Source organism: Vicugna pacos, unplaced genomic scaffold, assembly GCF_048564905.1.
Source record: "Vicugna pacos unplaced genomic scaffold, VicPac4 scaffold_195, whole genome shotgun sequence".
Classification (NCBI taxonomy): domain Eukaryota; kingdom Metazoa; phylum Chordata; class Mammalia; order Artiodactyla; family Camelidae; genus Vicugna; species Vicugna pacos.
Window position 1 is genome coordinate 256414 of NW_027328874.1, and position 71476 is coordinate 327889.

Genomic DNA, 71476 nt, shown 5'->3' on the forward strand with positions numbered 1-71476 from the left:
CTCTCATCCTTGTCGCACGGGTGCACGAAGGCAACCACAGAGTTGTTGCGCATCCTGTGACTCAAACCAAACCATAATCCCAGCCCAGGTTATGAATGTAGCATATCCTAAGGCTTTTCATTCTGATTTCAAATTCAAGGCCCCCTGGATCCCTCAGACCAGATGCACGATATCTCTGATTCAGCCCCACACGTGCTGTATTGGCAAAATTCCCAATTGGTCCCTGGTCCTGCAGATGTACTGGGTGTGGCCATGGGACATATCGGTAATCGCAACCGCGCGACCAGTGTGGTTGATTTATTATTGGTACACAGTTCGGTTTGCTCTCTTGATTCGACCCACCACATCCCACAACGCACTCCAGATCCCTGAGACTCAGCGTGTGCCATCATCCGTAGCTCTATGCCTCACTGACCATTGCCTCTGCTACCTCAAATTTGGCAGCTGGGATCTTGGTCTCAGAATTAACTGTGGGGATATTTTGCGCTGGTTTCTTTGAGTTCTCTCAGCCAAGCATCTGCTGTGCACTCTTGTAAATCTCAGCACATCACCTTCAAACCCATGTCTCCTGTCCGCTTGAGAGTGTGCGTCCAAGTTAAACAGAGTTTCACCCTTGTTGCTCCATCACCAGGGGTCCGACCCTGCACTGGTTTCCATTCCCTGCTTTGCCTTCTCCTGCTTCCAGGTGTCCTGAGGCCTCATCCTGTCTTTGGGAGTAACAGACCTCTCTTCGGCCAGTGTCCTATGCTAAGGGCTGGGTGAGTGGATGTTTCCATTGCTCTGTACATGGGAGCGAGTGAGTGCAGGTTGCACTTCTTCTCTGCCAACTGGGCATCGATGAATCAACACTATCCAGATACATTTCACAGAAATGTGATATTTGCTTAGCTCTTTGTTTCTATACAGCCGTGGTGGGAGGGATTGTCCGAAGACAACTATTTTGACATTGTGTTGATATCCCATTTGCAGTCTTTAAGAAGTTTAACAGAACTCATTTACATGTTTTGGGAGTTATACGAAAATGGAGTTATTTTTTGAAACACACTAAATCGACCTAGAAGCCAGACTTGTCAATTTTGGTAACATTTTGTCAGCTCTACGGAAAAGCTAGACAGATAGAATGCAAACTAGCAGTCCAAACTGTTCAAGGGGTCATGTCAGCTCTTTAAGGTTGAAGCCTCCGAAACCAACAGGAACCATGAAATAACTTTTGGAAACATGGAATAACCCCCAACCTTGGATACACTTGTGCATGTGGTGCCCTGTATCCCAATGACACCTACTGGCCAATGTTGGCATTTCAAGGGGTAACATCCCTCTCTAGGAAAATACAAGAGGAAACAAACCAAATATATACATTTAGGTTTGAATCCAAAAGCACCTAGAGGCATTCTAGCTAGGAGAATCCTGCTGCAGTTATGCTAGTCTATTGAGAACCAGGTGTTTTTCTATCAGTGTTGAGAACGCTTAATCATCCGATCCTGTAGTTTAAAGCCATTTAACGCAACCAAGTCTGCACCCCCATGATATAGTGCCCCCGGGGGCTTGACTCAAGTGATAGACGATCCACATAAGCTGTGTCTTTAATGTCATTGGCGACTTTTACAGTTCAGTTCACTTTCTGACTTGTACTATTTACCTTCACTGTCTTGAAAAACTGAAGCCTAATACAGATTCATGTTCAGTCAAAGATTCCCCTCACTTACCACACTCCCTTCACCCCAGGGAAGACATAAACACAACATTTGCTGAATCTAGCGGAAGGACATCGTTTCTAGGTGTGAGCTAAGTATTCAATTTTATCTATTTCAGCCGAGACTATTTGACCTTTAAGGTGTTCACTGTTGTTCACAGAGAGTGAAGCTGGAGGAACTCTGATTCTAGGAGGGGCTTGCTCTTCTCGTAATGGCTTCATTGCAGCTCAGGTACTGATCCTTCAAAATGGATGCCTGAGTGGAGGGGAGGCAAGGGCAAGTGCTCACTAGCTAGGCCCAAACCTGGGAAAAGGCTTACCTGGGCTTGTTGAATTTTGGTCTGAATGGCTTGGGAATGCCCCTTGGGACGTGTGGATTCTCACGACCTCTTCCAAGAACAGGAGCGTTTTGATCATCTCTGCCATTTCTTCTCCTTCAGACGTCAGGGACCTTGGACCCGTTATTGGAGAAGAGAATTGAGGAACTTCCTCAAGTCCACGTTGGCACTCCGTATGTTTCTGCCTGTATCAGTGAGTTTCAATATGTCTCATGAATGTCTTTTGAGCCTGGTATCCTCTACAGCTGTCTCCACGCCAGTATTCTCCATTGTAGCAGAACATCTCTCATCCATGTGTTCGCATCTCTCCTCAATCCGTGCAGCCAGCTTACCGGCCAGCTTCTCTTCGTGTCTCCCCTAAAGTCGACTTCACCAGGACTGGGCAAGTCTGAAAGTACCTCGGAGCCTGACCAGTAAGCTGATGACAGGCAGATCTTCCACTGTCTGCCCTTTCAGGTTCTGGAAACTGACCTGTGACCTCAGGTCTTTGGGCAGCAGCAGTATCTCGAACTTACACAGCTTCCCGGACCAAAGACCTAAGCCAAGCTCCACAGAGGGCGGCAGCCCCTCCATCACACTGATCCACCCACAGAACTCTGCCCGGTTACCTAGGATCCAACAGCCACAACAAGCCTCGCGGTACACACCAACATTCCACCTGGAATCCAACCGCTAACTGCCATCCCCAATGGCTGCTGCATCTTGTCAGTGTTGGGGGAGGGGCTGCATCCGACGAGAGGTTCCTAAGGTAAATGTGATTCTACCCACTAGCGTCCCATGGGCCTTTCTTCTTCCCTCTTTCCTTTTGTTCAGAGCTCTATGCACCGTACCAATGGAGGGAAGTGTGTCCCTTTTCAGTTGATGGTTTCACACGTCTTTAAACTTTCTAACAGTTCACAGTACACAGGGACCCACTAAAGGAGACTTATGTTCCTATAATATCCGTACACCCGGAATACATATGCGTCGCCTGATTTCTGCTGAAACACCCACACTCTCAGGACATGGATCCATTGGATTCATGGGGGCTGAAATTCCAAGAAATGAAACCAACCCCAATGTGCACTTTGCTGTCGGTCTCTTTTGCACTTAGTACACTTTGGCAGAGCTACTTGCCTTTGTTATAGGCTTCTTACATTTCTTCTCTACGTAGCCTAGAATATGGCATTCCTTCATCCTGTTGGAAGACATACAAGTCTACATCACGGACTAGGAATCCATTTGATTCCAAATCGGCATTAGTGTTAGGTCACGATATGCTCTTATGAATCAAAATTTACGAATATGAATGCACGCTTCTGATTTCCGAATACAAGTGTGCTGAGTACATGCAAGCCACGATACTGGGTCGATGCGTTCTGAATGACCCTTGACCTCACCTTGAGTATTTTCTTTTGAATAATCATGGTTCCCTTTGTATATGTCAGCCAACCATACCATTTTGGTGCTTGTTTGTTGGTTTGATTCTTTGTTGGTCTTCTTCTCGCTTGTTTTGCAAACACGTCAGGCCATGCATCTCTCCTTTCGCTTCAAACAGAGTCAAATAAGCTGATTCACTTAAGAGAGTGCTTCCAATCACCTATGATTTCCTGCTTCCCTCTCCCATCTTTAGGGTTTTGATGTCCTCCTTAAGTTCTTCTTCTTTCTTCTCTGCCACACATGCTCTTCTTGCATTTCCAATAATGGTTTCTTCTTTCCATTCCATCTTGCTGCTTTTCTATTCAGGGGAGTTTTCTCAACCTTTCTTTTAGAAAAACTTTTGAACTGCTGAATTCTTTTAAGATTTGCCGGTCTGTAGAATTCTCTAGCTCTGCCGTTATTTGAAATGGTGTTCATGTGGCATAGGCTACCCTAGGTGGCAGCATTTGGCCATTCAGGATATGGTCTGTGTCCTGGCACTCCTCCCTGTCCTGCAATATTGCTGCCGAGATATCAGCTGAAACCCCTCTGGAGGTTTCCTTGTGACTATGTTGTTTCCTCCAGGTGCATTTTAAATCACTCGGATATTCGTGAACTTTGTTGATTTGAATCATACAGCTGCTGGTAGGTCTATTGGGATTCCACCTCCTTCGGATGCTGTGTAATTCCTGAATTCGCATAGATGATTCTTTCTTGGCTTTCAGCAAGTTTCAGTCTGATTTTTCTACAGATAAATTTTCAGACACTTTTTGTTTCTTTATCTCTTGCTTTTCCATCTGGGACTCATGATTTCTATTCTTTCATGCCCTGTCTTAACCCAGGGTTCAACTGCAATGTTTTCATTTGTTTGCACTTGCTTTCCTATGTCTGCTTCTGACCGAGGTTTTTCTCTTCCCCTGTCTTCACAGTCATTCACGCGTCCCTCTGCATTATCTAGTCTGCGAAGGACTGAATTTTAGCCCTGATATTATCACAACCATTGAGTTTCCTGATATTTTTGGCTCGTGTTGAGACTTTCTCTTCCCCTTTTCTGGTATTCTGCCTTTTGTGATTCTGAGACACTGGTGTTCTTCAGTGTTTTCCTGACCTTCATTTTCAACACTTGTTCTGGATAGCGTTTTGCAGACTAGTTGTTTGAAAGCTTATCTTTTGCGCCTTCAATATCTTTGGAACTGAAAATGGTACTTCCTGTTTCTTTTACTGTTCTTCTTCATCTCTACTGGTCAGGTAATATCAGGTATCTAATGTAGACTTCTAGGGCTTTGTTAATTGAAAAATTTAGACTCTTGTCTCTACGCAATTCCATGGGATTTCTGTGAGGACAATTTCTCCTAGGCATTGATGCCATAACCTGTACCTGTGTGTGTTGTTTGGTATATCTCCAATTGCTGGTGTTGCATTAGTTGTGATGAACAACCCATTCTACTTCGATTAGCATAACTTCATTTTGATTATACTTATCTCACACTTCTGAAAGTGCACAGGACACTTCCTCTTGTGGAAATGAAGCTTCTAAAAGTTCTCAGCTCTGCATTCTTCTCTATGTCATTTTGGAGTGTTTCCAAAACAGCAAACTGAGAGTGCTCTTCTGCTTTTTATTGCCACGGGAATGTCCCAATGAAATCAGTTCTTTCCAGAGCTTCTCTGTCTACAGAAACACCTGTGGAAGCATATCTATGGATGTCACATATCAGGGCCTGCTGGAATGATCCCGCAGACCTTCCTTGTTGTCCTAGGTGCCGTACCGTGCCGGTGCCATCCAAAATGTAGCATCCGCTTTTGGGAGATAGTGCTGAAGGGAATGCTTCCTCTTCTCACGATGTGGACTTGGACCACTCTCCCTTGTCCTCTCATCCTTGTCGCACGGGTGCACGAAGGCAACCACAGAGTTGTTGCGCATCCTGTGACTCAAACCAAACCATAATCCCAGCCCAGGTTATGAATGTAGCATATCCTAAGGCTTTTCATTCTGATTTCAAATTCAAGGCCCCCTGGATCCCTCAGACCAGATGCACGATATCTCTGATTCAGCCCCACACGTGCTCTATTGGCAAAATGCCCAATTGGTCCCTGGTCCTGCAGATGTACTGGGTGTGGCCATGGGACATATCGGTAATCGCAACCGCGCGACCAGTGTGGTTGATTTATTATTGGTACACAGTTCGGTTTGCTCTCTTGATTCGACCCACCACATCCCACAACGCACTCCAGATCCCTGAGACTCAGCGTGTGCCATCATCCGTAGCTCTATGCCTCACTGACCATTGCCTCTGCTACCTCAAATTTGGCAGCTGGGATCTTGGTCTCAGAATTAACTGTGGGGATATTTTGCGCTGGTTTCTTTGAGTTCTCTCAGCCAAGCATCTGCTGTGCACTCTTGTAAATCTCAGCACATCACCTTCAAACCCATGTCTCCTGTCCGCTTGAGAGTGTGCGTCCAAGTTAAACAGAGTTTCACCCTTGTTGCTCCATCACCAGGGGTCCGACCCTGCACTGGTTTCCATTCCCTGCTTTGCCTTCTCCTGCTTCCAGGTGTCCTGAGGCCTCATCCTGTCTTTGGGAGTAACAGACCTCTCTTCGGCCAGTGTCCTATGCTAAGGGCTGGGTGAGTGGATGTTTCCATTGCTCTGTACATGGGAGCGAGTGAGTGCAGGTTGCACTTCTTCTCTGCCAACTGGGCATCGATGAATCAACACTATCCAGATACATTTCACAGAAATGTGATATTTGCTTAGCTCTTTGTTTCTATACAGCCGTGGTGGGAGGGATTGTCCGAAGACAACTATTTTGACATTGTGTTGATATCCCATTTGCAGTCTTTAAGAAGTTTAACAGAACTCATTTACATGTTTTGGGAGTTATACGAAAATGGAGTTATTTTTTGAAACACACTAAATCGACCTAGAAGCCAGACTTGTCAATTTTGGTAACATTTTGTCAGCTCTACGGAAAAGCTAGACAGATAGAATGCAAACTAGCAGTCCAAACTGTTCAAGGGGTCATGTCAGCTCTTTAAGGTTGAAGCCTCCGAAACCAACAGGAACCATGAAATAACTTTTGGAAACATGGAATAAACCCCAACCTTGGATACACTTGTGCATGTGGTGCCCTGTATCCCAATGACACCTACTGGCCAATGTTGGCATTTCAAGGGGTAACATCCCTCTCTAGGAAAATACAAGAGGAAACAAACCAAATATATACATTTAGGTTTGAATCCAAAAGCACCTAGAGGCATTCTAGCTAGGAGAATCCTGCTGCAGTTATGCTAGTCTATTGAGAACCAGGTGTTTTTCTATCAGTGTTGAGAACGCTTAATCATCCGATCCTGTAGTTTAAAGCCATTTAACGCAACCAAGTCTGCACCCCCATGATATAGTGCCCCCGGGGGCTTGACTCAAGTGATAGACGATCCACATAAGCTGTGTCTTTAATGTCATTGGCGACTTTTACAGTTCAGTTCACTTTCTGACTTGTACTATTTACCTTCACTGTCTTGAAAAACTGAAGCCTAATACAGATTCATGTTCAGTCAAAGATTCCCCTCACTTACCACACTCCCTTCACCCCAGGGAAGACATAAACACAACATTTGCTGAATCTAGCGGAAGGACATCGTTTCTAGGTGTGAGCTAAGTATTCAATTTTATCTATTTCAGCCGAGACTATTTGACCTTGAAGGTGTTCACTGTTGTTCACAGAGAGTGAAGCTGGAGGAACTCTGATTCTAGGAGGGGCTTGCTCTTCTCGTAATGGCTTCATTGCAGCTCAGGTACTGATCCTTCAAAATGGATGCCTGAGTGGAGGGGAGGCAAGGGCAAGTGCTCACTAGCTAGGCCCAAACCTGGGAAAAGGCTTACCTGGGCTTGTTGAATTTTGGTCTGAATGGCTTGGGAATGCCCCTTGGGACGTGTGGATTCTCACGACCTCTTCCAAGAACAGGAGCGTTTTGATCATCTCTGCCATTTCTTCTCCTTCAGACGTCAGGGACCTTGGACCCGTTATTGGAGAAGAGAATTGAGGAACTTCCTCAAGTCCACGTTGGCACTCCGTATGTTTCTGCCTTTATCAGTGAGTTTCAATATGTCTCATGAATGTCTTTTGAGCCTGGTATCCTCTACAGCTGTCTCCACGCCAGTATTCTCCATTGTAGCAGAACATCTCTCATCCATGTGTTCGCATCTCTCCTCAATCCGTGCAGCCAGCTTACCGGCCAGCTTCTCTTCGTGTCTCCCCTAAAGTCGACTTCACCAGGACTGGGCAAGTCTGAAAGTACCTCGGAGCCTGACCAGTAAGCTGATGACAGGCAGATCTTCCACTGTCTGCCCTTTCAGGTTCTGGAAACTGACCTGTGACCTCAGGTCTTTGGGCAGCAGCAGTATCTCGAACTTACACAGCTTCCCGGACCAAAGACCTAAGCCAAGCTCCACAGAGGGCGGCAGCCCCTCCATCACACTGATCCACCCACAGAACTCTGCCCGGTTACCTAGGATCCAACAGCCACAACAAGCCTCGCGGTACACACCAACATTCCACCTGGAATCCAACCGCTAACTGCCATCCCCAATGGCTGCTGCATCTTGTCAGTGTTGGGGGAGGGGCTGCATCCGACGAGAGGTTCCTAAGGTAAATGTGATTCTACCCACTAGCGTCCCATGGGCCTTTCTTCTTCCCTCTTTCCTTTTGTTCAGAGCTCTATGCACCGTACCAATGGAGGGAAGTGTGTCCCTTTTCAGTTGATGGTTTCACACGTCTTTAAACTTTCTAACAGTTCACAGTACACAGGGACCCACTAAAGGAGACTTATGTTCCTATAATATCCGTACACCCGGAATACATATGCGTCGCCTGATTTCTGCTGAAACACCCACACTCTCAGGACATGGATCCATTGGATTCATGGGGGCTGAAATTCCAAGAAATGAAACCAACCCCAATGTGCACTTTGCTGTCGGTCTCTTTTGCACTTAGTACACTTTGGCAGAGCTACTTGCCTTTGTTATAGGCTTCTTACATTTCTTCTCTACGTAGCCTAGAATATGGCATTCCTTCATCCTGTTGGAAGACATACAAGTCTACATCACGGACTAGGAATCCATTTGATTCCAAATCGGCATTAGTGTTAGGTCACGATATGCTCTTATGAATCAAAATTTACGAATATGAATGCACGCTTCTGATTTCCGAATACAAGTGTGCTGAGTACATGCAAGCCACGATACTGGGTCGATGCGTTCTGAATGACCCTTGACCTCACCTTGAGTATTTTCTTTTGAATAATCATGGTTCCCTTTGTATATGTCAGCCAACCATACCATTTTGGTGCTTGTTTGTTGGTTTGATTCTTTGTTGGTCTTCTTCTCGCTTGTTTTGCAAACACGTCAGGCCATGCATCTCTCCTTTCGCTTCAAACAGAGTCAAATAAGCTGATTCACTTAAGAGAGTGCTTCCAATCACCTATGATTTCCTGCTTCCCTCTCCCATCTTTAGGGTTTTGATGTCCTCCTTAAGTTCTTCTTCTTTCTTCTCTGCCACACATGCTCTTCTTGCATTTCCAATAATGGTTTCTTCTTTCCATTCCATCTTGCTGCTTTTCTATTCAGGGGAGTTTTCTCAACCTTTCTTTTAGAAAAACTTTTGAACTGCTGAATTCTTTTAAGATTTGCCGGTCTGTAGAATTCTCTAGCTCTGCCGTTATTTGAAATGGTGTTCATGTGGCATAGGCTACCCTAGGTGGCAGCATTTGGCCATTCAGGATATGGTCTGTGTCCTGGCACTCCTCCCTGTCCTGCAATATTGCTGCCGAGATATCAGCTGAAACCCCTCTGGAGGTTTCCTTGTGACTATGTTGTTTCCTCCAGGTGCATTTTAAATCACTCGGATATTCGTGAACTTTGTTGATTTGAATCATACAGCTGCTGGTAGGTCTATTGGGATTCCACCTCCTTCGGATGCTGTGTAATTCCTGAATTCGCATAGATGATTCTTTCTTGGCTTTCAGCAAGTTTCAGTCTGATTTTTCTACAGATAAATTTTCAGACACTTTTTGTTTCTTTATCTCTTGCTTTTCCATCTGGGACTCATGATTTCTATTCTTTCATGCCCTGTCTTAACCCAGGGTTCAACTGCAATGTTTTCATTTGTTTGCACTTGCTTTCCTATGTCTGCTTCTGACCGAGGTTTTTCTCTTCCCCTGTCTTCACAGTCATTCACGCGTCCCTCTGCATTATCTAGTCTGCTAAGGACTGAATTTTAGCCCTGATATTATCACAACCATTGAGTTTCCTGATATTTCTGGCTCGTGTTGAGACTTTCTCTTCCCCTTTTCTGGTATTCTGCCTTTTGTGATTCTGAGACACTGGTGTTCTTCAGTGTTTTCCTGACCTTCATTTTCAACACTTGTTCTGGATAGCGTTTTGCAGACTAGTTGTTTGAAAGCTTATCTTTTGCGCCTTCAATATCTTTGGAACTGAAAATGGTACTTCCTGTTTCTTTTACTGTTCTTCTTCATCTCTACTGGTCAGGTAATATCAGGTATCTAATGTAGACTTCTAGGGCTTTGTTAATTGAAAAATTTAGACTCTTGTCTCTACGCAATTCCATGGGATTTCTGTGAGGACAATTTCTCCTAGGCATTGATGCCATAACCTGTACCTGTGTGTGTTGTTTGGTATATCTCCAATTGCTGGTGTTGCATTAGTTGTGATGAACAACCCATTCTACTTCGATTAGCATAACTTCATTTTGATTATACTTATCTCACACTTCTGAAAGTGCACAGGACACTTCCTCTTGTGGAAATGAAGCTTCTAAAAGTTCTCAGCTCTGCATTCTTCTCTATGTCATTTTGGAGTGTTTCCAAAACAGCAAACTGAGAGTGCTCTTCTGCTTTTTATTGCCACGGGAATGTCCCAATGAAATGAGTTCTTTCCAGAGCTTCTCTGTCTACAGAAACACCTGTGGAAGCATATCTATGGATGTCACATATCAGGGCCTGCTGGAATGATCCCGCAGACCTTCCTTGTTGTCCTAGGTGCCGTACCGTGCCGGTGCCATCCAAAATGTAGCATCCGCTTTTGGGAGATAGTGCTGAAGGGAATGCTTCCTCTTCTCACGCTGTGGACTTGGACCACTCTCCCTTGTCCTCTCATCCTTGTCGCACGGGTGCACGAAGGCAACCACAGAGTTGTTGCGCATCCTGTGACTCAAACCAAACCATAATCCCAGCCCAGGTTATGAATGTAGCATATCCTAAGGCTTTTCATTCTGATTTCAAATTCAAGGCCCCCTGGATCCCTCAGACCAGATGCACGATATCTCTGATTCAGCCCCACACGTGCTCTATTGGCAAAATTCCCAATTGGTCCCTGGTCCTGCAGATGTACTGGGTGTGGCCATGGGACATATCGGTAATCGCAACCGCGCGACCAGTTTGGTTGATTTATTATTGGTACACAGTTCGGTTTGCTCTCTTGATTCGACCCACCACATCCCACAACGCACTCCAGATCCCTGAGACTCAGCGTGTGCCATCATCCGTAGCTCTATGCCTCACTGACCATTGCCTCTGCTACCTCAAATTTGGCAGCTGGGATCTTGGTCTCAGAATTAACTGTGGGGATATTTTGCGCTGGTTTCTTTGAGTTCTCTCAGCCAAGCATCTGCTGTGCACTCTTGTAAATCTCAGCACATCACCTTCAAACCCATGTCTCCTGTCCGCTTGAGAGTGTGCGTCCAAGTTAAACAGAGTTTCACCCTTGTTGCTCCATCACCAGGGGTCCGACCCTGCACTGGTTTCCATTCCCTGCTTTGCCTTCTCCTGCTTCCAGGTGTCCTGAGGCCTCATCCTGTCTTTGGGAGTAACAGACCTCTCTTCGGCCAGTGTCCTATGCTAAGGGCTGGGTGAGTGGATGTTTCCATTGCTCTGTACATGGGAGCGAGTGAGTGCAGGTTGCACTTCTTCTCTGCCAACTGGGCATCGATGAATCAACACTATCCAGATACATTTCACAGAAATGTGATATTTGCTTAGCTCTTTGTTTCTATACAGCCGTGGTGGGAGGGATTGTCCGAAGACAACTATTTTGACATTGTGTTGATATCCCATTTGCAGTCTTTAAGAAGTTTAACAGAACTCATTTACATGTTTTGGGAGTTATACGAAAATGGAGTTATTTTTTGAAACACACTAAATCGACCTAGAAGCCAGACTTGTCAATTTTGGTAACATTTTGTCAGCTCTACGGAAAAGCTAGACAGATAGAATGCAAACTAGCAGTCCAAACTGTTCAAGGGGTCATGTCAGCTCTTTAAGGTTGAAGCCTCCGAAACCAACAGGAACCATGAAATAACTTTTGGAAACATGGAATAACCCCCAACCTTGGATACACTTGTGCATGTGGTGCCTTGTATCCCAATGACACCTACTGGCCAATGTTGGCATTTCAAGGGGTAACATCCCTCTCTAGGAAAATACAAGAGGAAACAAACCAAATATATACATTTAGGTTTGAATCCAAAAGCACCTAGAGGCATTCTAGCTAGGAGAATCCTGCTGCAGTTATGCTAGTCTATTGAGAACCAGGTGTTTTTCTATCAGTGTTGAGAACGCTTAATCATCCGATCCTGTAGTTTAAAGCCATTTAACGCAACCAAGTCTGCACCCCCATGATATAGTGCCCCCGGGGGCTTGACTCAAGTGATAGACGATCCACATAAGCTGTGTCTTTAATGTCATTGGCGACTTTTACAGTTCAGTTCACTTTCTGACTTGTACTATTTACCTTCACTGTCTTGAAAAACTGAAGCCTAATACAGATTCATGTTCAGTCAAAGATTCCCCTCACTTACCACACTCCCTTCACCCCAGGGAAGACATAAACACAACATTTGCTGAATCTAGCGGAAGGACATCGTTTCTAGGTGTGAGCTAAGTATTCAATTTTATCTATTTCAGCCGAGACTATTTGACCTTGAAGGTGTTCACTGTTGTTCACAGAGAGTGAAGCTGGAGGAACTCTGATTCTAGGAGGGGCTTGCTCTTCTCGTAATGGCTTCATTGCAGCTCAGGTACTGATCCTTCAAAATGGATGCCTGAGTGGAGGGGAGGCAAGGGCAAGTGCTCACTAGCTAGGCCCAAACCTGGGAAAAGGCTTACCTGGGCTTGTTGAATTTTGGTCTGAATGGCTTGGGAATGCCCCTTGGGACGTGTGGATTCTCACGACCTCTTCCAAGAACAGGAGCGTTTTGATCATCTCTGCCATTTCTTCTCCTTCAGACGTCAGGGACCTTGGACCCGTTATTGGAGAAGAGAATTGAGGAACTTCCTCAAGTCCACGTTGGCACTCCGTATGTTTCTGCCTGTATCAGTGAGTTTCAATATGTCTCATGAATGTCTTTTGAGCCTGGTATCCTCTACAGCTGTCTCCACGCCAGTATTCTCCATTGTAGCAGAACATCTCTCATCCATGTGTTCGCATCTCTCCTCAATCCGTGCAGCCAGCTTACCGGCCAGCTTCTCTTCGTGTCTCCCCTAAAGTCGACTTCACCAGGACTGGGCAAGTCTGAAAGTACCTCGGAGCCTGACCAGTAAGCTGATGACAGGCAGATCTTCCACTGTCTGCCCTTTCAGGTTCTGGAAACTGACCTGTGACCTCAGGTCTTTGGGCAGCAGCAGTATCTCGAACTTACACAGCTTCCCGGACCAAAGACCTAAGCCAAGCTCCACAGAGGGCGGCAGCCCCTCCATCACACTGATCCACCCACAGAACTCTGCCCGGTTACCTAGGATCCAACAGCCACAACAAGCCTCGCGGTACACACCAACATTCCACCTGGAATCCAACCGCTAACTGCCATCCCCAATGGCTGCTGCATCTTGTCAGTGTTGGGGGAGGGGCTGCATCCGACGAGAGGTTCCTAAGGTAAATGTGATTCTACCCACTAGCGTCCCATGGGCCTTTCTTCTTCCCTCTTTCCTTTTGTTCAGAGCTCTATGCACCGTACCAATGGAGGGAAGTGTGTCCCTTTTCAGTTGATGGTTTCACACGTCTTTAAACTTTCTAACAGTTCACAGTACACAGGGACCCACTAAAGGAGACTTATGTTCCTATAATATCCGTACACCCGGAATACATATGCGTCGCCTGATTTCTGCTGAAACACCCACACTCTCAGGACATGGATCCATTGGATTCATGGGGGCTGAAATTCCAAGAAATGAAACCAACCCCAATGTGCACTTTGCTGTCGGTCTCTTTTGCACTTAGTACACTTTGGCAGAGCTACTTGCCTTTGTTATAGGCTTCTTACATTTCTTCTCTACGTAGCCTAGAATATGGCATTCCTTCATCCTGTTGGAAGACATACAAGTCTACATCACGGACTAGGAATCCATTTGATTCCAAATCGGCATTAGTGTTAGGTCACGATATGCTCTTATGAATCAAAATTTACGAATATGAATGCACGCTTCTGATTTCCGAATACAAGTGTGCTGAGTACATGCAAGCCACGATACTGGGTCGATGCGTTCTGAATGACCCTTGACCTCACCTTGAGTATTTTCTTTTGAATAATCATGGTTCCCTTTGTATATGTCAGCCAACCATACCATTTTGGTGCTTGTTTGTTGGTTTGATTCTTTGTTGGTCTTCTTCTCGCTTGTTTTGCAAACACGTCAGGCCATGCATCTCTCCTTTCGCTTCAAACAGAGTCAAATAAGCTGATTCACTTAAGAGAGTGCTTCCAATCACCTATGATTTCCTGCTTCCCTCTCCCATCTTTAGGGTTTTGATGTCCTCCTTAAGTTCTTCTTCTTTCTTCTCTGCCACACATGCTCTTCTTGCATTTCCAATAATGGTTTCTTCTTTCCATTCCATCTTGCTGCTTTTCTATTCAGGGGAGTTTTCTCAACCTTTCTTTTAGAAAAACTTTTGAACTGCTGAATTCTTTTAAGATTTGCCGGTCTGTAGAATTCTCTAGCTCTGCCGTTATTTGAAATGGTGTTCATGTGGCATAGGCTACCCTAGGTGGCAGCATTTGGCCATTCAGGATATGGTCTGTGTCCTGGCACTCCTCCCTGTCCTGCAATATTGCTGCCGAGATATCAGCTGAAACCCCTCTGGAGGTTTCCTTGTGACTATGTTGTTTCCTCCAGGTGCATTTTAAATCACTCGGATATTCGTGAACTTTGTTGATTTGAATCATACAGCTGCTGGTAGGTCTATTGGGATTCCACCTCCTTCGGATGCTGTGTAATTCCTGAATTCGCATAGATGATTCTTTCTTGGCTTTCAGCAAGTTTCAGTCTGATTTTTCTACAGATAAATTTTCAGACACTTTTTGTTTCTTTATCTCTTGCTTTTCCATCTGGGACTCATGATTTCTATTCTTTCATGCCCTGTCTTAACCCAGGGTTCAACTGCAATGTTTTCATTTGTTTGCACTTGCTTTCCTATGTCTGCTTCTGACCGAGGTTTTTCTCTTCCCCTGTCTTCACAGTCATTCACGCGTCCCTCTGCATTATCTAGTCTGCTAAGGACTGAATTTTAGCCCTGATATTATCACAACCATTGAGTTTCCTGATATTTTTGGCTCGTGTTGAGACTTTCTCTTCCCCTTTTCTGGTATTCTGCCTTTTGTGATTCTGAGACACTGGTGTTCTTCAGTGTTTTCCTGACCTTCATTTTCAACACTTGTTCTGGATAGCGTTTTGCAGACTAGTTGTTTGAAAGCTTATCTTTTGCGCCTTCAATATCTTTGGAACTGAAAATGGTACTTCCTGTTTCTTTTACTGTTCTTCTTCATCTCTACTGGTCAGGTAATATCAGGTATCTAATGTAGACTTCTAGGGCTTTGTTAATTGAAAAATTTAGACTCTTGTCTCTACGCAATTCCATGGGATTTCTGTGAGGACAATTTCTCCTAGGCATTGATGCCATAACCTGTACCTGTGTGTGTTGTTTGGTATATCTCCAATTGCTGGTGTTGCATTAGTTGTGATGAACAACCCATTCTACTTCGATTAGCATAACTTCATTTTGATTATACTTATCTCACACTTCTGAAAGTGCACAGGACACTTCCTCTTGTGGAAATGAAGCTTCTAAAAGTTCTCAGCTCTGCATTCTTCTCTATGTCATTTTGGAGTGTTTCCAAAACAGCAAACTGAGAGTGCTCTTCTGCTTTTTATTGCCACGGGAATGTCCCAATGAAATGAGTTCTTTCCAGAGCTTCTCTGTCTACAGAAACACCTGTGGAAGCATATCTATGGATGTCACATATCAGGGCCTGCTGGAATGATCCCGCAGACCTTCCTTGTTGTCCTAGGTGCCGTACCGTGCCGGTGCCATCCAAAATGTAGCATCCGCTTTTGGGAGATAGTGCTGAAGGGAATGCTTCCTCTTCTCACGCTGTGGACTTGGACCACTCTCCCTTGTCCTCTCATCCTTGTCGCACGGGTGCACGAAGGCAACCACAGAGTTGTTGCGCATCCTGTGACTCAAACCAAACCATAATCCCAGCCCAGGTTATGAATGTAGCATATCCTAAGGCTTTTCATTCTGATTTCAAATTCAAGGCCCCCTGGATCCCTCAGACCAGATGCACGATATCTCTGATTCAGCCCCACACGTGCTCTATTGGCAAAATTCCCAATTGGTCCCTGGTCCTGCAGATGTACTGGGTGTGGCCATGGGACATATCGGTAATCGCAACCGCGCGACCAGTTTGGTTGATTTATTATTGGTACACAGTTCGGTTTGCTCTCTTGATTCGACCCACCACATCCCACAACGCACTCCAGATCCCTGAGACTCAGCGTGTGCCATCATCCGTAGCTCTATGCCTCACTGACCATTGCCTCTGCTACCTCAAATTTGGCAGCTGGGATCTTGGTCTCAGAATTAACTGTGGGGATATTTTGCGCTGGTTTCTTTGAGTTCTCTCAGCCAAGCATCTGCTGTGCACTCTTGTAAATCTCAGCACATCACCTTCAAACCCATGTCTCCTGTCCGCTTGAGAGTGTGCGTCCAAGTTAAACAGAGTTTCACCCTTGTTGCTCCATCACCAGGGGTCCGACCCTGCACTGGTTTCCATTCCCTGCTTTGCCTTCTCCTGCTTCCAGGTGTCCTGAGGCCTCATCCTGTCTTTGGGAGTAACAGACCTCTCTTCGGCCAGTGTCCTATGCTAAGGGCTGGGTGAGTGGATGTTTCCATTGCTCTGTACATGGGAGCGAGTGAGTGCAGGTTGCACTTCTTCTCTGCCAACTGGGCATCGATGAATCAACACTATCCAGATACATTTCACAGAAATGTGATATTTGCTTAGCTCTTTGTTTCTATACAGCCGTGGTGGGAGGGATTGTCCGAAGACAACTATTTTGACATTGTGTTGATATCCCATTTGCAGTCTTTAAGAAGTTTAACAGAACTCATTTACATGTTTTGGGAGTTATACGAAAATGGAGTTATTTTTTGAAACACACTAAATCGACCTAGAAGCCAGACTTGTCAATTTTGGTAACATTTTGTCAGCTCTACGGAAAAGCTAGACAGATAGAATGCAAACTAGCAGTCCAAACTGTTCAAGGGGTCATGTCAGCTCTTTAAGGTTGAAGCCTCCGAAACCAACAGGAACCATGAAATAACTTTTGGAAACATGGAATAACCCCCAACCTTGGATACACTTGTGCATGTGGTGCCTTGTATCCCAATGACACCTACTGGCCAATGTTGGCATTTCAAGGGGTAACATCCCTCTCTAGGAAAATACAAGAGGAAACAAACCAAATATATACATTTAGGTTTGAATCCAAAAGCACCTAGAGGCATTCTAGCTAGGAGAATCCTGCTGCAGTTATGCTAGTCTATTGAGAACCAGGTGTTTTTCTATCAGTGTTGAGAACGCTTAATCATCCGATCCTGTAGTTTAAAGCCATTTAACGCAACCAAGTCTGCACCCCCATGATATAGTGCCCCCGGGGGCTTGACTCAAGTGATAGACGATCCACATAAGCTGTGTCTTTAATGTCATTGGCGACTTTTACAGTTCAGTTCACTTTCTGACTTGTACTATTTACCTTCACTGTCTTGAAAAACTGAAGCCTAATACAGATTCATGTTCAGTCAAAGATTCCCCTCACTTACCACACTCCCTTCACCCCAGGGAAGACATAAACACAACATTTGCTGAATCTAGCGGAAGGACATCGTTTCTAGGTGTGAGCTAAGTATTCAATTTTATCTATTTCAGCCGAGACTATTTGACCTTGAAGGTGTTCACTGTTGTTCACAGAGAGTGAAGCTGGAGGAACTCTGATTCTAGGAGGGGCTTGCTCTTCTCGTAATGGCTTCATTGCAGCTCAGGTACTGATCCTTCAAAATGGATGCCTGAGTGGAGGGGAGGCAAGGGCAAGTGCTCACTAGCTAGGCCCAAACCTGGGAAAAGGCTTACCTGGGCTTGTTGAATTTTGGTCTGAATGGCTTGGGAATGCCCCTTGGGACGTGTGGATTCTCACGACCTCTTCCAAGAACAGGAGCGTTTTGATCATCTCTGCCATTTCTTCTCCTTCAGACGTCAGGGACCTTGGACCCGTTATTGGAGAAGAGAATTGAGGAACTTCCTCAAGTCCACGTTGGCACTCCGTATGTTTCTGCCTGTATCAGTGAGTTTCAATATGTCTCATGAATGTCTTTTGAGCCTGGTATCCTCTACAGCTGTCTCCACGCCAGTATTCTCCATTGTAGCAGAACATCTCTCATCCATGTGTTCGCATCTCTCCTCAATCCGTGCAGCCAGCTTACCGGCCAGCTTCTCTTCGTGTCTCCCCTAAAGTCGACTTCACCAGGACTGGGCAAGTCTGAAAGTACCTCGGAGCCTGACCAGTAAGCTGATGACAGGCAGATCTTCCACTGTCTGCCCTTTCAGGTTCTGGAAACTGACCTGTGACCTCAGGTCTTTGGGCAGCAGCAGTATCTCGAACTTACACAGCTTCCCGGACCAAAGACCTAAGCCAAGCTCCACAGAGGGCGGCAGCCCCTCCATCACACTGATCCACCCACAGAACTCTGCCCGGTTACCTAGGATCCAACAGCCACAACAAGCCTCGCGGTACACACCAACATTCCACCTGGAATCCAACCGCTAACTGCCATCCCCAATGGCTGCTGCATCTTGTCAGTGTTGGGGGAGGGGCTGCATCCGACGAGAGGTTCCTAAGGTAAATGTGATTCTACCCACTAGCGTCCCATGGGCCTTTCTTCTTCCCTCTTTCCTTTTGTTCAGAGCTCTATGCACCGTACCAATGGAGGGAAGTGTGTCCCTTTTCAGTTGATGGTTTCACACGTCTTTAAACTTTCTAACAGTTCACAGTACACAGGGACCCACTAAAGGAGACTTATGTTCCTATAATATCCGTACACCCGGAATACATATGCGTCGCCTGATTTCTGCTGAAACACCCACACTCTCAGGACATGGATCCATTGGATTCATGGGGGCTGAAATTCCAAGAAATGAAACCAACCCCAATGTGCACTTTGCTGTCGGTCTCTTTTGCACTTAGTACACTTTGGCAGAGCTACTTGCCTTTGTTATAGGCTTCTTACATTTCTTCTCTACGTAGCCTAGAATATGGCATTCCTTCATCCTGTTGGAAGACATACAAGTCTACATCACGGACTAGGAATCCATTTGATTCCAAATCGGCATTAGTGTTAGGTCACGATATGCTCTTATGAATCAAAATTTACGAATATGAATGCACGCTTCTGATTTCCGAATACAAGTGTGCTGAGTACATGCAAGCCACGATACTGGGTCGATGCGTTCTGAATGACCCTTGACCTCACCTTGAGTATTTTCTTTTGAATAATCATGGTTCCCTTTGTATATGTCAGCCAACCATACCATTTTGGTGCTTGTTTGTTGGTTTGATTCTTTGTTGGTCTTCTTCTCGCTTGTTTTGCAAACACGTCAGGCCATGCATCTCTCCTTTCGCTTCAAACAGAGTCAAATAAGCTGATTCACTTAAGAGAGTGCTTCCAATCACCTATGATTTCCTGCTTCCCTCTCCCATCTTTAGGGTTTTGATGTCCTCCTTAAGTTCTTCTTCTTTCTTCTCTGCCACACATGCTCTTCTTGCATTTCCAATAATGGTTTCTTCTTTCCATTCCATCTTGCTGCTTTTCTATTCAGGGGAGTTTTCTCAACCTTTGTTTTAGAAAAACTTTTGAACTGCTGAATTCTTTTAAGATTTGCCGGTCTGTAGAATTCTCTAGCTCTGCCGTTATTTGAAATGGTGTTCATGTGGCATAGGCTACCCTAGGTGGCAGCATTTGGCCATTCAGGATATGGTCTGTGTCCTGGCACTCCTCCCTGTCCTGCAATATTGCTGCCGAGATATCAGCTGAAACCCCTCTGGAGGTTTCCTTGTGACTATGTTGTTTCCTCCAGGTGCATTTTAAATCACTCGGATATTCGTGAACTTTGTTGATTTGAATCATACAGCTGCTGGTAGGTCTATTGGGATTCCACCTCCTTCGGATGCTGTGTAATTCCTGAATTCGCATAGATGATTCTTTCTTGGCTTTCAGCAAGTTTCAGTCTGATTTTTCTACAGATAAATTTTCAGACACTTTTTGTTTCTTTATCTCTTGCTTTTCCATCTGGGACTCATGATTTCTATTCTTTCATGCCCTGTCTTAACCCAGGGTTCAACTGCAATGTTTTCATTTGTTTGCACTTGCTTTCCTATGTCTGCTTCTGACCGAGGTTTTTCTCTTCCCCTGTCTTCACAGTCATTCACGCGTCCCTCTGCATTATCTAGTCTGCTAAGGACTGAATTTTAGCCCTGATATTATCACAACCATTGAGTTTCCTGATATTTCTGGCTCGTGTTGAGACTTTCTCTTCCCCTTTTCTGGTATTCTGCCTTTTGTGATTCTGAGACACTGGTGTTCTTCAGTGTTCTCCTGACCTTCATTTTCAACACTTGTTCTGGATAGCGTTTTGCAGACTAGTTGTTTGAAAGCTTATCTTTTGCGCCTTCAATATCTTTGGAACTGAAAATGGTACTTCCTGTTTCTTTTACTGTTCTTCTTCATCTCTACTGGTCAGGTAATATCAGGTATCTAATGTAGACTTCTAGGGCTTTGTTAATTGAAAAATTTAGACTCTTGTCTCTACGCAATTCCATGGGATTTCTGTGAGGACAATTTCTCCTAGGCATTGATGCCATAACCTGTACCTGTGTGTGTTGTTTGGTATATCTCCAATTGCTGGTGTTGCATTAGTTGTGATGAACAACCCATTCTACTTCGATTAGCATAACTTCATTTTGATTATACTTATCTCACACTTCTGAAAGTGCACAGGACACTTCCTCTTGTGGAAATGAAGCTTCTAAAAGTTCTCAGCTCTGCATTCTTCTCTATGTCATTTTGGAGTGTTTCCAAAACAGCAAACTGAGAGTGCTCTTCTGCTTTTTATTGCCACGGGAATGTCCCAATGAAATGAGTTCTTTCCAGAGCTTCTCTGTCTACAGAAACACCTGTGGAAGCATATCTATGGATGTCACATATCAGGGCCTGCTGGAATGATCCCGCAGACCTTCCTTGTTGTCCTAGGTGCCGTACCGTGCCGGTGCCATCCAAAATGTAGCATCCGCTTTTGGGAGATAGTGCTGAAGGGAATGCTTCCTCTTCTCACGATGTGGACTTGGACCACTCTCCCTTGTCCTCTCATCCTTGTGGCACGGGTGCACGAAGGCAACCACAGAGTTGTTGCGCATCCTGTGACTCAAACCAAACCATAATCCCAGCCCAGGTTATGAATGTAGCATATCCTAAGGCTTTTCATTCTGATTTCAAATTCAAGGCCCCCTGGATCCCTCAGACCAGATGCACGATATCTCTGATTCAGCCCCACACGTGCTCTATTGGCAAAATTCCCAATTGGTCCCTGGTCCTGCAGATGTACTGGGTGTGGCCATGGGACATATCGGTAATCGCAACCGCGCGACCAGTGTGGTTGATTTATTATTGGTACACAGTTCGGTTTGCTCTCTTGATTCGACCCACCACATCCCACAACGCACTCCAGATCACTGAGACTCAGCGTGTGCCATCATCCGTAGCTCTATGCCTCACTGACCATTGCCTCTGCTACCTCAAATTTGGCAGCTGGGATCTTGGTCTCAGAATTAACTGTGGGGATATTTTGCGCTGGTTTCTTTGAGTTCTCTCAGCCAAGCATCTGCTGTGCACTCTTGTAAATCTCAGCACATCACCTTCAAACCCATGTCTCCTGTCCGCTTGAGAGTGTGCGTCCAAGTTAAACAGAGTTTCACCCTTGTTGCTCCATCACCAGGGGTCCGAACCTGCACTGGTTTCCATTCCCTGCTTTGCATTCTCCTGCTTCCAGGTGTCCTGAGGCCTCATCCTGTCTTTGGGAGTAACAGACCTCTCTTCGGCCAGTGTCCTATGCTAAGGGCTGGGTGAGTGGATGTTTCCATTGCTCTGTACATGGGAGCGAGTTTGAGTGCAGGTTGCACTTCTTCTCTGCCAACTGGGCATCGATGAATCAAAACTATCCAGATACATTTCACAGAAATGTGATATTTGCTTAGCTCTTTGTTTCTATACAGCCGTGGTGGGAGGGATTGTCCGAAGACAACTATTTTGACATTGTGTTGATATCCCATTTGCAGTCTTTAAGAAGTTTAACAGAACTCATTTACATGTTTTGGGAGTTATACGAAAATGGAGTTATTTTTTGAAACACACTAAATCGACCTAGAAGCCAGACTTGTCAATTTTGGTAACATTTTGTCAGCTCTACGGAAAAGCTAGACAGATAGAATGCAAACTAGCAGTCCAAACTGTTCAAGGGGTCATGTCAGCTCTTTAAGGTTGAAGCCTCCGAAACCAACAGGAACCATGAAATAACTTTTGGAAACATGGAATAACCCCCAACCTTGGATACACTTGTGCATGTGGTGCCCTGTATCCCAATGACACCTACTGGCCAATGTTGGCATTTCAAGGGGTAACATCCCTCTCTAGGAAAATACAAGAGGAAACAAACCAAATATATACATTTAGGTTTGAATCCAAAAGCACCTAGAGGCATTCTAGCTAGGAGAATCCTGCTGCAGTTATGCTAGTCTATTGAGAACCAGGTGTTTTTCTATCAGTGTTGAGAACGCTTAATCATCCGATCCTGTAGTTTAAAGCCATTTAACGCAACCAAGTCTGCACCCCCATGATATAGTGCCCCCGGGGGCTTGACTCAAGTGATAGACGATCCACATAAGCTGTGTCTTTAATGTCATTGGCGACTTTTACAGTTCAGTTCACTTTCTGACTTGTACTATTTACCTTCACTGTCTTGAAAAACTGAAGCCTAATACAGATTCATGTTCAGTCAAAGATTCCCCTCACTTACCACACTCCCTTCACCCCAGGGAAGACATAAACACAACATTTGCTGAATCTAGCGGAAGGACATCGTTTCTAGGTGTGAGCTAAGTATTCAATTTTATCTATTTCAGCCGAGACTATTTGACCTTGAAGGTGTTCACTGTTGTTCACAGAGAGTGAAGCTGGAGGAACTCTGATTCTAGGAGGGGCTTGCTCTTCTCGTAATGGCTTCATTGCAGCTCAGGTACTGATCCTTCAAAATGGATGCCTGAGTGGAGGGGAGGCAAGGGCAAGTGCTCACTAGCTAGGCCCAAACCTGGGAAAAGGCTTACCTGGGCTTGTTGAATTTTGGTCTGAATGGCTTGGGAATGCCCCTTGGGACGTGTGGATTCTCACGACCTCTTCCAAGAACAGGAGCGTTTTGATCATCTCTGCCATTTCTTCTCCTTCAGACGTCAGGGACCTTGGACCCGTTATTGGAGAAGAGAATTGAGGAACTTCCTCAAGTCCACGTTGGCACTCCGTATGTTTCTGCCTGTATCAGTGAGTTTCAATATGTCTCATGAATGTCTTTTGAGCCTGGTATCCTCTACAGCTGTCTCCACGCCAGTATTCTCCATTGTAGCAGAACATCTCTCATCCATGTGTTCGCATCTCTCCTCAATCCGTGCAGCCAGCTTACCGGCCAGCTTCTCTTCGTGTCTCCCCTAAAGTCGACTTCACCAGGACTGGGCAAGTCTGAAAGTACCTCGGAGCCTGACCAGTAAGCTGATGACAGGCAGATCTTCCACTGTCTGCCCTTTCAGGTTCTGGAAACTGACCTGTGACCTCAGGTCTTTGGGCAGCAGCAGTATCTCGAACTTACACAGCTTCCCGGACCAAAGACCTAAGCCAAGCTCCACAGAGGGCGGCAGCCCCTCCATCACACTGATCCACCCACAGAACTCTGCCCGGTTACCTAGGATCCAACAGCCACAACAAGCCTCGCGGTACACACCAACATTCCACCTGGAATCCAACCGCTAACTGCCATCCCCAATGGCTGCTGCATCTTGTCAGTGTTGGGGGAGGGGCTGCATCCGACGAGAGGTTCCTAAGGTAAATGTGATTCTACCCACTAGCGTCCCATGGGCCTTTCTTCTTCCCTCTTTCCTTTTGTTCAGAGCTCTATGCACCGTACCAATGGAGGGAAGTGTGTCCCTTTTCAGTTGATGGTTTCACACGTCTTTAAACTTTCTAACAGTTCACAGTACACAGGGACCCACTAAAGGAGACTTATGTTCCTGTAATATCCGTACACCCGGAATACATATGCGTCGCCTGATTTCTGCTGAAACACCCACACTCTCAGGACATGGATCCATTGGATTCATGGGGGCTGAAATTCCAAGAAATGAAACCAACCCCAATGTGCACTTTGCTGTCGGTCTCTTTTGCACTTAGTACACTTTGGCAGAGCTACTTGCCTTTGTTATAGGCTTCTTACATTTCTTCTCTACGTAGCCTAGAATATGGCATTCCTTCATCCTGTTGGAAGACATACAAGTCTACATCACGGACTAGGAATCCATTTGATTCCAAATCGGCATTAGTGTTAGGTCACGATATGCTCTTATGAATCAAAATTTACGAATATGAATGCACGCTTCTGATTTCCGAATACAAGTGTGCTGAGTACATGCAAGCCACGATACTGGGTCGATGCGTTCTGAATGACCCTTGACCTCACCTTGAGTATTTTCTTTTGAATAATCATGGTTCCCTTTGTATATGTCAGCCAACCATACCATTTTGGTGCTTGTTTGTTGGTTTGATTCTTTGTTGGTCTTCTTCTCGCTTGTTTTGCAAACACGTCAGGCCATGCATCTCTCCTTTCGCTTCAAACAGAGTCAAATAAGCTGATTCACTTAAGAGAGTGCTTCCAATCACCTATGATTTCCTGCTTCCCTCTCCCATCTTTAGGGTTTTGATGTCCTCCTTAAGTTCTTCTTCTTTCTTCTCTGCCACACATGCTCTTCTTGCATTTCCAATAATGGTTTCTTCTTTCCATTCCATCTTGCTGCTTTTCTATTCAGGGGAGTTTTCTCAACCTTTCTTTTAGAAAAACTTTTGAACTGCTGAATTCTTTTAAGATTTGCCGGTCTGTAGAATTCTCTAGCTCTGCCGTTATTTGAAATGGTGTTCATGTGGCATAGGCTACCCTAGGTGGCAGCATTTGGCCATTCAGGATATGGTCTGTGTCCTGGCACTCCTCCCTGTCCTGCAATATTGCTGCCGAGATATCAGCTGAAACCCCTCTGGAGGTTTCCTTGTGACTATGTTGTTTCCTCCAGGTGCATTTTAAATCACTCGGATATTCGTGAACTTTGTTGATTTGAATCATACAGCTGCTGGTAGGTCTATTGGGATTCCACCTCCTTCGGATGCTGTGTAATTCCTGAATTCGCATAGATGATTCTTTCTTGGCTTTCAGCAAGTTTCAGTCTGATTTTTCTACAGATAAATTTTCAGACACTTTTTGTTTCTTTATCTCTTGCTTTTCCATCTGGGACTCATGATTTCTATTCTTTCATGCCCTGTCTTAACCCAGGGTTCAACTGCAATGTTTTCATTTGTTTGCACTTGCTTTCCTATGTCTGCTTCTGACCGAGGTTTTTCTCTTCCCCTGTCTTCACAGTCATTCACGCGTCCCTCTGCATTATCTAGTCTGCTAAGGACTGAATTTTAGCCCTGATATTATCACAACCATTGAGTTTCCTGATATTTCTGGCTCGTGTTGAGACTTTCTCTTCCCCTTTTCTGGTATTCTGCCTTTTGTGATTCTGAGACACTGGTGTTCTTCAGTGTTTTCCTGACCTTCATTTTCAACACTTGTTCTGGATAGCGTTTTGCAGACTAGTTGTTTGAAAGCTTATCTTTTGCGCCTTCAATATCTTTGGAACTGAAAATGGTACTTCCTGTTTCTTTTACTGTTCTTCTTCATCTCTACTGGTCAGGTAATATCAGGTATCTAATGTAGACTTCTAGGGCTTTGTTAATTGAAAAATTTAGACTCTTGTCTCTACGCAATTCCATGGGATTTCTGTGAGGACAATTTCTCCTAGGCATTGATGCCATAACCTGTACCTGTGTGTGTTGTTTGGTATATCTCCAATTGCTGGTGTTGCATTAGTTGTGATGAACAACCCATTCTACTTCGATTAGCATAACTTCATTTTGATTATACTTATCTCACACTTCTGAAAGTGCACAGGACACTTCCTCTTGTGGAAATGAAGCTTCTAAAAGTTCTCAGCTCTGCATTCTTCTCTATGTCATTTTGGAGTGTTTCCAAAACAGCAAACTGAGAGTGCTCTTCTGCTTTTTATTGCCACGGGAATGTCCCAATGAAATCAGTTCTTTCCAGAGCTTCTCTGTCTACAGAAACACCTGTGGAAGCATATCTATGGATGTCACATATCAGGGCCTGCTGGAATGATCCCGCAGACCTTCCTTGTTGTCCTAGGTGCCGTACCGTGCCGGTGCCATCCAAAATGTAGCATCCGCTTTTGGGAGATAGTGCTGAAGGGAATGCTTCCTCTTCTCACGCTGTGGACTTGGACCACTCTCCCTTGTCCTCTCATCCTTGTCGCACGGGTGCACGAAGGCAACCACAGAGTTGTTGCGCATCCTGTGACTCAAACCAAACCATAATCCCAGCCCAGGTTATGAATGTAGCATATCCTAAGGCTTTTCATTCTGATTTCAAATTCAAGGCCCCCTGGATCCCTCAGACCAGATGCACGATATCTCTGATTCAGCCCCACACGTGCTCTATTGGCAAAATGCCCAATTGGTCCCTGGTCCTGCAGATGTACTGGGTGTGGCCATGGGACATATCGGTAATCGCAACCGCGCGACCAGTGTGGTTGATTTATTATTGGTACACAGTTCGGTTTGCTCTCTTGATTCGACCCACCACATCCCACAACGCACTCCAGATCCCTGAGACTCAGCGTGTGCCATCATCCGTAGCTCTATGCCTCACTGACCATTGCCTCTGCTACCTCAAAGTTGGCAGCTGGGATCTTGGTCTCAGAATTAACTGTGGGGATATTTTGCGCTGGTTTCTTTGAGTTCTCTCAGCCAAGCATCTGCTGTGCACTCTTGTAAATCTCAGCACATCACCTTCAAACCCATGTCTCCTGTCCGCTTGAGAGTGTGCGTCCAAGTTAAACAGAGTTTCACCCTTGTTGCTCCATCACCAGGGGTCCGACCCTGCACTGGTTTCCATTCCCTGCTTTGCCTTCTCCTGCTTCCAGGTGTCCTGAGGCCTCATCCTGTCTTTGGGAGTAACAGACCTCTCTTCGGCCAGTGTCCTATGCTAAGGGCTGGGTGAGTGGATGTTTCCATTGCTCTGTACATGGGAGCGAGTGAGTGCAGGTTGCACTTCTTCTCTGCCAACTGGGCATCGATGAATCAACACTATCCAGATACATTTCACAGAAATGTGATATTTGCTTAGCTCTTTGTTTCTATACAGCCGTGGTGGGAGGGATTGTCCGAAGACAACTATTTTGACATTGTGTTGATATCCCATTTGCAGTCTTTAAGAAGTTTAACAGAACTCATTTACATGTTTTGGGAGTTATACGAAAATGGAGTTATTTTTTGAAACACACTAAATCGACCTAGAAGCCAGACTTGTCAATTTTGGTAACATTTTGTCAGCTCTACGGAAAAGCTAGACAGATAGAATGCAAACTAGCAGTCCAAACTGTTCAAGGGGTCATGTCAGCTCTTTAAGGTTGAAGCCTCCGAAACCAACAGGAACCATGAAATAACTTTTGGAAACATGGAATAAACCCCAACCTTGGATACACTTGTGCATGTGGTGCCCTGTATCCCAATGACACCTACTGGCCAATGTTGGCATTTCAAGGGGTAACATCCCTCTCTAGGAAAATACAAGAGGAAACAAACCAAATATATACATTTAGGTTTGAATCCAAAAGCACCTAGAGGCATTCTAGCTAGGAGAATCCTGCTGCAGTTATGCTAGTCTATTGAGAACCAGGTGTTTTTCTATCAGTGTTGAGAACGCTTAATCATCCGATCCTGTAGTTTAAAGCCATTTAACGCAACCAAGTCTGCACCCCCATGATATAGTGCCCCCGGGGGCTTGACTCAAGTGATAGACGATCCACATAAGCTGTGTCTTTAATGTCATTGGCGACTTTTACAGTTCAGTTCACTTTCTGACTTGTACTATTTACCTTCACTGTCTTGAAAAACTGAAGCCTAATACAGATTCATGTTCAGTCAAAGATTCCCCTCACTTACCACACTCCCTTCACCCCAGGGAAGACATAAACACAACATTTGCTGAATCTAGCGGAAGGACATCGTTTCTAGGTGTGAGCTAAGTATTCAATTTTATCTATTTCAGCCGAGACTATTTGACCTTGAAGGTGTTCACTGTTGTTCACAGAGAGTGAAGCTGGAGGAACTCTGATTCTAGGAGGGGCTTGCTCTTCTCGTAATGGCTTCATTGCAGCTCAGGTACTGATCCTTCAAAATGGATGCCTGAGTGGAGGGGAGGCAAGGGCAAGTGCTCACTAGCTAGGCCCAAACCTGGGAAAAGGCTTACCTGGGCTTGTTGAATTTTGGTCTGAATGGCTTGGGAATGCCCCTTGGGACGTGTGGATTCTCACGACCTCTTCCAAGAACAGGAGCGTTTTGATCATCTCTGCCATTTCTTCTCCTTCAGACGTCAGGGACCTTGGACCCGTTATTGGAGAAGAGAATTGAGGAACTTCCTCAAGTCCACGTTGGCACTCCGTATGTTTCTGCCTGTATCAGTGAGTTTCAATATGTCTCATGAATGTCTTTTGAGCCTGGTATCCTCTACAGCTGTCTCCACGCCAGTATTCTCCATTGTAGCAGAACATCTCTCATCCATGTGTTCGCATCTCTCCTCAATCCGTGCAGCCAGCTTACCGGCCAGCTTCTCTTCGTGTCTCCCCTAAAGTCGACTTCACCAGGACTGGGCAAGTCTGAAAGTACCTCGGAGCCTGACCAGTAAGCTGATGACAGGCAGATCTTCCACTGTCTGCCCTTTCAGGTTCTGGAAACTGACCTGTGACCTCAGGTCTTTGGGCAGCAGCAGTATCTCGAACTTACACAGCTTCCCGGACCAAAGACCTAAGCCAAGCTCCACAGAGGGCGGCAGCCCCTCCATCACACTGATCCACCCACAGAACTCTGCCCGGTTACCTAGGATCCAACAGCCACAACAAGCCTCGTGGTACACACCAACATTCCACCTGGAATCCAACCGCTAACTGCCATCCCCAATGGCTGCTGCATCTTGTCAGTGTTGGGGGAGGGGCTGCATCCGACGAGAGGTTCCTAAGGTAAATGTGATTCTACCCACTAGCGTCCCATGGGCCTTTCTTCTTCCCTCTTTCCTTTTGTTCAGAGCTCTATGCACCGTACCAATGGAGGGAAGTGTGTCCCTTTTCAGTTGATGGTTTCACACGTCTTTAAACTTTCTAACAGTTCACAGTACACAGGGACCCACTAAAGGAGACTTATGTTCCTATAATATCCGTACACCCGGAATACATATGCGTCGCCTGATTTCTGCTGAAACACCCACACTCTCAGGACATGGATCCATTGGATTCATGGGGGCTGAAATTCCAAGAAATGAAACCAACCCCAATGTGCACTTTGCTGTCGGTCTCTTTTGCACTTAGTACACTTTGGCAGAGCTACTTGCCTTTGTTATAGGCTTCTTACATTTCTTCTCTACGTAGCCTAGAATATGGCATTCCTTCATCCTGTTGGAAGACATACAAGTCTACATCACGGACTAGGAATCCATTTGATTCCAAATCGGCATTAGTGTTAGGTCACGATATGCTCTTATGAATCAAAATTTACGAATATGAATGCACGCTTCTGATTTCCGAATACAAGTGTGCTGAGTACATGCAAGCCACGATACTGGGTCGATGCGTTCTGAATGACCCTTGACCTCACCTTGAGTATTTTCTTTTGAATAATCATGGTTCCCTTTGTATATGTCAGCCAACCATACCATTTTGGTGCTTGTTTGTTGGTTTGATTCTTTGTTGGTCTTCTTCTCGCTTGTTTTGCAAACACGTCAGGCCATGCATCTCTCCTTTCGCTTCAAACAGAGTCAAATAAGCTGATTCACTTAAGAGAGTGCTTCCAATCACCTATGATTTCCTGCTTCCCTCTCCCATCTTTAGGGTTTTGATGTCCTCCTTAAGTTCTTCTTCTTTCTTCTCTGCCACACATGCTCTTCTTGCATTTCCAATAATGGTTTCTTCTTTCCATTCCATCTTGCTGCTTTTCTATTCAGGGGAGTTTTCTCAACCTTTCTTTTAGAAAAACTTTTGAACTGCTGAATTCTTTTAAGATTTGCCGGTCTGTAGAATTCTCTAGCTCTGCCGTTATTTGAAATGGTGTTCATGTGGCATAGGCTACCCTAGGTGGCAGCATTTGGCCATTCAGGATATGGTCTGTGTCCTGGCACTCCTCCCTGTCCTGCAATATTGCTGCCGAGATATCAGCTGAAACCCCTCTGGAGGTTTCCTTGTGACTATGTTGTTTCCTCCAGGTGCATTTTAAATCACTCGGATATTCGTGAACTTTGTTGATTTGAATCATACAGCTGCTGGTAGGTCTATTGGGATTCCACCTCCTTCGGATGCTGTGTAATTCCTGAATTCGCATAGATGATTCTTTCTTGGCTTTCAGCAAGTTTCAGTCTGATTTTTCTACAGATAAATTTTCAGACACTTTTTGTTTCTTTATCTCTTGCTTTTCCATCTGGGACTCATGATTTCTATTCTTTCATGCCCTGTCTTAACCCAGGGTTCAACTGCAATGTTTTCATTTGTTTGCACTTGCTTTCCTATGTCTGCTTCTGACCGAGGTTTTTCTCTTCCCCTGTCTTCACAGTCATTCACGCGTCCCTCTGCATTATCTAGTCTGCTAAGGACTGAATTTTAGCCCTGATATTATCACAACCATTGAGTTTCCTGATATTTCTGGCTCGTGTTGAGACTTTCTCTTCCCCTTTTCTGGTATTCTGCCTTTTGTGATTCTGAGACACTGGTGTTCTTCAGTGTTTTCCTGACCTTCATTTTCAACACTTGTTCTGGATAGCGTTTTGCAGACTAGTTGTTTGAAAGCTTATCTTTTGCGCCTTCAATATCTTTGGAACTGAAAATGGTACTTCCTGTTTCTTTTACTGTTCTTCTTCATCTCTACTGGTCAGGTAATATCAGGTATCTAATGTAGACTTCTAGGGCTTTGTTAATTGAAAAATTTAGACTCTTGTCTCTACGCAATTCCATGGGATTTCTGTGAGGACAATTTCTCCTAGGCATTGATGCCATAACCTGTACCTGTGTGTGTTGTTTGGTATATCTCCAATTGCTGGTGTTGCATTAGTTGTGATGAACAACCCATACTACTTCGATTAGCATAACTTCATTTTGATTATCCTTATCTCACACTTCTGAAAGTGCACAGGACACTTCCTCTTGTGGAAATGAAGCTTCTAAAAGTTCTCAGCTCTGCATTCTTCTCTATGTCATTTTGGAGTGTTTCCAAAACAGCAAACTGAGAGTGCTCTTCTGCCTTTTATTGCCACGGGAATGTCCCAATGAAATGAGTTCTTTCCAGAGCTTCTCTGTCTACAGAAACACCTGTGGAAGCATATCTATGGATGTCACATATCAGGGCCTGCTGGAATGATCCCGCAGACCTTCCTTGTTGTCCTAGGTGCCGTACCGTGCCGGTGCCATCCAAAATGTAGCATCCGCTTTTGGGAGATAGTGCTGAAGGGAATGCTTCCTCTTCTCACGCTGTGGACTTGGACCACTCTCCCTTGTCCTCTCATCCTTGTGGCACGGGTGCACGAAGGCAACCACAGAGTTGTTGCGCATCCTGTGACTCAAACCAAACCATAATCCCAGCCCAGGTTATGAATGTAGCATATCCTAAGGCTTTTCATTCTGATTTCAAATTCAAGGCCCCCTGGATCCCTCAGACCAGATGCACGATATCTCTGATTCAGCCCCACACGTGCTCTATTGGCAAAATTCCCAATTGGTCCCTGGTCCTGCAGATGTACTGGGTGTGGCCATGGGACATATCGGTAATCGCAACCGCGCGAGCAGTGTGGTTGATTTATTATTGGTACACAGTTCGGTTTGCTCTCTTGATTCGACCCACCACATCCCACAACGCACTCCAGATCCCTGAGACTCAGCGTGTGCCATCATCCGTAGCTCTATGCCTCACTGACCATTGCCTCTGCTACCTCAAAGTTGGCAGCTGGGATCTTGGTCTCAGAATTAACTGTGGGGATATTTTGCGCTGGTTTCTTTGAGTTCTCTCAGCCAAGCATCTGCTGTGCACTCTTGTAAATCTCAGCACATCACCTTCAAACCCATGTCTCCTGTCCGCTTGAGAGTGTGCGTCCAAGTTAAACAGAGTTTCACCCTTGTTGCTCCATCACCAGGGGTCCGACCCTGCACTGGTTTCCATTCCCTGCTTTGCATTCTCCTGCTTCCAGGTGTCCTGAGGCCTCATCCTGTCTTTGGGAGTAACAGACCTCTCTTGGGCCAGTGTCCTATGCTAAGGGCTGGGTGAGTGGATGTTTCCATTGCTCTGTACATGGGCGCGAGTTTGAGTGCAGGTTGCACTTCTTCTCTGCCAACTGGGCATCGATGAATCAAAACTATCCAGATACATTTCACAGAAATGTGATATTTGCTTAGCTCTTTGTTTCTATACAGCCGTGGTGGGAGGGATTGTCCGAAGACAACTATTTTGACATTGTGTTGATATCCCATTTGCAGTCTTTAAGAAGTTTAACAGAACTCATTTACATGTTTTGGGAGTTATACGAAAATGGAGTTATTTTTTGAAACACACTAAATCGACCTAGAAGCCAGACTTGTCAATTTTGGTAACATTTTGTCAGCTCTACGGAAAAGCTAGACAGATAGAATGCAAACTAGCAGTCCAAACTGTTCAAGGGGTCATGTCAGCTCTTTAAGGTTGAAGCCTCCGAAACCAACAGGAACCATGAAATAACTTTTGGAAACATGGAATAACCCCCAACCTTGGATACACTTGTGCATGTGGTGCCCTGTATCCCAATGACACCTACTGGCCAATGTTGGCATTTCAAGGGGTAACATCCCTCTCTAGGAAAATACAAGAGGAAACAAACCAAATATATACATTTAGGTTTGAATCCAAAAGCACCTAGAGGCATTCCAGCTAGGAGAATCCTGCTGCAGTTATGCTAGTCTATTGAGAACCAGGTGTTTTTCTATCAGTGTTGAGAACGCTTAATCATCCGATCCTGTAGTTTAAAGCCATTTAACGCATCCAAGTCTGCACCCCCATGATATAGTGCCCCCGGGGGCTTGACTCAAGTGATAAACGATCCACATAAGCTGTGTCTTTAATGTCATTGGCGACTTTTACAGTTCAGTTCACTTTCTGACTTGTACTATTTACCTTCACTGTCTTGAAAAACTGAAGCCTAATACAGATTCATGTTCAGTCAAAGATTCCCCTCACTTACCACACTCCCTTCACCCCAGGGAAGACATAAACACAACATTTGCTGAATCTAGCGGAAGGACATCGTTTCTAGGTGTGAGCTAAGTATTCAATTTTATCTATTTCAGCCGAGACTATTTGACCTTGAAGGTGTTCACTGTTGTTCACAGAGAGTGAAGCTGGAGGAACTCTGATTCTAGGAGGGGCTTGCTCTTCTCGTAATGGCTTCATTGCAGCTCAGGTACTGATCCTTCAAAATGGATGCCTGAGTGGAGGGGAGGCAAGGGCAAGTGCTCACTAGCTAGGCCCAAACCTGGGAAAAGGCTTACCTGGGCTTGTTGAATTTTGGTCTGAATGGCTTGGGAATGCCCCTTGGGACGTGTGGATTCTCACGACCTCTTCCAAGAACAGGAGCGTTTTGATCATCTCTGCCATTTCTTCTCCTTCAGACGTCAGGGACCTTGGACCCGTTATTGGAGAAGAGAATTGAGGAACTTCCTCAAGTCCACGTTGGCACTCCGTATGTTTCTGCCTGTATCAGTGAGTTTCAATATGTCTCATGAATGTCTTTTGAGCCTGGTATCCTCTACAGCTGTCTCCACGCCAGTATTCTCCATTGTAGCAGAACATCTCTCATCCATGTGTTCGCATCTCTCCTCAATCCGTGCAGCCAGCTTACCGGCCAGCTTCTCTTCGTGTCTCCCCTAAAGTCGACTTCACCAGGACTGGGCAAGTCTGAAAGTACCTCGGAGCCTGACCAGTAAGTTGATGACAGGCAGATCTTCCACTGTCTGCCCTTTCAGGTTCTGGAAACTGACCTGTGACCTCAGGTCTTTGGGCAGCAGCAGTATCTCGAACTTACACAGCTTCCCGGACCAAAGACCTAAGCCAAGCTCCACAGAGGGCGGCAGCCCCTCCATCACACTGATCCACCCACAGAACTCTGCCCGGTTACCTAGGATCCAACAGCCACAACAAGCCTCGCGGTACACACCAACATTCCACCTGGAATCCAACCGCTAACTGCCATCCCCAATGGCTGCTGCATCTTGTCAGTGTTGGGGGAGGGGCTGCATCCGACGAGAGGTTCCTAAGGTAAATGTGATTCTACCCACTAGCGTCCCATGGGCCTTTCTTCTTCCCTCTTTCCTTTTGTTCAGAGCTCTATGCACCGTACCAATGGAGGGAAGTGTGTCCCTTTTCAGTTGATGGTTTCACACGTCTTTAAACTTTCTAACAGTTCACAGTACACAGGGACCCACTAAAGGAGACTTATGTTCCTGTAATATCCGTACACCCGGAATACATATGCGTCGCCTGATTTCTGCTGAAACACCCACACTCTCAGGACATGGATCCATTGGATTCATGGGGGCTGAAATTCCAAGAAATGAAACCAACCCCAATGTGCACTTTGCTGTCGGTCTCTTTTGCACTTAGTACACTTTGGCAGAGCTACTTGCCTTTGTTATAGGCTTCTTACATTTCTTCTCTACGTAGCCTAGAATATGGCATTCCTTCATCCTGTTGGAAGACATACAAGTCTACATCACGGACTAGGAATCCATTTGATTCCAAATCGGCATTAGTGTTAGGTCACGATATGCTCTTATGAATCAAAATTTACGAATATGAATGCACGCTTCTGATTTCCGAATACAAGTGTGCTGAGTACATGCAAGCCACGATACTGGGTCGATGCGTTCTGAATGACCCTTGACCTCACCTTGAGTATTTTCTTTTGAATAATCATGGTTCCCTTTGTATATGTCAGCCAACCATACCATTTTGGTGCTTGTTTGTTGGTTTGATTCTTTGTTGGTCTTCTTCTCGCTTGTTTTGCAAACACGTCAGGCCATGCATCTCTCCTTTCGCTTCAAACAGAGTCAAATAAGCTGATTCACTTAAGAGAGTGCTTCCAATCACCTATGATTTCCTGCTTCCCTCTCCCATCTTTAGGGTTTTGATGTCCTCCTTAAGTTCTTCTTCTTTCTTCTCTGCCACACATGCTCTTCTTGCATTTCCAATAATGGTTTCTTCTTTCCATTCCATCTTGCTGCTTTTCTATTCAGGGGAGTTTTCTCAACCTTTCTTTTAGAAAAACTTTTGAACTGCTGAATTCTTTTAAGATTTGCCGGTCTGTAGAATTCTCTAGCTCTGCCGTTATTTGAAATGGTGTTCATGTGGCATAGGCTACCCTAGGTGGCAGCATTTGGCCATTCAGGATATGGTCTGTGTCCTGGCACTCCTCCCTGTCCTGCAATATTGCTGCCGAGATATCAGCTGAAACCCCTCTGGAGGTTTCCTTGTGACTATGTTGTTTCCTCCAGGTGCATTTTAAATCACTCGGATATTCGTGAACTTTGTTGATTTGAATCATACAGCTGCTGGTAGGTCTATTGGGATTCCACCTCCTTCGGATGCTGTGTAATTCCTGAATTCGCATAGATGATTCTTTCTTGGCTTTCAGCAAGTTTCAGTCTGATTTTTCTACAGATAAATTTTCAGACAATTTTTGTTTCTTTATCTCTTGCTTTTCCATCTGGGACTCATGATTTCTATTCTTTCATGCCCTGTCTTAACCCAGGGTTCAACTGCAATGTTTTCATTTGTTGGCACTTGCTTTCCTATGTCTGCTTCTGACCGAGGTTTTTCTCTTCCCCTGTCTTCACAGTCATTCACGCGTCCCTCTGCATTATCTAGTCTGCGAAGGACTGAATTTTAGCCCTGATATTATCACAACCATTGAGTTTCCTGATATTTTTGGCTCGTGTTGAGACTTTCTCTTCCCCTTTTCTGGTATTCTGCCTTTTGTGATTCTGAGACACTGGTGTTCTTCAGTGTTTTCCTGACCTTCATTTTCAACACTTGTTCTGGATAGCGTTTTGCAGACTAGTTGTTTGAAAGCTTATCTTTTGCGCCTTCAATATCTTTGGAACTGAAAATGGTACTTCCTGTTTCTTTTACTGTTCTTCTTCATCTCTACTGGTCAGGTAATATCAGGTATCTAATGTAGACTTCTAGGGCTTTGTTAATTGAAAATTTTAGACTCTTGTCTCTATGCAATTCCATGGGATTTCTGTGAGGACAATTTCTCCTAGGCATTGATGCCATAACCTGTACCTGTGTGTGTTGTTTGGTATATCTCCAATTGCTGGTGTTGCATTAGTTGTGATGAACAACCCATACTACTTCGATTAGCATAACTTCATTTTGATTATACTTATCTCACACTTCTGAAAGTGCACAGGACACTTCCTCTTGTGGAAATGAAGCTTCTAAAAGTTCTCAGCTCTGCATTCTTCTCTATGTCATTTTGGAGTGTTTCCAAAACAGCAAACTGAGAGTGCTCTTCTGCCTTTTATTGCCACGGGAATGTCCCAATGAAATGAGTTCTTTCCAGAGCTTCTCTGTCTACAGAAACACCTGTGGAAGCATATCTATGGATGTCACATATCAGGGCCTGCTGGAATGATCCCGCAGACCTTCCTTGTTGTCCTAGGTGCCGTACCGTGCCGGTGCCATCCAAAATGTAGCATCCGCTTTTGGGAGATAGTGCTGAAGGGAATGCTTCCTCTTCTCACGCTGTGGACTTGGACCACTCTCCCTTGTCCTCTCATCCTTGTGGCACGGGTGCACGAAGGCAACCACAGAGTTGTTGCGCATCCTGTGACTCAAACCAAACCATAATCCCAGCCCAGGTTATGAATGTAGCATATCCTAAGGCTTTTCATTCTGATTTCAAATTCAAGGCCCCCTGGATCCCTCAGACCAGATGCACGATATCTCTGATTCAGCCCCACACGTGCTCTATTGGCAAAATTCCCAATTGGTCCCTGGTCCTGCAGATGTACTGGGTGTGGCCATGGGACATATCGGTAATCGCAACCGCGCGACCAGTGTGGTTGATTTATTATTGGTACACAGTTCGGTTTGCTCTCTTGATTCGACCCACCACATCCCACAACGCACTCCAGATCCCTGAGACTCAGCGTGTGCCATCATCCGTAGCTCTATGCCTCACTGACCATTGCCTCTGCTACCTCAAAGTTGGCAGCTGGGATCTTGGTCTCAGAATTAACTGTGGGGATATTTTGCGCTGGTTTCTTTGAGTTCTCTCAGCCAAGCATCTGCTGTGCACTCTTGTAAATCTCAGCACATCACCTTCAAACCCATGTCTCCTGTCCGCTTGAGAGTGTGCGTCCAAGTTAAACAGAGTTTCACCCTTGTTGCTCCATCACCAGGGGTCCGAACCTGCACTGGTTTCCATTCCCTGCTTTGCATTCTCCTGCTTCCAGGTGTCCTGAGGCCTCATCCTGTCTTTGGGAGTAACAGACCTCTCTTCGGCCAGTGTCCTATGCTAAGGGCTGGGTGAGTGGATGTTTCCATTGCTCTGTACATGGGAGCGAGTGAGTGCAGGTTGCACTTCTTCTCTGCCAACTGGGCATCGATGAATCAACACTATCCAGATACATTTCACAGAAATGTGATATTTGCTTAGCTCTTAGTTTCTATACAGCCGTGGTGGGAGGGATTGTCCGAAGACAACTATTTTGACATTGTGTTGATATCCCATTTGCAGTCTTTAAGAAGTTTAACAGAACTCATTTACATGTTTTGGGAGTTATACGAAAATGGAGTTATTTTTTGAAACACACTAAATCGACCTAGAAGCCAGACTTGTCAATTTTGGTAACATTGTGTCAGCTCTACGGAAAAGCTAGACAGATAGAATGCAAACTAGCAGTCCAAACTGTTCAAGGGGTCATGTCAGCTCTTTAAGGTTGAAGCCTCCGAAACCAACAGGAACCATGAAATAACTTTTGGAAACATGGAATAAACCCCAACCTTGGATACACTTGTGCATGTGGTGCCCTGTATCCCAATGACACCTACTGGCCAATGTTGGCATTTCAAGGGGTAACATCCCTCTCTAGGAAAATACAAGAGGAAACAAACCAAATATATACATTTAGGTTTGAATCCAAAAGCACCTAGAGGCATTCTAGCTAGGAGAATCCTGCTGTAGTTATGCTAGTCTATTGAGAACCAGGTGTTTTTCTATCAGTGTTGAGAACGCTTAATCATCCGATCCTGTAGTTTAAAGCCATTTAACGCATCCAAGTCTGCACCCCCATGATATAGTGCCCCCGGGGGCTTGACTCAAGTGATAGACGATCCACATAAGCTGTGTCTTTAATGTCATTGGCGACTTTAACAGTTAAGTTCACTTTCTGACTTGTACTATTTACCTTCACTGTCTTGAAAAACTGAAGCCTAATACAGATTCATGTTCAGTCAAAGATTCCCCTCACTTACCATACTCCCTTCACCCCAGGGAAGACATAAACACAACATTTGCTGAATCTAGCGGAAGGACATCGTTTCTAGGTGTGAGCTAATTATTCAATTTTATCTATTTCAGCCGGGACTATTTGACCTTTAAGGTGTTCACTGTTGTTCTCAGAGAGTGAAGCTGGAGGAACTCTGATTCTAGGAGGGGCTTGCTCTTCTCATAATGGCTTCATTGCAGCTCAGGTACTGATCCTTCAAAATGGATGCATGAGTGGAGGGGAGGCACGGGCAAGTGCTCACTAGCTAGGCCCAAACCTGGGAAAAGGCTTACCTGGGCTTGTTGAATTTTGGTCTGAATGGCTTGGGAATGCCCCTTGGGACGTGTGGATTCTCACGACCTCTTCCAAGAACAGGAGCGTTTTGATCATCTCTGCCATTTCTTCTCCTTCAGACGTCAGGGACCTTGGACCCGTTATTGGAGAAGAGAATTGAGGAACTTCCTCAAGTCCACGTTGGCACTCCGTATGTTTCTGCCTGTATCAGTGAGTTTCAATATGTCTCATGAATGTCTTTTGAGCCTGGTATCCTCTACAGCTGTCTCCACGCCAGTATTCTCCATTGTAGCAGAACATCTCTCATCCATGTGTTTGCATCTCTCCTCAATCCGTGCAGCCAGCTTACCGGCCAGCTTCTCTTCGTGTCTCCCCTAAAGTCGACTTCACCAGGATTGGGCAAGTCTGAAAGTACCTCGGAGCCTGACCAGTAAGCTGATGACAGGCAGATCTTCCACTGTCTGCCCTTTCAGGTTCTGGAAACTGACCTGTGACCTCAGGTCTTTGGGCAGCAGCAGTATCTCGAACTTACACAGCTTCCCGGACCAAAGACCTAAGCCAAGCTCCACAGAGGGCGGCAGCCCCTCCATCACACTGATCCACCCACAGAACTCTGCCCGGTTACCTAGGATCCAACAGCCACAACAAGCCTCGCGGTACACACCAACATTCCACCTGGAATCCAACCGCTAACTGCCATCCCCAATGGCTGCTGCATCTTGTCAGTGTTGGGGGAGGGGCTGCATCCGACGAGAGGTTCCTAAGGTAAATGTGATTCTACCCACTAGCGTCCCATGGGCCTTTCTTCTTCCCTCTTTCCTTTTGTTCAGAGCTCTATGCACCGTACCAATGGAGGGAAGTGTGTCCCTTTTCAGTTGATGGTTTCACACGTCTTTAAACTTTCTAACAGTTCACAGTACACAGGGACCCACTAAAGGAGACATATGTTCCTATAATATCCGTACACCCCGAATATATATGCGTCGCCTGATTTCTGCTGAAACACCCACACTCTCAGGACATGGATCCATTGGATTCATGGGGGCTGAAATTCCAAGAAATGAAACCAACCCCAATGTGCACTTTGCTGTCGGTCTCTTTTGCACTTAGTACACTTTGGCAGAGCTACTTGCCTTTGTTATAGGCTTCTTACATTTCTTCTCTACGTAGCCTAGAATATGGCATTCCTTCATCCTGTTGGAAGACATACAAGTCTACATCACGGACTTGGAATCCATTTGATTCCAAATCGGCATTAGTGTTAGGTCACGATATGCTCTTATGAATCAAAATTTACGAATATGAATGCACGCTTCTGATTTCCGAATACAAGTGTGCTGAGTACATGCAAGCCACGATACTGGGTCGATGCGTTCTGAATGACCCTTGACCTCACCTTGAGTATTTTCTTTTGAATAATCATGGTTCCCTTTGTATATGTCAGCCAACCATACCATTTTGGTGCTTGTTTGTTGGTTTGATTCTTTGTTGGTCTTCTTCTCGCTTGTTTTGCAAACACGTCAGGCCATGCATCTCTCCTTTCGCTTCAAACAGAGTCAAATAAGCTGATTCACTTAAGAGAGTGCTTCCAATCACCTATGATTTCCTGCTTCCCTCTCCCATCTTTAGGGTTTTGATGTCCTCCTTAAGTTCTTCTTCTTTCTTCTCTGCCACACATGCTCTTCTTGCATTTCCAATAATGGTTTCTTCTTTCCATTCCATCTTGCTGCTTTTCTATTCAGGGGAGTTTTCTCAACCTTTCTTTTAGAAAAACTTTTGAACTGCTGAATTCTTTTAAGATTTGCCGGTCTGTAGAATTCTCTAGCTCTGCCGTTATTTGAAATGGTGTTCATGTGGCATAGGCTACCCTAGGTGGCAGCATTTGGCCATTCAGGATATGGTCTGTGTCCTGGCACTCCTCCCTGTCCTGCAATATTGCTGCCGAGATATCAGCTGAAACCCCTCTGGAGGTTTCCTTGTGACTATGTTGTTTCCTCCAGGTGCATTTTAAATCACTCGGATATTCGTGAACTTTGTTGATTTGAATCATACAGCTGCTGGTAGGTCTATTGGGATTCCACCTCCTTCGGATGCTGTGTAATTCCTGAATTCGCATAGATGATTCTTTCTTGGCTTTCAGCAAGTTTCAGTCTGATTTTTCTACAGATAAATTTTCAGACACTTTTTGTTTCTTTATCTCTTGCTTTTCCATCTGGGACTCATGATTTCTATTCTTTCATGCCCTGTCTTAACCCAGGGTTCAACTGCAATGTTTTCATTTGTTGGCACTTGCTTTCCTATGTCTGCTTCTGACCGAGGTTTTTCTCTTCCCCTGTCTTCACAGTCATTCACGCGTCCCTCTGCATTATCTAGTCTGCGAAGGACTGAATTTTAGCCCTGATATTATCACAACCATTGAGTTTCCTGATATTTTTGGCTCGTGTTGAGACTTTCTCTTCCCCTTTTCTGGTATTCTGCCTTTTGTGATTCTGAGACACTGGTGTTCTTCAGTGTTTTCCTGACCTTCATTTTCAACACTTGTTCTGGATAGCGTTTTGCAGACTAGTTGTTTGAAAGCTTATCTTTTGCGCCTTCAATATCTTTGGAACTGAAAATGGTACTTCCTGTTTCTTTTACTGTTCTTCTTCATCTCTACTGGTCAGGTAATATCAGGTATCTAATGTAGACTTCTAGGGCTTTGTTAATTGAAAATTTTAGACTCTTGTCTCTACGCAATTCCATGGGATTTCTGTGAGGACAATTTCTCCTAGGCATTGATGCCATAACCTGTACCTGTGTGTGTTGTTTGGTATATCTCCAATTGCTGGTGTTGCATTAGTTGTGATGAACAACCCATACTACTTCGATTAGCATAACTTCATTTTGATTATACTTATCTCACACTTCTGAAAGTGCACAGGACACTTCCTCTTGTGGAAATGAAGCTTCTAAAAGTTCTCAGCTCTGCATTCTTCTCTATGTCATTTTGGAGTGTTTCCAAAACAGCAAACTGAGAGTGCTCTTCTGCTTTTTATTGCCACGGGAATGTCCCAATGGAATCAGTTCTTTCCAGAGTTTCTCTGTCTACAGAAACACCAGTGGAAGCATATCTATGGATGTCACATATCAGGGCCTGCTGGAATGATCCCGCAGACCTTCCTTGTTGTCCTAGGTGCCGTACCGTGCCGGTGCCATCCAAAATGTAGCATCCGCTTTTGGGAGATAGTGCTGAAGGGAATGCTTCCTCTTCTCGCGCTGTGGACTTGGACCACTCTCCCTTGTCCTCTCATCCTTGTGGCACGGGTGCACGAAGGCAACCACAGAGCTGTTGCGCATCCTGTGACTCAAACCAAACCATAATCCCAGCCCAGGTTATGAATGTAGCATATCCTAAGGCTTTTCATTCTGATTTCAAATTCAAGGCCCCCTGGATCCCTCAGACCAGATGCACGATATCTCTGATTCAGCCCCACACGTGCTCTATTGGCAAAATTCCCAATTGGTCCCTGGTCCTGCAGATGTACTGGGTGTGGCCATGGGACATATCGGTAATCGCAACCGCGCGACCAGTGTGGTTGATTTATTATTGGTACACAGTTCGGTTTGCTCTCTTGATTCGACCCACCACATCCCACAACGCACTCCAGATCCCTGAGACTCAGCGTGTGCCATCATCCGTAGCTCTATGCCTCACTGACCATTGCCTCTGCTACCTCAAAGTTGGCAGCTGGGATCTTGGTCTCAGAATTAACTGTGGGGATATTTTGCGCTGGTTTCTTTGAGTTCTCTCAGCCAAGCATCTGCTGTGCACTCTTGTAAATCTCAGCACATCACCTTCAAACCCATGTCTCCTGTCCGCTTGAGAGTGTGCGTCCAAGTTAAACAGAGTTTCACCCTTGTTGCTCCATCACCAGGGGTCCGAACCTGCACTGGTTTCCATTCCCTGCTTTGCCTTCTCCTGCTTCCAGGTGTCCTGAGGCCTCATCCTGTCTTTGGGAGTAACAGACCTCTCTTCGGCCAGTGTCCTATGCTAAGGGCTGGGTGAGTGGATGTTTCCATTGCTCTGTACATGGGAGCGAGTGAGTGCAGGTTGCACTTCTTCTCTGCCAACTGGGCATCGATGAATCAACACTATCCAGATACATTTCACAGAAATGTGATATTTGCTTAGCTCTTTGTTTCTATACAGCCGTGGTGGGAGGGATTGTCCGAAGACAACTATTTTGACATTGTGTTGATATCCCATTTGCAGTCTTTAAGAAGTTTAACAGAACTCATTTACATGTTTTGGGAGTTATACGAAAATGGTGTTATTTTTTGAAACACACTAAATCGACCTAGAAGCCAGACTTGTCAATTTTGGTAACATTTTGTCAGCTCTACGGAAAAGCTAGACAGATAGAATGCAAACTAGCAGTCCAAACTGTTCAAGGGGTCATGTCAGCTCTTTAAGGTTGAAGCCTCCGAAACCAACAGGAACCATGAAATAACTTTTGGAAACATGGAATAACCCCCAACCTTGGATACACTTGTGCTTGTGGTGCCCTGTATCCCAATGACACCTACTGGCCAATGTTGGCATTTCAAGGGGTAACATCCCTCTCTAGGAAAATACAAGAGGAAACAAACCAAATATATACATTTAGGTTTGAATCCAAAAGCACCTAGAGGCATTCTAGCTAGGAGAATCCTGCTGCAGTTATGCTAGTCTATTGAGAACCAGGTGTTTTTCTATCAGTGTTGAGAACGCTTAATCATCCGATCCTGTAGTTTAAAGCCATTTAACGCAACCAAGTCTGCACCCCCATGATATAGTGCCCCCGGGGGCTTGACTCAAGTGATAGACGATCCACATAAGCTGTGTCTTTAATGTCATTGGCGACTTTTACAGTTCAGTTCACTTTCTGACTTGTACTATTTACCTTCACTGTCTTGAAAAACTGAAGCCTAATACAGATTCATGTTCAGTCAAAGATTCCCCTCACTTACCACACTCCCTTCACCCCAGGGAAGACATAAACACAACATTTGCTGAATCTAGCGGAAGGACATCGTTTCTAGGTGTGAGCTAAGTATTCAATTTTATCTATTTCAGCCGAGACTATTTGACCTTTAAGGTGTTCACTGTTGTTCACAGAGAGTGAAGCTGGAGGAACTCTGATTCTAGGAGGGGCTTGCTCTTCTCGTAATGGCTTCATTGCAGCTCAGGTACTGATCCTTCAAAATGGATGCCTGAGTGGAGGGGAGGCAAGGGCAAGTGCTCACTAGCTAGGCCCAAACCTGGGAAAAGGCTTACCTGGGCTTGTTGAATTTTGGTCTGAATGGCTTGGGAATGCCCCTTGGGACGTGTGGATTCTCACGACCTCTTCCAAGAACAGGAGCGTTTTGATCATCTCTGCCATTTCTTCTCCTTCAGACGTCAGGGACCTTGGACCCGTTATTGGAGAAGAGAATTGAGGAACTTCCTCAAGTCCACGTTGGCACTCCGTATGTTTCTGCCTGTATCAGTGAGTTTCAATATGTCTCATGAATGTCTTTTGAGCCTGGTATCCTCTATAGCTGTCTCCAAGCCAGTATTCTCCATTGTAGCAGAACATCTCTCATCCATGTGTTCGCATCTCTCCTCAATCCGTGCAGCCAGCTTACCGGCCAGCTTCTCTTCGTGTCTCCCCTAAAGTCGACTTCACCAGGACTGGGCAAGTCTGAAAGTACCTCGGAGCCTGACCAGTAAGCTGATGACAGGCAGATCTTCCACTGTCTGCCCTTTCAGGTTCTGGAAACTGACCTGTGACCTCAGGTCTTTGGGCAGCAGCAGTATCTCGAACTTACACAGCTTCCCGGACCAAAGACCTATGCCAAGCTTCACAGAGGGCGGCAGCCCCTCCATCACACTGATCCACCCACAGAACTCTGCCCGGTTACCTAGGATCCAACAGCCACAACAAGCCTCGCGGTACACACCAACATTCCACCTGGAATCCAACCGCTAACTGCCATCCCCAATGGCTGCTGCATCTTGTCAGTGTTGGGGGAGGGGCTGCATCCGACGAGAGGTTCCTAAGGTAAATGTGATTCTACCCACTAGCGTCCCATGGGCCTTTCTTCTTCCCTCTTTCCTTTTGTTCAGAGCTCTATGCACCGTACCAATGGAGGGAAGTGTGTCCCTTTTCAGTTGATGGTTTCACACGTCTTTAAACTTTCTAACAGTTCACAGTACACAGGGACCCACTAAAGGAGACTTATGTTCCTGTAATATCCGTACACCCGGAATACATATGCGTCGCCTGATTTCTGCTGAAACACCCACACTCTCAGGACATGGATCCATTGGATTCATGGGGGCTGAAATTCCAAGAAATGAAACCAACCCCAATGTGCACTTTGCTGTCGGTCTCTTTTGCACTTAGTACACTTTGGCAGAGCTACTTGCCTTTGTTATAGGCTTCTTACATTTCTTCTCTACGTAGCCTAGAATATGGCATTCCTTCATCCTGTTGGAAGACATACAAGTCTACATCACGGACTAGGAATCCATTTGATTCCAAATCGGCATTAGTGTTAGGTCACGATATGCTCTTATGAATCAAAATTTACGAATATGAATGCACGCTTCTGATTTCCGAATACAAGTGTGCTGAGTACATGCAAGCCACGATACTGGGTCGATGCGTTCTGAATGACCCTTGACCTCACCTTGAGTATTTTCTTTTGAGTAATCATGGTTCCCTTTGTATATGTCAGCCAACCATACCATTTTGGTGCTTGTTTGTTGGTTTGATTCTTTGTTGGTCTTCTTCTCGCTTGTTTTGCAAACACGTCAGGCCATGCATCTCTCCTTTCGCTTCAAACAGAGTCAAATAAGCTGATTCACTTAAGAGAGTGCTTCCAATCACCTATGATTTCCTGCTTCCCTCTCCCATCTTTAGGGTTTTGATGTCCTCCTTAAGTTCTTCTTCTTTCTTCTCTGCCACACATGCTCTTCTTGCATTTCCAATAATGGTTTCTTCTTTCCATTCCATCTTGCTGCTTTTCTATTCAGGGGAGTTTTCTCAACCTTTCTTTTAGAAAAACTTTTGAACTGCTGAATTCTTTTAAGATTTGCCGGTCTGTAGAATTCTCTAGCTCTGCCGTTATTTGAAATGGTGTTCATGTGGCATAGGCTACCCTAGGTGGCAGCATTTGGCCATTCAGGATATGGTCTGTGTCCTGGCACTCCTCCCTGTCCTGCAATATTGCTGCCGAGATATCAGCTGAAACCCCTCTGGAGGTTTCCTTGTGACTATGTTGTTTCCTCCAGGTGCATTTTAAATCACTCGGATATTCGTGAACTTTGTTGATTTGAATCATACAGCTGCTGGTAGGTCTATTGGGATTCCACCTCCTTCGGATGCTGTGTAATTCCTGAATTCGCATAGATGATTCTTTCTTGGCTTTCAGCAAGTTTCAGTCTGATTTTTCTACAGATAAATTTTCAGACACTTTTTGTTTCTTTATCTCTTGCTTTTCCATCTGGGACTCATGATTTCTATTCTTTCATGCCCTGTCGTAACCCAGGGTTCAACTGCAATGTTTTCATTTGTTGGCACTTGCTTTCCTATGTCTGCTTCTGACTGAGGTTTTTCTCTTCCCCTGTCTTCACAGTCATTCACGCGTCCCTCTGCATTATCTAGTCTGCGAAGGACTGAATTTTAGCCCTGATATTATCACAACCATTGAGTTTCCTGATATTTTTGGCTCGTGTTGAGACTTTCCTTCCCCTTTTCTGGTATTCTGCCTTTTGTGATTCTGAGACACTGGTGTTCTTCAGTGTTTTCCTGACCTTCATTTTCAACACTTGTTCTGGATAGCGTTTTGCAGACTAGTTGTTTGAAAGCTTATCTTTTGTGCCTTCAATATCTTTGGAACTGAAAATGGTACTTCCTGTTTCTTTTACTGTTCTTCTTCATCTCTACTGGTCAGGTAATATCAGGTATCTAATGTAGACTTCCAGGGCTTTGTTAATTGAAAATTTTAGACTCTTGTCTCTACGCAATTCCATGGGATTTCTGTGAGGACAATTTCTCCTAGGCATTGATGCCATAACCTGTACCTGTGTGTGTTGTTTGGTATATCTCCAATTGCTGGTGTTGCATTAGTTGTGATGAACAACCCATACTACTTCGATTAGCATAACTTCATTTTGATTATACTTATCTCACACTTCTGAAAGTGCACAGGACACTTCCTCTTGTGGAAATGAAGCTTCTAAAAGTTCTCAGCTCTGCATTCTTCTCTATGTCATTTTGGAGTGTTTCCAAAACAGCAAACTGAGAGTGCTCTTCTGCTTTTTATTGCCACGGGAATGTCCCAATGGAATCAGTTCTTTCCAGAGCTTCTCTGTCTACAGAAACACCAGTGGAAGCATATCTATGGATGTCACATATCAGGGCCTGCTGGAATGATCCCGCAGACCTTCCTTGTTGTCCTAGGTGCCGTACCGTGCCGGTGCCATCCAAAATGTAGCATCCGCTTTTGGGAGATAGTGCTGAAGGGAATGCTTCCTCTTCTCGCGCTGTGGACTTGGACCACTCTCCCTTGTCCTCTCATCCTTGTGGCTCGGGTGCACGAAGGCAACCACAGAGCTGTTGCGCATCCTGTGACTCAAACCAAACCATAATCCCAGCCCAGGTTATGAATGTAGCATATCCTAAGGCTTTTCATTCTGATTTCAAATTCAAGGCCCCCTGGATCCCTCAGACCAGATGCACGATATCTCTGATTCAGCCCCACACGTGCTCTATTGGCAAAATTCCCAATTGGTCCCTGGTCCTGCAGATGTACTGGGTGTGGCCATGGGACATATCGGTAATCGCAACCGCGCGACCAGTGTGGTTGATTTATTATTGGTACACAGTTCGGTTTGCTCTCTTGATTCGACCCACCACATCCCACAACGCACTCCAGATCCCTGAGACTCAGCGTGTGCCATCATCCGTAGCTCTATGCCTCACTGACCATTGCCTCTGCTACCTCAAATTTGGCAGCTTGGATCTTGGTCTCAGAATTAACTGTGGGGATATTTTGCGCTGGTTTCTTTGAGTTCTCTCAGCCAAGCATCTGCTGTGCACTCTTGTAAATCTCAGCACATCACCTTCAAACCCATGTCTCCTGTCCGCTTGAGAGTGTGCGTCCAAGTTAAACAGAGTTTCACCCTTGTTGCTCCATCACCAGGGGTCTGAACCTGCACTGGTTTCCATTCCCTGCTTTGCCTTCTCCTGCTTCCAGGTGTCCTGAGGCCTCATCCTGTCTTTGGGAGTAACAGACCTCTCTTCGGCCAGTGTCCTATGCTAAGGGCTGGGTGAGTGGATGTTTCCATTGCTCTGTACATGGGAGCGAGTGAGTGCAGGTTGCACTTCTTCTCTGCCAACTGGGCATCGATGAATCAACACTATCCAGATACATTTCACAGAAATGTGATATTTGCTTAGCTCTTTGTTTCTATACAGCCGTGGTGGGAGGGATTGTCCGAAGACAACTATTTTGACATTGTGTTGATATCCCATTTGCAGTCTTTAAGAAGTTTAACAGAACTCATTTACATGTTTTGGGAGTTATACGAAAATGGAGTTATTTTTTGAAACACACTAAATCGACCTAGAAGCCAGACTTGTCAATTTTGGTAACATTTTGTCAGCTCTACGGAAAAGCTAGACAGATAGAATGCAAACTAGCAGTCCAAACTGTTCAAGGGGTCATGTCAGCTCTTTAAGGTTGAAGCCTCCGAAACCAACAGGAACCATGAAATAACTTTTGGAAACATGGAATAACCCCCAACCTTGGATACACTTGTGCTTGTGGTGCCCTGTATCCCAATGACACCTACTGGCCAATGTTGGCATTTCAAGGGGTAACATCCCTCTCTAGGAAAATACAAGAGGAAACAAACCAAATATATACATTTAGGTTTGAATCCAAAAGCACCTAGAGGCATTCTAGCTAGGAGAATCCTGCTGCAGTTATGCTAGTCTATTGAGAACCAGGTGTTTTTCTATCAGTGTTGAGAACGCTTAATCATCCGATCCTGTAGTTTAAAGCCATTTAACGCAACCAAGTCTGCACCCCCATGATATAGTGCCCCCGGGGGCTTGACTCAAGTGATAGACGATCCACATAAGCTGTGTCTTTAATGTCATTGGCGACTTTTACAGTTCAGTTCACTTTCTGACTTGTACTATTTACCTTCACTGTCTTGAAAAACTGAAGCCTAATACAGATTCATGTTCAGTCAAAGATTCCCCTCACTTACCACACTCCCTTCACCCCAGGGAAGACATAAACACAACATTTGCTGAATCTAGCGGAAGGACATCGTTTCTAGGTGTGAGCTAAGTATTCAATTTTATCTATTTCAGCCGAGACTATTTGACCTTTAAGGTGTTCACTGTTGTTCACAGAGAGTGAAGCTGGAGGAACTCTGATTCTAGGAGGGGCTTGCTCTTCTCGTAATGGCTTCATTGCAGCTCAGGTACTGATCCTTCAAAATGGATGCCTGAGTGGAGGGGAGGCAAGGGCAAGTGCTCACTAGCTAGGCCCAAACCTGGGAAAAGGCTTACCTGGGCTTGTTGAATTTTGGTCTGAATGGCTTGGGAATGCCCCTTGGGACGTGTGGATTCTCACGACCTCTTCCAAGAACAGGAGCGTTTTGATCATCTCTGCCATTTCTTCTCCTTCAGACGTCAGGGACCTTGGACCCGTTATTGGAGAAGAGAATTGAGGAACTTCCTCAAGTCCACGTTGGCACTCCGTATGTTTCTGCCTGTATCAGTGAGTTTCAATATGTCTCATGAATGTCTTTTGAGCCTGGTATCCTCTATAGCTGTCTCCAAGCCAGTATTCTCCATTGTAGCAGAACATCTCTCATCCATGTGTTCGCATCTCTCCTCAATCCGTGCAGCCAGCTTACCGGCCAGCTTCTCTTCGTGTCTCCCCTAAAGTCGACTTCACCAGGACTGGGCAAGTCTGAAAGTACCTCGGAGCCTGACCAGTAAGCTGATGACAGGCAGATCTTCCACTGTCTGCCCTTTCAGGTTCTGGAAACTGACCTGTGACCTCAGGTCTTTGGGCAGCAGCAGTATCTCGAACTTACACAGCTTCCCGGACCAAAGACCTAAGCCAAGCTTCACAGAGGGCGGCAGCCCCTCCATCACACTGATCCACCCACAGAACTCTGCCCGGTTACCTAGGATCCAACAGCCACAACAAGCCTCGCGGTACACACCAACATTCCACCTGGAATCCAACCGCTAACTGCCATCCCCAATGGCTGCTGCATCTTGTCAGTGTTGGGGGAGGGGCTGCATCCGACGAGAGGTTCCTAAGGTAAATGTGATTCTACCCACTAGCGTCCCATGGGCCTTTCTTCTTCCCTCTTTCCTTTTGTTCAGAGCTCTATGCACCGTACCAATGGAGGGAAGTGTGTCCCTTTTCAGTTGATGGTTTCACACGTCTTTAAACTTTCTAACAGTTCACAGTACACAGGGACCCACTAAAGGAGACTTATGTTCCTGTAATATCCGTACACCCGGAATACATATGCGTCGCCTGATTTCTGCTGAAACACCCACACTCTCAGGACATGGATCCATTGGATTCATGGGGGCTGAAATTCCAAGAAATGAAACCAACCCCAATGTGCACTTTGCTGTCGGTCTCTTTTGCACTTAGTACACTTTGGCAGAGCTACTTGCCTTTGTTATAGGCTTCTTACATTTCTTCTCTACGTAGCCTAGAATATGGCATTCCTTCATCCTGTTGGAAGACATACAAGTCTACATCACGGACTAGGAATCCATTTGATTCCAAATCGGCATTAGTGTTAGGTCACGATATGCTCTTATGAATCAAAATTTACGAATATGAATGCACGCTTCTGATTTCCGAATACAAGTGTGCTGAGTACATGCAAGCCACGATACTGGGTCGATGCGTTCTGAATGACCCTTGACCTCACCTTGAGTATTTTCTTTTGAGTAATCATGGTTCCCTTTGTATATGTCAGCCAACCATACCATTTTGGTGCTTGTTTGTTGGTTTGATTCTTTGTTGGTCTTCTTCTCGCTTGTTTTGCAAACACGTCAGGCCATGCATCTCTCCTTTCGCTTCAAACAGAGTCAAATAAGCTGATTCACTTAAGAGAGTGCTTCCAATCACCTATGATTTCCTGCTTCCCTCTCCCATCTTTAGGGTTTTGATGTCCTCCTTAAGTTCTTCTTCTTTCTTCTCTGCCACACATGCTCTTCTTGCATTTCCAATAATGGTTTCTTCTTTCCATTCCATCTTGCTGCTTTTCTATTCAGGGGAGTTTTCTCAACCTTTCTTTTAGAAAAACTTTTGAACTGCTGAATTCTTTTAAGATTTGCCGGTCTGTAGAATTCTCTAGCTCTGCCGTTATTTGAAATGGTGTTCATGTGGCATAGGCTACCCTAGGTGGCAGCATTTGGCCATTCAGGATATGGTCTGTGTCCTGGCACTCCTCCCTGTCCTGCAATATTGCTGCCGAGATATCAGCTGAAACCCCTCTGGAGGTTTCCTTGTGACTATGTTGTTTCCTCCAGGTGCATTTTAAATCACTCGGATATTCGTGAACTTTGTTGATTTGAATCATACAGCTGCTGGTAGGTCTATTGGGATTCCACCTCCTTCGGATGCTGTGTAATTCCTGAATTCGCATAGATGATTCTTTCTTGGCTTTCAGCAAGTTTCAGTCTGATTTTTCTACAGATAAATTTTCAGACACTTTTTGTTTCTTTATCTCTTGCTTTTCCATCTGGGACTCATGATTTCTATTCTTTCATGCCCTGTCTTAACCCAGGGTTCAACTGCAATGTTTTCATTTGTTGGCACTTGCTTTCCTATGTCTGCTTCTGACCGAGGTTTTTCTCTTCCCCTGTCTTCACAGTCATTCACGCGTCCCTCTGCATTATCTAGTCTGCTAAGGACTGAATTTTAGCCCTGATATTATCACAACCATTGAGTTTCCTGATATTTTTGGCTCGTGTTGAGACTTTCTCTTCCCCTTTTCTGGTATTCTGCCTTTTGTGATTCTGAGACACTGGTGTTCTTCAGTGTTTTCCTGACCTTCATTTTCAACACTTGTTCTGGATAGCGTTTTGCAGACTAGTTGTTTGAAAGCTTATCTTTTGCGCCTTCAATATCTTTGGAACTGAAAATGGTACTTCCTGTTTCTTTTACTGTTCTTCTTCATCTCTACTGGTCAGGTAATATCAGGTATCTAATGTAGACTTCTAGGGCTTTGTTAATTGAAAATTTTAGACTCTTGTCTCTACGCAATTCCATGGGATTTCTGTGAGGACAATTTCTCCTAGGCATTGATGCCATAACCTGTACCTGTGTGTGTTGTTTGGTATATCTCCAATTGCTGGTGTTGCATTAGTTGTGATGAACAACCCATACTACTTCGATTAGCATAACTTCATTTTGATTATACTTATCTCACACTTCTGAAAGTGCACAGGACACTTCCTCTTGTGGAAATGAAGCTTCTAAAAGTTCTCAGCTCTGCATTCTTCTCTATGTCATTTTGGAGTGTTTCCAAAACAGCAAACTGAGAGTGCTCTTCTGCCTTTTATTGCCACGGGAATGTCCCAATGAAATGAGTTCTTTCCAGAGCTTCTCTGTCTACAGAAACACCAGTGGAAGCATATCTATGGATGTCACATATCAGGGCCTGCTGGAATGATCCCGCAGACCTTCCTTGTTGTCCTAGGTGCCGTACCGTGCCGGTGCCATCCAAAATGTAGCATCCGCTTTTGGGAGATAGTGCTGAAGGGAATGCTTCCTCTTCTCACGCTGTGGACTTGGACCACTCTCCCTTGTCCTCTCATCCTTGTCGCACGGGTGCACGAAGGCAACCACAGAGTTGTTGCGCATCCTGTGACTCAAACCAAACCATAATCCCAGCCCAGGTTATGAATGTAGCATATCCTAAGGCTTTTCATTCTGATTTCAAATTCAAGGCCCCCTGGATCCCTCAGACCAGATGCACGATATCTCTGATTCAGCCCCACACGTGCTCTATTGGCAAAATGCCCAATTGGTCCCTGGTCCTGCAGATGTACTGGGTGTGGCCATGGGACATATCGGTAATCGCAACCGCGCGACCAGTGTGGTTGATTTATTATTGGTACACAGTTCGGTTTGCTCTCTTGATTCGACCCACCACATCCCACAACGCACTCCAGATCCCTGAGACTCAGCGTGTGCCATCATCCGTAGCTCTATGCCTCACTGACCATTGCCTCTGCTACCTCAAATTTGGCAGCTTGGATCTTGGTCTCAGAATTAACTGTGGGGATATTTTGCGCTGGTTTCTTTGAGTTCTCTCAGCCAAGCATCTGCTGTGCACTCTTGTAAATCTCAGCACATCACCTTCAAACCCATGTCTCCTGTCCGCTTGAGAGTGTGCGTCCAAGTTAAACAGAGTTTCACCCTTGTTGCTCCATCACCAGGGGTCCGAACCTGCACTGGTTTCCATTCCCTGCTTTGCATTCTCCTGCTTCCAGGTGTCCTGAGGCCTCATCCTGTCTTTGGGAGTAACAGACCTCTCTTCGGCCAGTGTCCTATGCTAAGGGCTGGGTGAGTGGATGTTTCCATTGCTCTGTACATGGGAGCGAGTGAGTGCAGGTTGCACTTCTTCTCTGCCAACTGGGCATCGATGAATCAACACTATCCAGATACATTTCACAGAAATGTGATATTTGCTTAGCTCTTTGTTTCTATACAGCCGTGGTGGGAGGGATTGTCCGAAGACAACTATTTTGACATTGTGTTGATATCCCATTTGCAGTCTTTAAGAAGTTTAACAGAACTCATTTACATGTTTTGGGAGTTATACGAAAATGGAGTTATTTTTTGAAACACACTAAATCGACCTAGAAGCCAGACTTGTCAATTTTGGTAACATTTTGTCAGCTCTACGGAAAAGCTAGACAGATAGAATGCAAACTAGCAGTCCAAACTGTTCAAGGGGTCATGTCAGCTCTTTAAGGTTGAAGCCTCCGAAACCAACAGGAACCATGAAATAACTTTTGGAAACATGGAATAAACCCCAACCTTGGATACACTTGTGCATGTGGTGCCCTGTATCCCAATGACACCTACTGGCCAATGTTGGCATTTCAAGGGGTAACATCCCTCTCTAGGAAAATACAAGAGGAAACAAACCAAATATATACATTTAGGTTTGAATCCAAAAGCACCTAGAGGCATTCTAGCTAGGAGAATCCTGCTGCAGTTATGCTAGTCTATTGAGAACCAGGTGTTTTTCTATCAGTGTTGAGAACGCTTAATCATCCGATCCTGTAGTTTAAAGCCATTTAACGCATCCAAGTCTGCACCCCCATGATATAGTGCCCCCGGGGGCTTGACTCAAGTGATAGACGATCCACATAAGCTGTGTCTTTAATGTCATTGGCGACTTTTACAGTTCAGTTCACTTTCTGACTTGTACTATTTACCTTCACTGTCTTGAAAAACTGAAGCCTAATACAGATTCATGTTCAGTCAAAGATTCCCCTCACTTACCATACTCCCTTCACCCCAGGGAAGACATAAACACAACATTTGCTGAATCTAGTGGAAGGACATCGTTTCTAGGTGTGAGCTAATTATTCAATTTTATCTATTTCAGCCGGGACTATTTGACCTTGAAGGTGTTCACTGTTGTTCACAGAGAGTGAAGCTGGAGGAACTCTGATTCTAGGAGGGGCTTGCTCTTCTCGTAATGGCTTCATTGCAGCTCAGGTACTGATCCTTCAAAATGGATGCCTGAGTGGAGGGGAGGCAAGGGCAAGTGCTCACTAGCTAGGCCCAAACCTGGGAAAAGGCTTACCTGGGCTTGTTGAATTTTGGTCTGAATGGCTTGGGAATGCCCCTTGGGACGTGTGGATTCTCACGACCTCTTCCAAGAACAGGAGCGTTTTGATCATCTCTGCCATTTCTTCTCCTTCAGACGTCAGGGACCTTGGACCCGTTATTGGAGAAGAGAATTGAGGAACTTCCTCAAGTCCACGTTGGCACTCCGTATGTTTCTGCCTGTATCAGTGAGTTTCAATATGTCTCATGAATGTCTTTTGAGCCTGGTATCCTCTATAGCTGTCTCCAAGCCAGTATTCTCCATTGTAGCAGAACATCTCTCATCCATGTGTTCGCATCTCTCCTCAATCCGTGCAGCCAGCTTACCGGCCAGCTTCTCTTCGTGTCTCCCCTAAAGTCGACTTCACCAGGACTGGGCAAGTCTGAAAGTACCTCGGAGCCTGACCAGTAAGCTGATGACAGGCAGATCTTCCACTGTCTGCCCTTTCAGGTTCTGGAAACTGACCTGTGACCTCAGGTCTTTGGGCAGCAGCAGTATCTCGAACTTACACAGATTCCCGGACCAAAGACCTAAGCCAAGCTTCACAGAGGGCGGCAGCCCCTCCATCACACTGATCCACCCACAGAACTCTGCCCGGTTACCTAGGATCCAACAGCCACAACAAGCCTCGCGGTACACACCAACATTCCACCTGGAATCCAACCGCTAACTGCCATCCCCAATGGCTGCTGCATCTTGTCATTGTTGGGGGAGGGGCTGCATCCGACGAGAGGTTCCTAAGGTAAATGTGATTCTACCCACTAGCGTCCCATGGGCCTTTCTTCTTCCCTCTTTCCTTTTGTTCAGAGCTCTATGCACCGTACCAATGGAGGGAAGTGTGTCCCTTTTCAGTTGATGGTTTCACACGTCTTTAAACTTTCTAACAGTTCACAGTACACAGGGACCCACTAAAGGAGACTTATGTTCCTGTAATATCCGTACACCCGGAATACATATGCGTCGCCTGATTTCTGCTGAAACACCCACACTCTCAGGACATGGATCCATTGGATTCATGGGGGCTGAAATTCCAAGAAATGAAACCAACCCCAATGTGCACTTTGCTGTCGGTCTCTTTTGCACTTAGTACACTTTGGCAGAGCTACTTGCCTTTGTTATAGGCTTCTTACATTTCTTCTCTACGTAGCCTAGAATATGGCATTCCTTCATCCTGTTGGAAGACATACAAGTCTACATCACGGACTAGGAATCCATTTGATTCCAAATCGGCATTAGTGTTAGGTCACGATATGCTCTTATGAATCAAAATTTACGAATATGAATGCACGCTTCTGATTTCCGAATACAAGTGTGCTGAGTACATGCAAGCCACGATACTGGGTCGATGCGTTCTGAATGACCCTTGACCTCACCTTGAGTATTTTCTTTTGAGTAATCATGGTTCCCTTTGTATATGTCAGCCAACCATACCATTTTGGTGCTTGTTTGTTGGTTTGATTCTTTGTTGGTCTTCTTCTCGCTTGTTTTGCAAACACGTCAGGCCATGCATCTCTCCTTTCGCTTCAAACAGAGTCAAATAAGCTGATTCACTTAAGAGAGTGCTTCCAATCACCTATGATTTCCTGCTTCCCTCTCCCATCTTTAGGGTTTTGATGTCCTCCTTAAGTTCTTCTTCTTTCTTCTCTGCCACACATGCTCTTCTTGCATTTCCAATAATGGTTTCTTCTTTCCATTCCATCTTGCTGCTTTTCTATTCAGGGGAGTTTTCTCAACCTTTCTTTTAGAAAAACTTTTGAACTGCTGAATTCTTTTAAGATTTGCCGGTCTGTAGAATTCTCTAGCTCTGCCGTTATTTGAAATGGTGTTCATGTGGCATAGGCTACCCTAGGTGGCAGCATTTGGCCATTCAGGATATGGTCTGTGTCCTGGCACTCCTCCCTGTCCTGCAATATTGCTGCCGAGATATCAGCTGAAACCCCTCTGGAGGTTTCCTTGTGACTATGTTGTTTCCTCCAGGTGCATTTTAAATCACTCGGATATTCGTGAACTTTGTTGATTTGAATCATACAGCTGCTGGTAGGTCTATTGGGATTCCACCTCCTTCGGATGCTGTGTAATTCCTGAATTCGCATAGATGATTCTTTCTTGGCTTTCAGCAAGTTTCAGTCTGATTTTTCTACAGATAAATTTTCAGACACTTTTTGTTTCTTTATCTCTTGCTTTTCCATCTGGGACTCATGATTTCTATTCTTTCATGCCCTGTCTTAACCCAGGGTTCAACTGCAATGTTTTCATTTGTTGGCACTTGCTTTCCTATGTCTGCTTCTGACCGAGGTTTTTCTCTTCCCCTGTCTTCACAGTCATTCACGCGTCCCTCTGCATTATCTAGTCTGCTAAGGACTGAATTTTAGCCCTGATATTATCACAACCATTGAGTTTCCTGATATTTTTGGCTCGTGTTGAGACTTTCTCTTCCCCTTTTCTGGTATTCTGCCTTTTGTGATTCTGAGACACTGGTGTTCTTCAGTGCTTTCCTGACCTTCATTTTCAACACTTGTTCTGGATAGCGTTTTGCAGACTAGTTGTTTGAAAGCTTATCTTTTGCGCCTTCAATATCTTTGGAACTGAAAATGGTACTTCCTGTTTCTTTTACTGTTCTTCTTCATCTCTACTGGTCAGGTAATATCAGGTATCTAATGTAGACTTCTAGGGCTTTGTTAATTGAAAATTTTAGACTCTTGTCTCTACGCAATTCCATGGGATTTCTGTGAGGACAATTTCTCCTAGGCATTGATGCCATAACCTGTACCTGTGTGTGTTGTTTGGTATATCTCCAATTGCTGGTGTTGCATTAGTTGTGATGAACAACCCATTCTACTTCGATTAGCATAACTTCATTTTGATTATACTTATCTCACACTTCTGAAAGTGCACAGGACACTTCCTCTTGTGGAAATGAAGCTTCTAAAAGTTCTCAGCTCTGCATTCTTCTCTATGTCATTTTGGAGTGTTTCCAAAACAGCAAACTGAGAGTGCTCTTCTGCCTTTTATTGCCACGGGAATGTCCCAATGAAATGAGTTCTTTCCAGAGCTTCTCTGTCTACAGAAACACCTGTGGAAGCATATCTATGGATGTCACATATCAGGGCCTGCTGGAATGATCCCGCAGAACTTCCTTGTTGTCCTAGGTGCCGTACCGTGCCGGTGCCATCCAAAATGTAGCATCCGCTTTTGGGAGATAGTGCTGAAGGGAATGCTTCCTCTTCTCACGCTGTGGACTTGGACCACTCTCCCTTGTCCTCTCATCCTTGTCGCACGGGTGCACGAAGGCAACCACAGAGTTGTTGCGCATCCTGTGACTCAAACCAAACCATAATCCCAGCCCAGGTTATGAATGTAGCATATCCTAAGGCTTTTCATTCTGATTTCAAATTCAAGGCCCCCTGGATCCCTCAGACCAGATGCACGATATCTCTGATTCAGCCCCACACGTGCTCTATTGGCAAAATGCCCAATTGGTCCCTGGTCCTGCAGATGTACTGGGTGTGGCCATGGGACATATCGGTAATCGCAACCGCGCGACCAGTGTGGTTGATTTATTATTGGTACACAGTTCGGTTTGCTCTCTTGATTCGACCCACCACATCCCACAACGCACTCCAGATCCCTGAGACTCAGCGTGTGCCATCATCCGTAGCTCTATGCCTCACTGACCATTGCCTCTGCTACCTCAAATTTGGCAGCTTGGATCTTGGTCTCAGAATTAACTGTGGGGATATTTTGCGCTGGTTTCTTTGAGTTCTCTCAGCCAAGCATCTGCTGTGCACTCTTGTAAATCTCAGCACATCACCTTCAAACCCATGTCTCCTGTCCGCTTGAGAGTGTGCGTCCAAGTTAAACAGAGTTTCACCCTTGTTGCTCCATCACCAGGGGTCTGAACCTGCACTGGTTTCCATTCCCTGCTTTGCCTTCTCCTGCTTCCAGGTGTCCTGAGGCCTCATCCTGTCTTTGGGAGTAACAGACCTCTCTTTGGCCAGTGTCCTATGCTAAGGGCTGGGTGAGTGGATGTTTCCATTGCTCTGTACATGGGAGCGAGTGAGTGCAGGTTGCACTTCTTCTCTGCCAACTGGGCATCGATGAATCAACACTATCCAGATACATTTCACAGAAATGTGATATTTGCTTAGCTCTTTGTTTCTATACAGCCGTGGTGGGAGGGATTGTCCGAAGACAACTATTTTGACATTGTGTTGATATCCCATTTGCAGTCTTTAAGAAGTTTAACAGAACTCATTTACATGTTTTGGGAGTTATACGAAAATGGAGTTATTTTTTGAAACACACTAAATCGACCTAGAAGCCAGACTTGTCAATTTTGGTAACATTTTGTCAGCTCTACGGAAAAGCTAGACAGATAGAATGCAAACTAGCAGTCCAAACTGTTCAAGGGGTCATGTCAGCTCTTTAAGGTTGAAGCCTCCGAAACCAACAGGAACCATGAAATAACTTTTGGAAACATGGAATAAACCCCAACCTTGGATACACTTGTGCATGTGGTGCCCTGTATCCCAATGACACCTACTGGCCAATGTTGGCATTTCAAGGGGTAACATCCCTCTCTAGGAAAATACAAGAGGAAACAAACCAAATATATACATTTAGGTTTGAATCCAAAAGCACCTAGAGGCATTCTAGCTAGGAGAATCCTGCTGCAGTTATGCTAGTCTATTGAGAACCAGGTGTTTTTCTATCAGTGTTGAGAACGCTTAATCATCCGATCCTGTAGTTTAAAGCCATTTAACGCATCCAAGTCTGCACCCCCATGATATAGTGCCCCCGGGGGCTTGACTCAAGTGATAGACGATCCACATAAGCTGTGTCTTTAATGTCATTGGCGACTTTTACAGTTCAGTTCACTTTCTGACTTGTACTATTTACCTTCACTGTCTTGAAAAAGTGAAGCCTAATACAGATTCATGTTCAGTCAAAGATTCCCCTCACTCACCATACTCCCTTCACCCCAGGGAAGACATAAACACAACATTTGCTGAATCTAGTGGAAGGACATCGTTTCTAGGTGTGAGCTAATTATTCAATTTTATCTATTTCAGCCGGGACTATTTGACCTTGAAGGTGTTCACTGTTGTTCACAGAGAGTGTAGCTGGAGGAACTCTGATTCTAGGAGGGGCTTGCTCTTCTCGTAATGGCTTCATTGCAGCTCAGGTACTGATCCTTCAAAATGGATGCATGAGTGGAGGGGAGGCACGGGCAAGTGCTCACTAGCTAGGCCCAAACCTGGGAAAAGGCTTACCTGGGCTTGTTGAATTTTGGTCTGAATGGCTTGGGAATGCCCCTTGGGACGTGTGGATTCTCACGACCTCTTCCAAGAACAGGAGCGTTTTGATCATCTCTGCCATTTCTTCTCCTTCAGACGTCAGGGACCTTGGACCCGTTATTGGAGAAGAGAATTGAGGAACTTCCTCAAGTCCACGTTGGCACTCCGTATGTTTCTGCCTGTATCAGTGAGTTTCAATATGTCTCATGAATGTCTTTTGAGCCTGGTATCCTCTACAGCTGTCTCCACGCCAGTATTCTCCATTGTAGCAGAACATCTCTCATCCATGTGTTTGCATCTCTCCTCAATCCGTGCAGCCAGCTTACCGGCCAGCTTCTCTTCGTGTCTCCCCTAAAGTCGACTTCACCAGGATTGGGCAAGTCTGAAAGTACCTCGGAGCCTGACCAGTAAGCTGATGACAGGCAGATCTTCCACTGTCTGCCCTTTCAGGTTCTGGAAACTGACCTGTGACCTCAGGTCTTTGGGCAGCAGCAGTATCTCGAACTTACACAGCTTCCCGGACCAAAGACCTAAGCCAAGCTCCACAGAGGGCGGCAGCCCCTCCATCACACTGATCCACCCACAGAACTCTGCCCGGTTACCTAGGATCCAACAGCCACAACAAGCCTCGCGGTACACACCAACATTCCACCTGGAATCCAACCGCTAACTGCCATCCCCAAAGGCTGCTGCATCTTGTCAGTGTTGGGGGAGGGGCTGCATCCGACGAGAGGTTCCTAAGGTAAATGTGATTCTACCCACTAGCGTCCCATGGGCCTTTCTTCTTCCCTCTTTCCTTTTGTTCAGAGCTCTATGCACCGTACCAATGGAGGGAAGTGTGTCCCTTTTCAGTTGATGGTTTCACACGTCTTTAAACTTTCTAACAGTTCACAGTACACAGGGACCCACTAAAGGAGACTTATGTTCCTATAATATCCGTACACCCGGAATACATATGCGTCGCCTGATTTCTGCTGAAACACCCACACTCTCAGGACATGGATCCATTGGATTCATGGGGGCTGAAATTCCAAGAAATGAAACCAACCCCAATGTGCACTTTGCTGTCGGTCTCTTTTGCACTTAGTACACTTTGGCAGAGCTACTTGCCTTTGTTATAGGCTTCTTACATTTCTTCTCTACGTAGCCTAGAATATGGCATTCCTTCATCCTGTTGGAAGACATACAAGTCTACATCACGGACTAGGAATCCATTTGATTCCAAATCGGCATTAGTGTTAGGTCACGATATGCTCTTATGAATCAAAATTTACGAATATGAATGCACGCTTCTGATTTCCGAATACAAGTGTGCTGAGTACATGCAAGCCACGATACTGGGTCGATGCGTTCTGAATGACCCTTGACCTCACCTTGAGTATTTTCTTTTGAATAATCATGGTTCCCTTTGTATATGTCAGCCAACCATACCATTTTGGTGCTTGTTTGTTGGTTTGATTCTTTGTTGGTCTTCTTCTCGCTTGTTTTGCAAACACGTCAGGCCATGCATCTCTCCTTTCGCTTCAAACAGAGTCAAATAAGCTGATTCACTTAAGAGAGTGCTTCCAATCACCTATGATTTCCTGCTTCCCTCTCCCATCTTTAGGGTTTTGATGTCCTCCTTAAGTTCTTCTTCTTTCTTCTCTGCCACACATGCTCTTCTTGCATTTCCAATAATGGTTTCTTCTTTCCATTCCATCTTGCTGCTTTTCTATTCAGGGGAGTTTTCTCAACCTTTCTTTTAGAAAAACTTTTGAACTGCTGAATTCTTTTAAGATTTGCCGGTCTGTAGATTTCTCTAGCTCTGCCGTTATTTGAAATGGTGTTCATGTGGCATAGGCTACCCTAGGTGGCAGCATTTGGCCATTCAGGATATGGTCTGTGTCCTGGCACTCCTCCCTGTCCTGCAATATTGCTGCCGAGATATCAGCTGAAACCCCTCTGGAGGTTTCCTTGTGACTATGTTGTTTCCTCCAGGTGCATTTTAAATCACTCGGATATTCGTGAACTTTGTTGATTTGAATCATACAGCTGCTGGTAGGTCTATTGGGATTCCACCTCCTTCAGATGCTGTGTAATTCCTGAATTCGCATAGATGATTCTTTCTTGGCTTTCAGCAAGTTTCAGTCTGATTTTTCTACAGATAAATTTTCAGACACTTTTTGTTTCTTTATCTCTTGCTTTTCCATCTGGGACTCATGATTTCTATTCTTTCATGCCCTGTCTTAACCCAGGGTTCAACTGCAATGTTTTCATTTGTTGGCACTTGCTTTCCTATGTCTGCTTCTGACCGAGGTTTTTCTCTTCCCCTGTCTTCACAGTCATTCACGCGTCCCTCTGCATTATCTAGTCTGCGAAGGACTGAATTTTAGCCCTGATATTATCACAACCATTGAGTTTCCTGATATTTTTGGCTCGTGTTGAGACTTTCTCTTCCCCTTTTCTGGTATTCTGCCTTTTGTGATTCTGAGACACTGGTGTTCTTCAGTGTTTTCCTGACCTTCATTTTCAACACTTGTTCTGGATAGCGTTTTGCAGACTAGTTGTTTGAAAGCTTATCTTTTGCGCCTTCAATATCTTTGGAACTGAAAATGGTACTTCCTGTTTCTTTTACTGTTCTTCTTCATCTCTACTGGTCAGGTAATATCAGGTATCTAATGTAGACTTCTAGGGCTTTGTTAATTGAAAATTTTAGACTCTTGTCTCTACGCAATTCCATGGGATTTCTGTGAGGACAATTTCTCCTAGGCATTGATGCCATAACCTGTACCTGTGTGTGTTGTTTGGTATATCTCCAATTGCTGGTGTTGCATTAGTTGTGATGAACAACCCATACTACTTCGATTAGCATAACTTCATTTTGATTATACTTATCTCACACTTCTGAAAGTGCACAGGACACTTCCTCTTGTGGAAATGAAGCTTCTAAAAGTTCTCAGCTCTGCATTCTTCTCTATGTCATTTTGGAGTGTTTCCAAAACAGCGAACTGAGAGTGCTCTTCTGCTTTTTATTGCCACGGGAATGTCCCAATGAAATCAGTTCTTTCCAGAGCTTCTCTGTCTACAGAAACACCAGTGGAAGCATATCTATGGATGTCACATATCAGGGCCTGCTGGAATGATCCCGCAGACCTTCCTTGTTGTCCTAGGTGCCGTACCGTGCCGGTGCCATCCAAAATGTAGCATCCGCTTTTGGGAGATAGTGCTGAAGGGAATGCTTCATCTTCTCACGCTGTGGACTTGGACCACTCTCCCTTGTCCTCTCATCCTTGTCGCACGGGTGCACGAAGGCAACCACAGAGTTGTTGCGCATCCTGTGACTCAAACCAAACCATAATCCCAGCCCAGGTTATGAATGTAGCATATCCTAAGGCTTTTCATTCTGATTTCAAATTCAAGGCCCCCTGGATCCCTCAGACCAGATGCACGATATCTCTGATTCAGCCCCACACGTGCTCTATTGGCAAAATGCCCAATTGGTCCCTGGTCCTGCAGATGTACTGGGTGTGGCCATGGGACATATCGGTAATCGCAACCGCGCGACCAGTGTGGTTGATTTATTATTGGTACACAGTTCGGTTTGCTCTCTTGATTCGACCCACCACATCCCACAACGCACTCCAGATCCCTGAGACTCAGCGTGTGCCATCATCCGTAGCTCTATGCCTCACTGACCATTGCCTCTGCTACCTCAAATTTGGCAGCTGGGATCTTGGTCTCAGAATTAACTGTGGGGATATTTTGCGCTGGTTTCTTTGAGTTCTCTCAGCCAAGCATCTGCTGTGCACTCTTGTAAATCTCAGCACATCACCTTCAAACCCATGTCTCCTGTCCGCTTGAGAGTGTGCGTCCAAGTTAAACAGAGTTTCACCCTTGTTGCTCCATCACCAGGGGTCCGAACCTGCACTGGTTTCCATTCCCTGCTTTGCCTTCTCCTGCTTCCAGGTGTCCTGAGGCCTCATCCTGTCTTTGGGAGTAACAGACCTCTCTTCGGCCAGTGTCCTATGCTAAGGGCTGGGTGAGTGGATGTTTCCATTGCTCTGTACATGGGAGCGAGTGAGTGCAGGTTGCACTTCTTCTCTGCCAACTGGGCATCGATGAATCAACACTATCCAGATACATTTCACAGAAATGTGATATTTGCTTAGCTCTTTGTTTCTATACAGCCGTGGTGGGAGGGATTGTCCGAAGACAACTATTTTGACATTGTGTTGATATCCCATTTGCAGTCTTTAAGAAGTTTAACAGAACTCATTTACATGTTTTGGGAGTTATACGAAAATGGAGTTATTTTTTGAAACACACTAAATCGACCTAGAAGCCAGACTTGTCAATTTTGGTAACATTTTGTCAGCTCTACGGAAAAGCTAGACAGATAGAATGCAAACTAGCAGTCCAAACTGTTCAAGGGGTCATGTCAGCTCTTTAAGGTTGAAGCCTCCGAAACCAACAGGAACCATGAAATAACTTTTGGAAACATGGAATAACCCCCAACCTTGGATACACTTGTGCATGTGGTGCCCTGTATCCCAATGACACCTACTGGCCAATGTTGGCATTTCAAGGGGTAACATCCCTCTCTAGGAAAATACAAGAGGAAACAAACCAAATATATACATTTAGGTTTGAATCCAAAAGCACCTAGAGGCATTCTAGCTAGGAGAATCCTGCTGCAGTTATGCTAGTCTATTGAGAACCAGGTGTTTTTCTATCAGTGTTGAGAACGCTTAATCATCCGATCCTGTAGTTTAAAGCCATTTAACGCAACCAAGTCTGCACCCCCATGATATAGTGCCCCCGGGGGCTTGACTCAAGTGATAGACGATCCACATAAGCTGTGTCTTTAATGTCATTGGCGACTTTTACAGTTCAGTTCACTTTCTGACTTGTACTATTTACCTTCACTGTCTTGAAAAACTGAAGCCTAATACAGATTCATGTTCAGTCAAAGATTCCCCTCACTTACCACACTCCCTTCACCCCAGGGAAGACATAAACACAACATTTGCTGAATCTAGCGGAAGGACATCGTTTCTAGGTGTGAGCTAAGTATTCAATTTTATCTATTTCAGCCGAGACTATTTGACCTTGAAGGTGTTCACTGTTGTTCACAGAGAGTGAAGCTGGAGGAACTCTGATTCTAGGAGGGGCTTGCTCTTCTCGTAATGGCTTCATTGCAGCTCAGGTACTGATCCTTCAAAATGGATGCCTGAGTGGAGGGGAGGCAAGGGCAAGTGCTCACTAGCTAGGCCCAAACCTGGGAAAAGGCTTACCTGGGCTTGTTGAATTTTGGTCTGAATGGCTTGGGAATGCCCCTTGGGACGTGTGGATTCTCACAACCTCTTCCAAGAACAGGAGCGTTTTGATCATCTCTGCCATTTCTTCTCCTTCAGACGTCAGGGACCTTGGACCCGTTATTGGAGAAGAGAATTGAGGAACTTCCTCAAGTCCACGTTGGCACTCCGTATGTTTCTGCCTGTATCAGTGAGTTTCAATATGTCTCATGAATGTCTTTTGAGCCTGGTATCCTCTACAGCTGTCTCCACGCCAGTATTCTCCATTGTAGCAGAACATCTCTCATCCATGTGTTCGCATCTCTCCTCAATCCGTGCAGCCAGCTTACCGGCCAGCTTCTCTTCGTGTCTCCCCTAAAGTCGACTTCACCAGGACTGGGCAAGTCTGAAAGTACCTCGGAGCCTGACCAGTAAGCTGATGACAGGCAGATCTTCCACTGTCTGCCCTTTCAGGTTCTGGAAACTGACCTGTGACCTCAGGTCTTTGGGCAGCAGCAGTATCTCGAACTTACACAGCTTCCCGGACCAAAGACCTAAGCCAAGCTCCACAGAGGGCGGCAGCCCCTCCATCACACTGATCCACCCACAGAACTCTGCCCGGTTACCTAGGATCCAACAGCCACAACAAGCCTCGCGGTACACACCAACATTCCACCTGGAATCCAACCGCTAACTGCCATCCCCAATGGCTGCTGCATCTTGTCAGTGTTGGGGGAGGGGCTGCATCCGACGAGAGGTTCCTAAGGTAAATGTGATTCTACCCACTAGCGTCCCATGGGCCTTTCTTCTTCCCTCTTTCCTTTTGTTCAGAGCTCTATGCACCGTACCAATGGAGGGAAGTGTGTCCCTTTTCAGTTGATGGTTTCACACGTCTTTAAACTTTCTAACAGTTCACAGTACACAGGGACCCACTAAAGGAGACTTATGTTCCTATAATATCCGTACACCCGGAATACATATGCGTCGCCTGATTTCTGCTGAAACACCCACACTCTCAGGACATGGATCCATTGGATTCATGGGGGCTGAAATTCCAAGAAATGAAACCAACCCCAATGTGCACTTTGCTGTCGGTCTCTTTTGCACTTAGTACACTTTGGCAGAGCTACTTGCCTTTGTTATAGGCTTCTTACATTTCTTCTCTACGTAGCCTAGAATATGGCATTCCTTCATCCTGTTGGAAGACATACAAGTCTACATCACGGACTAGGAATCCATTTGATTCCAAATCGGCATTAGTGTTAGGTCACGATATGCTCTTATGAATCAAAATTTACGAATATGAATGCACGCTTCTGATTTCCGAATACAAGTGTGCTGAGTACATGCAAGCCACGATACTGGGTCGATGCGTTCTGAATGACCCTTGACCTCACCTTGAGTATTTTCTTTTGAATAATCATGGTTCCCTTTGTATATGTCAGCCAACCATACCATTTTGGTGCTTGTTTGTTGGTTTGATTCTTTGTTGGTCTTCTTCTCGCTTGTTTTGCAAACACGTCAGGCCATGCATCTCTCCTTTCGCTTCAAACAGAGTCAAATAAGCTGATTCACTTAAGAGAGTGCTTCCAATCACCTATGATTTCCTGCTTCCCTCTCCCATCTTTAGGGTTTTGATGTCCTCCTTAAGTTCTTCTTCTTTCTTCTCTGCCACACATGCTCTTCTTGCATTTCCAATAATGGTTTCTTCTTTCCATTCCATCTTGCTGCTTTTCTATTCAGGGGAGTTTTCTCAACCTTTCTTTTAGAAAAACTTTTGAACTGCTGAATTCTTTTAAGATTTGCCGGTCTGTAGAATTCTCTAGCTCTGCCGTTATTTGAAATGGTGTTCATGTGGCATAGGCTACCCTAGGTGGCAGCATTTGGCCATTCAGGATATGGTCTGTGTCCTGGCACTCCTCCCTGTCCTGCAATATTGCTGCCGAGATATCAGCTGAAACCCCTCTGGAGGTTTCCTTGTGACTATGTTGTTTCCTCCAGGTGCATTTTAAATCACTCGGATATTCGTGAACTTTGTTGATTTGAATCATACAGCTGCTGGTAGGTCTATTGGGATTCCACCTCCTTCGGATGCTGTGTAATTCCTGAATTCGCATAGATGATTCTTTCTTGGCTTTCAGCAAGTTTCAGTCTGATTTTTCTACAGATAAATTTTCAGACACTTTTTGTTTCTTTATCTCTTGCTTTTCCATCTGGGACTCATGATTTCTATTCTTTCATGCCCTGTCTTAACCCAGGGTTCAACTGCAATGTTTTCATTTGTTTGCACTTGCTTTCCTATGTCTGCTTCTGACCGAGGTTTTTCTCTTCCCCTGTCTTCACAGTCATTCACGCGTCCCTCTGCATTATCTAGTCTGCTAAGGACTGAATTTTAGCCCTGATATTATCACAACCATTGAGTTTCCTGATATTTTTGGCTCGTGTTGAGACTTTCTCTTCCCCTTTTCTGGTATTCTGCCTTTTGTGATTCTGAGACACTGGTGTTCTTCAGTGTTTTCCTGACCTTCATTTTCAACACTTGTTCTGGATAGCGTTTTGCAGACTAGTTGTTTGAAAGCTTATCTTTTGCGCCTTCAATATCTTTGGAACTGAAAATGGTACTTCCTGTTTCTTTTACTGTTCTTCTTCATCTCTACTGGTCAGGTAATATCAGGTATCTAATGTAGACTTCTAGGGCTTTGTTAATTGAAAAATTTAGACTCTTGTCTCTATGCAATTCCATGGGATTTCTGTGAGGACAATTTCTCCTAGGCATTGATGCCATAACCTGTACCTGTGTGTGTTGTTTGGTATATCTCCAATTGCTGGTGTTGCATTAGTTGTGATGAACAACCCATTCTACTTCGATTAGCATAACTTCATTTTGATTATACTTATCTCACACTTCTGAAAGTGCACAGGACACTTCCTCTTGTGGAAATGAAGCTTCTAAAAGTTCTCAGCTCTGCATTCTTCTCTATGTCATTTTGGAGTGTTTCCAAAACAGCAAACTGAGAGTGCTCTTCTGCCTTTTATTGCCACGGGAATGTCCCAATGAAATGAGTTCTTTCCAGAGCTTCTCTGTCTACAGAAACACCTGTGGAAGCATATCTATGGATGTCACATATCAGGGCCTGCTGGAATGATCCCGCAGACCTTCCTTGTTGTCCTAGGTGCCGTACCGTGCCGGTGCCATCCAAAATGTAGCATCCGCTTTTGGGAGATAGTGCTGAAGGGAATGCTTCCTCTTCTCACGCTGTGGACTTGGACCACTCTCCCTTGTCCTCTCATCCTTGTCGCACGGGTGCACGAAGGCAACCACAGAGTTGTTGCGCATCCTGTGACTCAAACCAAACCATAATCCCAGCCCAGGTTATGAATGTAGCATATCCTAAGGCTTTTCATTCTGATTTCAAATTCAAGGCCCCCTGGATCCCTCAGACCAGATGCACGATATCTCTGATTCAGCCCCACACGTGCTCTATTGGCAAAATGCCCAATTGGTCCCTGGTCCTGCAGATGTACTGGGTGTGGCCATGGGACATATCGGTAATCGCAACCGCGCGACCAGTGTGGTTGATTTATTATTGGTACACAGTTCGGTTTGCTCTCTTGATTCGACCCACCACATCCCACAACGCACTCCAGATCCCTGAGACTCAGCGTGTGCCATCATCCGTAGCTCTATGCCTCACTGACCATTGCCTCTGCTACCTCAAATTTGGCAGCTGGGATCTTGGTCTCAGAATTAACTGTGGGGATATTTTGCGCTGGTTTCTTTGAGTTCTCTCAGCCAAGCATCTGCTGTGCACTCTTGTAAATCTCAGCACATCACCTTCAAACCCATGTCTCCTGTCCGCTTGAGAGTGTGCGTCCAAGTTAAACAGAGTTTCACCCTTGTTGCTCCATCACCAGGGGTCCGACCCTGCACTGGTTTCCATTCCCTGCTTTGCCTTCTCCTGCTTCCAGGTGTCCTGAGGCCTCATCCTGTCTTTGGGAGTAACAGACCTCTCTTCGGCCAGTGTCCTATGCTAAGGGCTGGGTGAGTGGATGTTTCCATTGCTCTGTACATGGGAGCGAGTGAGTGCAGGTTGCACTTCTTCTCTGCCAACTGGGCATCGATGAATCAACACTATCCAGATACATTTCACAGAAATGTGATATTTGCTTAGCTCTTTGTTTCTATACAGCCGTGGTGGGAGGGATTGTCCGAAGACAACTATTTTGACATTGTGTTGATATCCCATTTGCAGTCTTTAAGAAGTTTAACAGAACTCATTTACATGTTTTGGGAGTTATACGAAAATGGAGTTATTTTTTGAAACACACTAAATCGACCTAGAAGCCAGACTTGTCAATTTTGGTAACATTTTGTCAGCTCTACGGAAAAACTAGACAGATAGAATGCAAACTAGCAGTCCAAACTGTTCAAGGGGTCATGTCAGCTCTTTAAGGTTGAAGCCTCCGAAACCAACAGGAACCATGAAATAACTTTTGGAAACATGGAATAAACCCCAACCTTGGATACACTTGTGCATGTGGTGCCCTGTATCCCAATGACACCTACTGGCCAATGTTGGCATTTCAAGGGGTAACATCCCTCTCTAGGAAAATACAAGAGGAAACAAACCAAATATATACATTTAGGTTTGAATCCAAAAGCACCTAGAGGCATTCTAGCTAGGAGAATCCTGCTGCAGTTATGCTAGTCTATTGAGAACCAGGTGTTTTTCTATCAGTGTTGAGAACGCTTAATCATCCGATCCTGTAGTTTAAAGCCATTTAACGCAACCAAGTCTGCACCCCCATGATATAGTGCCCCCGGGGGCTTGACTCAAGTGATAGACGATCCACATAAGCTGTGTCTTTAATGTCATTGGCGACTTTTACAGTTCAGTTCACTTTCTGACTTGTACTATTTACCTTCACTGTCTTGAAAAACTGAAGCCTAATACAGATTCATGTTCAGTCAAAGATTCCCCTCACTTACCACACTCCCTTCACCCCAGGGAAGACATAAACACAACATTTGCTGAATCTAGCGGAAGGACATCGTTTCTAGGTGTGAGCTAAGTATTCAATTTTATCTATTTCAGCCGAGACTATTTGACCTTGAAGGTGTTCACTGTTGTTCACAGAGAGTGAAGCTGGAGGAACTCTGATTCTAGGAGGGGCTTGCTCTTCTCGTAATGGCTTCATTGCAGCTCAGGTACTGATCCTTCAAAATGGATGCCTGAGTGGAGGGGAGGCAAGGGCAAGTGCTCACTAGCTAGGCCCAAACCTGGGAAAAGGCTTACCTGGGCTTGTTGAATTTTGGTCTGAATGGCTTGGGAATGCCCCTTGGGACGTGTGGATTCTCACAACCTCTTCCAAGAACAGGAGCGTTTTGATCATCTCTGCCATTTCTTCTCCTTCAGACGTCAGGGACCTTGGACCCGTTATTGGAGAAGAGAATTGAGGAACTTCCTCAAGTCCACGTTGGCACTCCGTATGTTTCTGCCTGTATCAGTGAGTTTCAATATGTCTCATGAATGTCTTTTGAGCCTGGTATCCTCTACAGCTGTCTCCACGCCAGTATTCTCCATTGTAGCAGAACATCTCTCATCCATGTGTTCGCATCTCTCCTCAATCCGTGCAGCCAGCTTACCGGCCAGCTTCTCTTCGTGTCTCCCCTAAAGTCGACTTCACCAGGACTGGGCAAGTCTGAAAGTACCTCGGAGCCTGACCAGTAAGCTGATGACAGGCAGATCTTCCACTGTCTGCCCTTTCAGGTTCTGGAAACTGACCTGTGACCTCAGGTCTTTGGGCAGCAGCAGTATCTCGAACTTACACAGCTTCCCGGACCAAAGACCTAAGCCAAGCTCCACAGAGGGCGGCAGCCCCTCCATCACACTGA

General features: G+C 45.2%; 8 long non-coding RNA genes across 12 annotated transcripts; all 8 read left to right on the forward strand.

Annotated features, from left to right (window-relative positions):
• Positions 1–12278: 12278 nt before the first annotated feature.
• On the forward strand, positions 12279–13150 carry LOC140695341 (uncharacterized). Its single transcript, XR_012071062.1, has 3 exons — positions 12279–12519; positions 12728–12818; positions 12949–13150. It is a non-coding gene; the product is annotated as an uncharacterized lncRNA (long non-coding RNA).
• Positions 13151–17575: 4425 nt separating this feature from the next.
• Positions 17576–18448, forward strand: LOC140695342 (uncharacterized). Of its 2 annotated transcripts, none has more exons than XR_012071063.1 (3): positions 17576–17816; positions 18025–18115; positions 18246–18448. It is a non-coding gene; the product is annotated as an uncharacterized lncRNA (long non-coding RNA). The 2 variants fall into 2 exon arrangements; XR_012071064.1 differs by having other exon boundaries at positions 18198–18408.
• A 4458-nt stretch (positions 18449–22906) lies between these two features.
• LOC140695314 (uncharacterized) lies at positions 22907–23750 on the forward strand. Of its 2 annotated transcripts, none has more exons than XR_012071022.1 (3): positions 22907–23115; positions 23324–23414; positions 23545–23750. It is a non-coding gene; the product is annotated as an uncharacterized lncRNA (long non-coding RNA). The 2 variants fall into 2 exon arrangements; XR_012071023.1 differs by having other exon boundaries at positions 23497–23705.
• Positions 23751–33470: 9720 nt separating this feature from the next.
• LOC140695303 (uncharacterized) lies at positions 33471–34349 on the forward strand. Its single transcript, XR_012071008.1, has 3 exons — positions 33471–33711; positions 33920–34010; positions 34141–34349. It is a non-coding gene; the product is annotated as an uncharacterized lncRNA (long non-coding RNA).
• Positions 34350–44076: 9727 nt separating this feature from the next.
• Positions 44077–44762, forward strand: LOC140695329 (uncharacterized). 2 transcript variants are annotated; one of them, XR_012071049.1, is made up of 3 exons: positions 44077–44305; positions 44514–44604; positions 44687–44762. It is a non-coding gene; the product is annotated as an uncharacterized lncRNA (long non-coding RNA). The 2 variants fall into 2 exon arrangements; XR_012071048.1 differs by having other exon boundaries at positions 44735–44762.
• A 4608-nt stretch (positions 44763–49370) lies between these two features.
• Positions 49371–50236, forward strand: LOC140695331 (uncharacterized). Its single transcript, XR_012071052.1, has 3 exons — positions 49371–49601; positions 49810–49900; positions 50031–50236. It is a non-coding gene; the product is annotated as an uncharacterized lncRNA (long non-coding RNA).
• A 15030-nt stretch (positions 50237–65266) lies between these two features.
• On the forward strand, positions 65267–66127 carry LOC140695316 (uncharacterized). Its single transcript, XR_012071026.1, has 3 exons — positions 65267–65492; positions 65701–65791; positions 65922–66127. It is a non-coding gene; the product is annotated as an uncharacterized lncRNA (long non-coding RNA).
• Positions 66128–70589: 4462 nt separating this feature from the next.
• On the forward strand, positions 70590–71425 carry LOC140695315 (uncharacterized). 2 transcript variants are annotated; one of them, XR_012071024.1, is made up of 3 exons: positions 70590–70789; positions 70998–71088; positions 71219–71425. It is a non-coding gene; the product is annotated as an uncharacterized lncRNA (long non-coding RNA). The 2 variants fall into 2 exon arrangements; XR_012071025.1 differs by having other exon boundaries at positions 71171–71388.
• Positions 71426–71476: the final 51 nt, after the last annotated feature.